Below are 72,089 nucleotides of genomic sequence, written 5' to 3'. Positions count from 1 at the left end.
CACTTGTATCTTCAACCTACTCGTCGAGTAGGTTCATGCACTCGGCGAGTAGGGTCGACAGAGTGCAGAATTTCGACTTCAGTTGCTGGAAATGGATTGGATACATTACCCTAAATTGTTTTGGTACTTGAAAACTTGTTTTAGATGGTGTAATGTATTTGCTAACTCATTTACAACAACTAGTTATCAAAATTACAAAGTTTAATGTGATTTTGATTCTTGAAGGTGATCATATTCATATTCTTGTTCTTATGATGTTTAGATGATCATAGGAATTATTTGTAACCTATGTGGTAGTTTAATTCTTGATCATAATGTGTTTTAATGAAGTCCATAACTTGTCCTCAAGTTATGGAAAACCAAAAGTCTCTTGGATTAAAAACCATTAAAAGAACACAAGAGTTAGGAAAAATGAAAAGTCCTCATTTTATTACTCTATTAATCTCATAAGTTACAAGAAATGAAAAGTTTTGAAAGTTTACAAAACTTGCCCTCAAGTTTTGGAACAAGTAAAGTTAAGTTAAAACTTTAGTTCCAACCCTTAGAATTTTAAAAAAAAGTGAAAATTCAACCCTTATACTTATATTATTATGATTTAATAATTATATATATATGTATAAGAACAAAGTCGTCTTACCGCTAGAACGCCTCATTCACGAAGCCGGTCTATAAGGTGGGTATAAGGTTGTTGCCTATAAAATGGTGACTTAATGGGTGTCCACTCTCACCCACCGCTTGCTTGACCGGTGGAGGGTCGTTAGCCGAATGGGTAAGACAAGGACTGTGACAACCCGATATTTTGAGTCAATGTAATGTAAAACCGATCAAATTTAGGTCAAAATGTAACTTTCCTAAAAACTTATTCGGATTAAATAAAGTAATAGGTATCATATCAAGGTTTGCGTACATAAAAAGAACGTCCAAATCTGACCTCGGATGAGGAAGTTATGAAATTTTGAAGAAATTCCTTAATCACGTCATTTTAATAAATAAATAATAAAAATAATTTCGGAATTAGCCAACGGAATCTAAACGAAAGTTGTAGATCATGGTCTCACCTTCGCGTGGATATAAAGAACGTCAAAAACGGAGTTCGTATGAGAGAGATATGAATTTTTGAAGTTTATTTAAAATAAATAAGAATTTAAATATAAATTCCCGGTAATATCCGAAGGGGAGTCATCGGATTGGACCGAAGTACGCCCTGCGTACCTTCGTACGCCCTGCGTACTGAGATCGAGGGTCTCGGATCGTCCACGTCGCGCTATCCGAAGAGTTCTAACCCGTCCGACCCGTCCGAAGCTCCGACCCGTCCGACCCGACGTCCCATCCGACCCGCCGTCCCATCCGACCCGCGTACCCAGCAACCCGTCCCATCCGAACCGAGGCAGTCGAGGCTTCGGTCATGCATGACGTACGCGTACGCGCTGCGTACGAGCGTACGCCCCGCGTTCGGAGGCGGTTCAGCCTTCCTATAAATAGGATGCGAGGCTTTCCGAAAATGTTGCTCATTTCTCTCCTCTCTCTCACAACTTTGTCTCGTTTTCCGTGCCCGTTATAACCCGAAGCTCTGGTCTTTTTGCTCGAGTCCCGAGGGTCGATTTTACTCCCGAGATTCCCGAGAATCCCGAGAAAAATCCGTTTTCTGAGACGAAACTCTGCCCGGTTTTCCATCTCGCTTTCTCCAATCAATCAAGTGAGTTTCATACCCCTTAATCAACCTGTTAAATATTCTAAATGCGTTTATATGCTTTCAAAGGGGGGGAATACAAGTTAAAACACTTATAGTTATTGTTTCAATCACTTATGATTGCTCTAATCACATGTGATTAATAACTAGGGAAATCAGTGGTTTTATTACTATTCAAACTATATATATATCAAACTGTTTTACTTCTAAATGTTTTCCAAACCCATTTACTATTCGAATTTACACTGCAACTGTGATTTAAGCAAATGTTCCTTATACTTAAACTGTTTTAATCAAATCTACGCCTTCAAATTTTTTATAGATTGACATCAAGTTAATCTTTCTTTAATAAAATATACTTATGTTTCAAATGTCTTATAAACACTTATTTATGTCTTTAAATTACAAATTACATGCCCGTATATGTATAGACGTATAAATAATGTTTAAAGGGCTTAGGAAGGCTATCCACCTTGTTTCCTTTTCCTCGATTTGGATGTGGTCTGATAGGATTTTGGGTGACCATCCGAAGGTCGTTTCCATATTAATTATATATCAAATATATATATATCGACATAAAAGTACTTCCATAATCATACGTACTAAACACACTGTTAACAAGTTACCATCGGGGTAACACAGAATTATACTATTACAACTGCTAGATCAATGAGTCAGTTCATTCATGAGTCTATACTCGGAAGAGAATATATACAACTATACTACGAGAACATATACAACTATACTAGAACAAGAAACATTTCATCACACATACAAGAACACGATAGCAAATGTGATCCACTGTATCGGAGCATGCCTTAAATGTCATGGCCCGAGTTGTAGCCAGAATTCTCTTGGAGGGAGAGCGTTGAGTTTGCGTATAGATCTATACTGGATTGACTATCCTACACCTTGCTGCTAGCTACAGCCGGACCTGCAGGTCTGCGGGTGCCAAACGTCATTCCGTTATTACGACCGTTCCTTATGTCGTTGTTATCAGTCGATAGTATGGTGCAATTATCACATTATACCTTAATATAAATCCGGTTTAAGGTAGTAGTAATTAGTACAACAGTAGTTCTTATTATACAAAACTACAGTGCTACAATGATTTACCCATTACACATTTTGGTGATAATCTCACTTAAGCATTAATGTACAAACTATATTTTATCAAATGATAGTTATACTTGGGTAATCACACACTTTTACAACAGACGAGTTTACAAAACAGTTAAGCCTTGGTAGAAGGCTACTTTAATAGAAAATATAGGATTTTCTGAGAGATTCAAACTTATACATTGAGACAGGTTCAAACGTTTTTGACAACGAACATTGACACTAAAATACTTATGAACTCACCAGCTTAATGCTGATAAACTCTTTCAAAATAACTTGTATTCTCAGGTCATCAGTAGACAGGTACCGATGCCAGCTTTTGAGATGATGGAGCGTACTCAAGACTCATCATTTTGTTATTCTGATTTACGTTATATTTTTGGTGTCTAAAACTGTACAGAACACGCATGTATTAAATTTATATATTTAATGAAATGGATGATGTTGTTTGCCTATTTACATTTACTGTGTTGTGATTACCTTACATGACGTCCTCCGCCCCAGAACGTTTCCGCCGTTCTTGGTTTTGGGGTGTGACAGATTGGTATCAGAGCATTGTTTATAGTGAATTGAGTATATCAACCCATAAAAAGATATACTAAACTATAAACCCATTAGGGATTAAACTCTGACCAAGAGTCTATACTTTAAATAATAAAATATTTAACTAAGTATACTAGTCTGCATACATACTAAAATAAGTGTCACAATGACAAGAACAAAAGTATTACGATTGTTAAATATCACAAGTGAGCTCGGGGATGTATGGTCAGTCCTGGGAATGGCATAGCCTGATCAACTATGCTGATCCTAGGAGTGATTAGCACATGCCTTAGAATGGTTGTGATAGGTTAACAAGTCTAAAAACTTACCAACAATACCACAAGAAGATCAATAGAACTTAAACTTAAAATACTATAGGAGTATTTTGCGCTACTAGTTACACGTATACTATATTCTTATACCTCTATTCTCGCATAGATCTTGATGGCTAGATATCCATCATGGCGACCCGTACTTTCCCAATAAAGGCAATATCGGGTGGATCTATGAAGAGCCCGAAGTTGATCATCCAATCCCTTTGGATGATCACCTCGCAGAAGGCTTTTCAGATGGGTCCGACTCCGAGCCTGAAGTCAACAACCTACCGATTGTAGGTCAAGCCCCGAACAACAACCCTTACCATAATTTGGGGACCGAACCTTTTACAACGTCAGCGATGGTGGCTCTACTGACCGAGCTCTGCCTGTCATTATCCGCAGAATAGCTCGTATAGTCGAGCAAGGTGGAGCAGCCGTCGACCGGGTCATAGAGATTGATGCCGACTCAGGTGTCAACACAGTCAGCATCCGCCGTCTTGAAGAAGACATGGAACGGACCCGGAGGACAAATAAAACCCTGCAATAGCAGTTGGCTGCCTCACGAGCTGAAATATTGGAACTTCGAGCTCGTCAGAGGACTTAGGATCGACCCATTCAAAGAGATGTTTCGTCAAGTGTCCGACCGCAGTACTCGCCCGGGATTTTCCCATCGCAGTTGGTTAATGTCTAGTACATCTCCGTCTTGTAATTAAAGAATAGCCTTTAACATCTGTGCTCCAAGTAGCACTTGTGTGTAAAATATTTCTAACTTTCCATACTCAAAATTTGAAATCTAAGGACTGTCAAACTTTTCTATATGGTATGATGTATGACCTACTGTTAGGTCGATTTTCCCTGAACTTAGTACATCAGTAATACCAGTAAATTTTTGAGATCTATCTATCTGAGGAAAAATCTATACATTTGTGCTTTCTAATAATGCTTGTTGTGGTTTCAAGCACCCTTTCAACTGTTGGACTATGTTTAGTTAGTCCATGTGTCACTCTCGCGTTGCTTACAAATTGATTCTTACCATCTTTCGTATCTTTTTAAACTTTCAGCTGAAGGATGCCTCCTCGCAAGTCTCCCAGGAATAGGAATAACCCTGCACCTCCACCACCTCCTCCGCCTCCGGTCATCGATACTGTAGCCCTGAATGCTGTCGTAGCTGCAGCAGTGGCAACCGCCATGGCTCAGTATCACTCTTCTGATGCCAGCAGAGGTGGAACCCCTGTGGAATCTATTCCGATCGAAATCCCTGTGCGCTCAAGGGAGTGCTCTTACAAGGATTTTACAAACTGCAAGCCGAAGCCTTTCTATGGCACCGGCGGAGTCATTGCTCTCTCGCAATGGTTCGAGAAGACTGAATCAGTCTTCGAAATTTGTTCATGCTCTGCTGCGTGCAAGGTGAAATATGCCGCATGCACCTTTGAGGGTAAAGCCCTAACGTGGTGGAACGGCCATGTCAAAGCCCTATCTCTCGTCGTAGCTAACGACATGGGCTGGGAAACAATGAAAGACCTCATGACTGAAGAATACTGCCCGAGGGGCGAGATCCAGAAACTGGAGCAGGAACTCTGGAACCTGTCAATGAAGGGCACCAATGTGGTCGTTTATACTGCCCGATTCAGCGAGCTGGTGGCCCTCTGCCCCAATATGGTTCCCACCGAGGGGAAGAAGATCGAGAGGTACATATGGGGACTAGTGCCTCCGTATCAGGGGAATGTGCTAGCGTCAAACCCCGCTACCTTCGACAGTGCCAAACGATTGGCACAACGACTCATTGACCATGGAGTCAAAACCTCTGCAACCACAACCACCCTAGCCATCCCGGAACCCTCCAAACCCGCCGATACTAAGCGGAAATTCTGGGATGAAAGGAAGAAGCATCAGGCTGCCAAAAAGCAGCAATTGGTGGCAATTCATGCCGCAGTAACCCCTACTGCTGTTACAACTGCTCAGGTGAGTCGGTATGCTGGAAGTTCGCCCAAGTGCACCAAATGCAGCTACCACCACAACGGCCCCTGCCGTGAATTGCAGTGCTCTAACTGCAACAGGAAAGGACACACCGTTCGATTCTGTAAGTTCCCGGCACAACCTATCAACCAAGTCCCTGGATCTGGCGCGAGCCCAACCTGCTATGGATGTGGCGAAGCAGGCCACTTTAAGAGGGACTGCCCCAAAGCGAGGAATGTTGGAGGAGCAGGGAGGGTACTAGCTATTGGCCACGGGGAAGCAGTTGCTGACCCGACAGTGGTGACCGGTACGTTCCTCCTCGATAACTCCTATGCATGCATTCTATTCGATAGTGGAGCGGAGCGAAGCTTCGTAAACCATAAATTTGCTCGCATGCTTAATCAACCACCGCACGCACTCAAAGAACTATTTACAGTAGAAATGGCTAATGGAAAAACTGAAAATACGAATAGCATATACTTAGGTTGTACCCTAACTCTAGACAACCATTCATTTCCAATCGACCTCATGCCAGTCTCAATAAAAAGTTTCGACGTCATCATTGGCATGGACTGGTTAAGCCTTCATCGTGCCGACATCATGTGCTTCGAGAAAGCAGTCCGTCTAAACCTTCCGTCTAGCGAAACTCTTATAGTCTATGGCGACAAACCCGGTGCAAGTCTTCGCATCATATCAAGTATTCAAGCACAGAAATACCTGCGTAAGGAATACCACGCATTCCTTGCTCACGTCGTCGACACGAACCTAGAAACGAAAGAACTAAAGAACCTCCCAGTAGTGAGCGACTTCCCCGACATTTTCCCAGAAGAACTACCCGGATTACCTCCGCAACGACAAGTCGAGTTCAGAATCGACTTAGTCCCAGGAGCTACCCCAGTAGCCAAGTCGCCCTACCGTTTAGCACCAGCCGAAATGCAAGAACTCTCTGGTCAACTTAACGAACTGCTCAGCAAGGGCTTTATAAGGCCAAGTTTCTCACCTTGGGGAGCACCGGTCTTGTTTGTTAAGAAGAAGGACGGATCCTTCCGTATGTGTATTGACTACAGGGAACTCAACAAACTGACGGTCAAGAACCGTTATCCTCTACCACGCATAGATGATCTATTCGACCAACTGCAAGGGGCGAACTATTTTTCTAAGATTGATCTGAGATCCGGGTATCACCAGTTACGAGTACTAGAGGAGGATGTGCCGAAGACCGCCTTCCGAACTCGTTACGGACATTACGAGTTCGTGGTGATGCCATTCGGATTGACGAATGCGCCCGCAGTCTTCATGGATCTGATGAATAGAGTATGCCGACCCTACTTGGATCAGTTCGTCATCGTTTTCATTGACGACATCCTAATCTACTCCCGAAGTAAGAAAGAACATGGCAATCATCTGCGACAAGTTCTAGGGACATTACGAAAAGAGAAACTTTATGTGAAGTTCTCGAAATGTGAATTTTGGATCCGAAGAGTCGAATTCTTAGGACACGTGGTAAGCGAAGAGGGAATCCACGTGGACCCATCCAAAATTAAGGCCATTGAGAACTGGTCAGCACCGAAGACTCCTACAGAAATTCGCCAATTTCTAGGTCTCACTGGCTACTACCGCAGGTTCATTCAGAACTTCTCACGAATAGCGAAGCCTCTTACAACCCTGACCCAGAAAGGTGTGGCCTTTGACTGGGAAGAGAAACAAGAAAGAGCGTTCCAAACGCTCAAACGAGCCTTGTGCACCGCACCAATACTATCCCTGCCAGAAGGAATAGAAGACTTCGTAGTTTATTGCGATGCATCGAATCAAGGGCTCGGATGTGTTCTGATGCAGCGAGGTAAGGTCATCGCCTACGCCTCGAGACAATTGAAGACACACGAGGTTAACTACACGACCCACGATCTTGAACTAGGAGCAGTAGTGTTTGCTCTGAAGATCTGGAGACATTACTTGTATGGAACGAAGAGCACTATCTTTACCGACCACAAAAGTTTACAACACATTTTCGATCAGAAGGAGCTCAACATGAGACAACGACGATGGGTCGAGCTACTCAGTGATTACGAATGCGATATTCGTTATCATCCGGGTAAAGCCAACGTAGTAGCAGACGCCCTAAGTCGGAAGGAATATTCTGGTCGCAAAGTCAAGTCATTATCGATAACCATCCATTCACACCTGACTAAGCAAATTCAGGCGGCTCAACTTGAGGCCATGAAATCTGAAAATGTGTCAAGTGAATCCCTGAGAGGAATGGACAAGAATTTAGAAGCCAAGGGTGACGGAGCTTTTTATTTCATGAACCGGATCTGGACACCGAAACATGGTGGCTTCCGAGACTTGGTCATGACCGAGGCGCACAACACTCGGTATTCCGTCCACCCAGGTTCAGATAAGATGTATCTGGATCTTAAGAAGCTATACTGGTGGCCTAATATGAAAGCAGAGATTGCTACCTTCGTAAGTAAATGCCTTACTTGCGCAAAGGTTAAGGTCGAGTACCAGAAGCCCTCTGGTTTATTGCAGCAACCAGAGATCCCGGAATGGAAGTGGGAGCGGATCACTATGGATTTCATAACCAAGTTGCCCAGGACAACGGGTGGACTTGACACCATATGGGTCATCGTTGATAGATTGACCAAGTCTGCACACTTCCTGCCCATCAAAGAAACCGACAAGATGGAGAAGCTTACGAGAACATACATTAGGGAAATCGTACGGCTACATGGTGTACCTATGTCCATTATCTCCGATAGAGATAGTAGGTTCACCTCAAGATTTTGGCAATCACTACAACATTCCCTAGGAACGAGGCTGGACATGAGCACAGCCTACCATCCTCAGACCGACGGACAGAGTGAGAGGACCATCCAAACTCTAGAAGATATGTTGCGAGCCTGCGTGATTGACTTTGGGAAGGCATGGGATACTCATTTACCCCTTGTCGAGTTTTCCTATAATAACAGTTATCACACGAGCATCAAGGCTGCTCCATTTGAAGCTCTCTACGGCCGTAAGTGCAGATCCCCTCTGTGCTGGGCTGAGGTGGGTGATACCCAATTAGCCAGGGGGCAAACTTTTGACAGTACTCTCACCGGTCCGGAGATCATTCGGGAAACAACAGAGAAAATCGTTCAGATCCGTGAACGATTGAAAGCCTCTAGAGACCGACAGAAGAGCTACGCTGATAAACGAAGGAAACCTTTGGAATTTCAGGTGGGAGACCGAGTCCTCCTCAAAGTCTCACCCTGGAAGGGCTTGATACGCTTCGGCAAGCGTGGGAAGCTTAATCCGAGGTACATAGGGCCTTTCGAGATTCTTGCAAGAGTCGGCCCCGTAGCTTACAAACTCGAACTACCAGACGCACTTCGTAACGTACATTCTACATTCCACGTATCTAACTTGAAAAAGTGACTATACTAGAACAAGAAACATTTCATCACACATACAAGAACACGATAGCAAATGTGATCCACTGTATCGGAGCATGCCTTAAATGTCATGGCCCGAGTTGTAGCCAGAATTCTCTTGGAGGGAGAGCGTTGAGTTTGCGTATAGATCTATACTGGATTGACTATCCTACACCTTGCTGCTAGCTACAGCCGGACCTGCAGGTCTGCGGGTGCCAAACGTCATTCCGTTATTACGACCGTTCCTTATGTCGTTGTTATCAGTCGATAGTATGGTGCAATTATCACATTATACCTTAATATAAATCCGGTTTAAGGTAGTAGTAATTAGTACAACAGTAGTTCTTATTATACAAAACTACAGTGCTACAATGATTTACCCATTACACATTTTGGTGATAATCTCACTTAAGCATTAATGTACAAACTATATTTTATCAAATGATAGTTATACTTGGGTAATCACACACTTTTACAACAGACGAGTTTACAAAACAGTTAAGCCTTGGTAGAAGGCTACTTTAATAGAAAATATAGGATTTTCTGAGAGATTCAAACTTATACATTGAGACAGGTTCAAACGTTTTTGACAACGAACATTGACACTAAAATACTTATGAACTCACCAGCTTAATGCTGATAAACTCTTTCAAAATAACTTGTATTCTCAGGTCATCAGTAGACAGGTACCGATGCCAGCTTTTGAGATGATGGAGCGTACTCAAGACTCATCATTTTGTTATTCTGATTTACGTTATATTTTTGGTGTCTAAAACTGTACAGAACACGCATGTATTAAATTTATATATTTAATGAAATGGATGATGTTGTTTGCCTATTTACATTTACTGTGTTGTGATTACCTTACATGACGTCCTCCGCCCCAGAACGTTTCCGCCGTTCTTGGTTTTGGGGTGTGACAAGGACTTACAAATTCTCATTCAAAGTATGATGAATATTATAAAGTAACTAAATGTTTTATTAAATTCCCAATCTTAGTTACTTTAGGAAAAATGTGAATAAGGTGCTATTCCATGAAATTACACTTTACACTTTGATTAAGTCGTTGGTGGAGCGTGTGTAGTTAACCGGCACACTCACTTGGACTTAACAAGGTAGGTAAAGGGTGACTTAGGGTTTATTATAGTATCGATGGAGCGTGTGTGGTTTACCGGCACATCGATTGAGTGATAAACTTTAAGGGTACCAAGTGATTTGCATGGTTACTTCACACCTCGTTTTGTGATCCTCGGTATCCCAGTCACAAAACTTGGAGGGCACACTCGAGATTGAAACATGCCTTTGAAAATTTCATTGAATCTCAAAGAATCTAGAAATTTCTAAGAACCATTCAAAAACCTAATACTTAAATATTGCGGTTTTCGTGGTGGAAATTGGTGAATCGTCATTCACCTACCTTTCAAATATGATATAACTTAGATTACGACATACCTCTTCTAAGTTATATTATATTGTGATTGGATCCTAGCCTTAATATTACATTTGGGTGTTTTATTAAGGACTCTCTTATATATCTAAACTAACCTTGTTCTCTTCTCTTCAGATGTCTTTCAACAATGCTTCTGGCTCTAATCCTAATGGCTCTTTTACCCTTATGAACTTGTGTGGGAAAGTCACCTTTGATGGATCCAACTTCAATGAGTGGATCAGAAACATCAGAATGATTACCCGCTACGAGGACAAAGAATATGTCCTTGATAAGGAGCTTAAGGAGATTGATGAGACCACTGCAACTCCTTAGGAGATCGCTGACTTTCGGGCACAGGAAAGGGATGCTACGAAAGTGGCTTGCATCATGATGGCCACGATGACAGCGGAACTCCAAAAGTCTTATGAGGATTTCTACCCTTATGAAATGCACCAAGATTTGATGGAAAGATACCATCAAAGTGCAAGACAAGAGAGGTATGAAATCATCTGCTCCATGATAACAACCATGATGAAGGACGGGGAATCCGTCACGAGCCACATGCAGAAAATGCAAAGGTATGTGGATCGTTTGCTGAAGCTTAATGTGAACTTCCCTGAGGATCTTGTAATAGATATCATTTTGCACTCCTTACCATCGTGCTATGATCAATTCCGCATGACATATCACATGAACAAGGAAGAAGTCACCCTCAGCAAACTTCAGGGACTTCTCAAGACCGCAAAATCAGGTCTTAAGGGGAAGTCGGTTGCTATCACTCCTACTCCAAACTCAACTCCGGTTTTGGCAATCGGGAAAAGTCGAGGGAGGAAGAGAAAGAGATCGTCGAAGGGTACCAAGGCTCGGACTCTTGATGGCTCTTCTTCAAGTGGAACCAAGAAAGGTTTCATTACTCCTTCTTCTGACCCAAAAGAGGTTGAATGCTTCTATTGCCATGAAAAGGCTCATTGGAAGCGGAACTGCCCAAAGTACCAGCAGGATGTGAAGGATGGGAAAGTCAAACCCAACCATGCAGGTATTTACACTATCATTTCTAATAACTCACCCCATTCTAAATCTTGGGTCCTTGATACCGGTTGTGGTATTCATATTTGTTGTGACTTGCAGGGACTAAGAAGAAGTGAGGATGTGGAGCAAGGAAGAATAAACTTAATCATGGGGAATAGGAAAGCTTCACCTGTCACCAAGATTGGAGTTTATACTTTATCGCTAAGTAGTGGGTTTAGTTTAGATTTGAATAAATGTTGTTACTCGCCAGGAATGGCAAGAAATATTATTTCCTTTCATGCTTTGTACAAACAAGGGTTTACCTTTTCGTTTAATAATGAAGTTGGTTCTATTGATGTTTTCTTTAATAATGTTCTTTATTTTAAAGCATTACCTTGTGATGGTGTTTATGAAGCTGTGTCTGTTGTAGATAACTTAGGAAATAATGTTTTGTGTATTGATTCTACTACTAATAATAACTTGGATAAAGCATCATTATGGCATTATCGCCTTGGACATATAAGCAAGAAACGCATAGGCCAACTCCAAAAGGATGGAGTCTTGGAGTCGTTTGACCTAAAGTCAGATGATAGTTGCGAATCATGCTTACTTGGAAAAATGACAAAGTCACCCTTCACAGGCTCGTGTGAAAGGGGTGAAGGTTTGTTGGACCTTATACACACGGATGTGTGTGGACCATTCAAACATGCCACAAGGGATGCTAATCGTTATTATTTGACTTTTACTGATGATTACAGTAGATATGGATATGTCTACTTAATCAAGCATAAGTCAGAGACTTTCGAGAGGTTTAAGGAATTTAAACAGGAAGTCGAGAATCAATTGGGCAGGAACATTAAGATGCTTCGATCCGATCGAGGAGGTGAGTATCTTAGTTCAGAGTTCCTCGACTATCTTAGGGAATGTGGGATTGTCTCACAATTGACACCTCCCAGGACACCGCAGTTGAATGGTGTGGCTGAGAGGTGTAATCGAACCTTGTTAGACATGGTTCGTTCCATGATGAGTCGAGCTTCGCTACCAATCTCATTCTGGGGGTATGCCTTAGAGACTGCCGCCCATATTCTTAATCTAGTCCCTAAAAAGAAAGTTGCCAAAACTCCTCATGAGATGTGGACTGGTAAAGTACCTAAACTAGACCACATCAAGATTTGGGGTTGCGAGGCTTTCGTGAGACGCGAGACTCATGATAAGCTCGAACCCCGAAGCGAGAGGTGTATTTTCATCGGTTACCCACAGCAATCCTTTGGTTACCTCTTCTACAGACCCAGTGACAATGTGGTCTTTGTAGCAAGAAGAAGAGTCTTTCGAGAAAGAGAGTTTATAAGCCAAGGAGACAGTGGGAGGCAAATTGATCTTGAAGAAATTCAAGAATCAAGTGGTGAAGGAACTTCAAACTCTAGCCCTCAACTTGAGGAGGAAACTCCTGTTGAGCCAATTGACAAACCTGTACCTCTGAGGCATTCCACGAGAGTTAGGAGTGCACCTGAGCATTACTATGTATTCCATATTACTGCAGAAGGTGAGACACTTATTAGTGATGGGACACTAGTAAGTCAAGATGACCCTAACAGCTACGAGGAAGCCATGGCAGGCCCCGAGTCTGCTAAATGGAAAGAGGCTATGGATAGCGAGATACAATCCATGTATGACAATCAAGTTTGGAACTTGGTTGAAAATGTACCAGGTCGTAAGACAGTAGGGTGCAAATGGGTCTTCAAGAAGAAGACCGACATGGATGGTAAAGTACACACTTATAAGGCTAGACTAGTTGCAAAGGGCTTCTCTCAAATTCCTGGAATGGATTATGATGAGACCTTTTCTCCGGTAGCCAAGATTAAGTCTATTCGGGTTATGTTAGCCATAGCTGCATTTCATGACTATGAAATATGGCAGATGGATGTCAAAACCGCTTTCCTTAATGGAAAGTTAGCTGAAGATGTTTACATGAGTCAGCCAGAAGGTTTTGTCAGTAGCAAGCACCCTAATAGAGTGTGTAAGCTTGAGAAATCCATCTATGGATTAAAGCAAGCACCTCGCAGATGGAATCTTTGCTTTGATGAGAAGGTCAAGGAATTTGGCTTTACTAGGAGTGAAGATGAATCTTGTGTGTATGTCAAGGCTAGTGGGAGTATAGTTAGTTTTTTGGTATTGTATGTGGATGACATACTACTCATAGGAAATGACATTCCAACCCTGCAGGAAGTAAAGTCCTGGCTTGGGAAGTGTTTCGCTATGAAGGACCTTGGTGAAGCTGCCTATATTTTAGGGATAAGGATCTTGAGAGATCGGAGTAAAAGACTAATTGGACTTAGTCAGAGTACCTACTTGGATAAGGTGCTGAAGAGATTCAGCATGCAGGACTCCAAGAAAGGAGAGTTGCCCATCCAGAGCAACGCCAAATTGAGTAAGTCACAAAGCCCTAGCACTGAGGCTGAGATAGCAGAAATTAGTCGAATACCTTATGCTTCGGCTGTAGGATCGATCATGTATGCTATGACGTGTACTCGACCTGATGTAGCCTTTGCCTTGAGCATGGTTAGCAGGTTTCAGGGGAACCCTGGCAAGGCACACTGGACTGCGGTACAGAATATTCTCAAGTACCTACGAAGGACTAAGGACTGGGTCCTTACCCTCGGTGGGAGTGATGACTTGAGAGTAGTAGGGTACAGTGATGCTAGCTTCCAGACAGATAGGGATAATTTCCGCTCTCAGTCAGGCTGGGTCTTTACCCTAAACGGAGGAGCAATTTCTTGGAAGAGTTCCAAGCAAGAGACAGTGGCAGATTCTACTTGTGAATCAGAGTATATTGCAGCTAGCGAGGCAGCAAAGGAGGCGATATGGCTGAAGAACTTCATTGGAGACCTTGGAGTTGTACTAGCTATTAAAGATCCAATGGAAATTTTCTGTGATAGTGAAAGTGTTGTTGCCTTAGCCAAGGAACCAAGGGATCACGGGAGATCCAGACACATCGACAGAAAATACCATTTCATCAGACATCGGATCGAAGAAGGACTCCTCGTGGCAAAGAGGGTATCATCAGATGAGAATCCGGCAGATCCCCTCACAAAGGGACTGACTCGGGTTAAGCATCTTCAGCATGCTCGGAGCATAGGGCTGAAGGATGATATTAGATTTAGTAGTTAGATAACCTCGAAATTTGTAAAGTGTAATTGACATTTGATTATGAATAAAAAATGTTTTATTTATGAGTAAGGTGTTGCTATCTCTTGTCGATCGTTTACTATATTTCTTTTGCATGTTTTGACTTCCAGAATAATTTTTGTTTGGTATAACATATTATTCAAACCTCCACAGTCAGTCATATGTCGGAAGTAGGTATGAATCAAGACTGTCATGTTTGGTTGTAGAGGTCTTGGACAAGGCTACAGCAATCATGAGTGCTCATAAGTCCTGGGCATTGGACTCAACCCACGCTCACTGGAATCACTTCATGGAATTCTATCTCGAGTGATCGTGAGACGGTAATATCATATAAGTCTTCAAACCTAGAGATATGATTTGTTACTTACAAGTTGGTTATGCATTGATTGTACGAAAACGCATTGGTAACTCGATGTTATAAATCGTGCTCTTGTGTTTAATTCAATGAGTGGTAGAACAAACATATGAGTCGAAGTTTATCTGTTCCTTCTTGGATTAGAAGCTGATATCTGGGCCCCTCGATGATCTTGTTTTGACCCATGTACCGGGCCCGGTCAGAACTAAGTTGATGTGTTCAATTAAGTTCTATGTCAAACAAATCGGAAATCGGGAAACAAATGCTGGACAATAAGCAAGACAATGTTCCATGTATTTGTCCGGCTGATATCTAGAACATAAGATTATATGATCACTTATCTTAAATGGCGTACCATCATCTTCTCAGTTTCGAGAAACCTTGAAAAGAGCTACGATTGCCGATCGGTTCCTGAAGTCATACTTGCAGTAATAGTTATTAGACTTATCCAAGTGGGAGACTGTTGGATAAGGTGTCTAAGTCCATAACTAATTCTGGTATGTACTTGACCCGACCCGGCATGGTCCATTTGGGTTGCATGGCACCATGCAATTTGATAGACTAAATGAGAGAAATAACACTTGGAGATTATTAATATATTATAAGTTCTAATATATTAATAATATTATTTGATTAGTTTGATCAATAATTAATTTAGAATTAATCAATTGGTCAAAAGAGAACTAATTAAATATATGGGTTGATTATGTAAATCATCCATATCTTGTATAGTGGGCTAAGAGGCTCCATGGATTATCAAGTTGGGTTCTACCCATAGGATGCTCCATGGATGCTCCATGGGAGTTACAAACCCATGGGTCATGGAAATGAAGAGTCATGACACATTAGGATTTACATGGTGTAACCCTAGATGTGTCAACACTATATAAGAATCATATTCTCCACCAAAATCGGACACACTAAGAAAACAAGAGGGCTTGGCCGATTTCAAGAAGTGTGTGTTCTCTCATAAATTTTTCCAAGAGCATTTGGTGTTGTGTGAAGCATTTGAGGCATCACACTTGGGGTGCTAGGCTCACAAGGTTTCAAGGAACACAAGCAACAACAAGGTAAGTTATTCTATCTATTATTCAAGTTAAAATTGTTCCCCATGTATGCTAGATAGGAATATAGCCTTGGAATTCAACTTAGCATGATAATTAGACAAACATAGATCCAAGGTTATTAGGGTTGCATGCACACTTAGGAAGTGTTAGAATGCTCAAATCCCATCAGGAATTTACCCGACGGTCGGCATAGGATGGCCAGAGGGCCATAGACTGAGGTTTAAGTTAGCATTTCTTCTATTTAATATTTGTTGCAGTATTCGTATTCATCTGTAATTCCTGTTTGTGTTTCAAATTTCAATTGTAATCTTGGAAGATCAATTGAATGGAATTATCTTATTTAGCTCTGTTAAACTGATTTCTTGTTATGAATGGATTAATTATCATTGTTCTTGGAATGCATGTATGTTGGTAATTTATGAATGTTGTGTGGGTTCTGATTCTCTAGTGTATTAGGATATTAGTGCTTGGGGTCAAGTGGTAGAGGTCAAGTTAGTCAGAGTGTCAAAGGATTGTGAAGTTGTCAGAATCTAGCATATCTCAAGTGGGGGAGAATGGAACCTCGCAACAGGAAGACCTTGTGCCAAGGTGCGGTTCTTAGTCAGATTCTCCAAGTTCAATACTTCCGCGCAACTATTAAATCTTTTGACTTCACGTCAAGATCATCGTCAGTTGCTGGATTTCCCTTCAAGTCGTATTAGTTTCAGCTATGATAGCATCTGTAGGTCGAGCTTGTGCTTTAGGCTCTAGGGTGTGAGGAGTCTAGTTTGAGGGTTCTAATGACGGTTTCCTTGTTTTTTCTTGTTTGATTGGGTCTTGGAGATTTGAGTCATGGCCCGGAGACCTGGTATGATCCATTAAGTCTTATAGGCCCGAGTGTTCTTATTGGTAAGTGAATCGAAGTAAGTCTGAGTGTTGTTGTTGGTTAGTGGATTAGTAGTAAGCCTGAATGTTGTCAGTGAATAGCGAAGCTGGGTTATCAGAGTCGAGTAGGATTGTGGACTAGTTTAGTATGTAACCAATTAGTTTTCATTGCGATAGTGCACTTATGTGCGAGATAAGCATGATGATGTCTAGTCGAGATGGTTTTGAGTCAATCAAATCAATGTAATTCGGTCAGCATAAAGGATAGGAAGGATGGTTTAGCCTCGTCTACTAGATATTGAAAGGATTTCTCATCGATGTGTTAGTGTGTGAGGTTGGAAGCTATGACATGGGATGCAGTTCCTAATTTGAATGTTCGATGAGTGACGCAAGGCTCCGAGACCTTTGGCGAATCAGGTTGGGAGTTTTAGTTAGTGTAGGAGTCAATTGGGGTGGCTCTGTCTTCCTGATGTTTGGATATGATTTTGTGGCTAATAGTTCAAGGACTAAGGAGCAGATTTTTCCTTTAGCGGATTAAGGAAGTTGTGAGGTACATTGTTGTCGTCAGGTCGCTTGACTCTTGTTTAGTCTACAGAGGTGTTGGGAGGTGGTCGAATAATCAAGGGGTTAATCCCAGAGGGGAAGTGAGAACCGATTTCAATGGCGAAATCTAATATAAGTGGGAAAGAATTATAACAACCGATTTCCAGATCGGATCGATTGAGGGCATCAAGGAGTCAAAGGCATGGTTTTCGGGTAAAACCAAGGCTCCTGGTGTGATCATAGAGGGATCACGACGTGAGGAATGATTAAGTGAAGATCCTTAATTATGTTGAGCTCACGACGAGAGCAATACGAGCTCACGGTGTGAGATGTACTATAGTCCAAACCCATGATCTTTTAGGGTTTCCTTCATATTTAAACCCTATAAACTTCATTTTAGGGTTCCGTAACAACCTCCTTCATCTATAAGATCAGTAAAACCCTAACCCTATCCTCTCCTTATGATTCTTGAACTTTTGATGGAGTTTAGATGGTTTGAAGAAGAAGAGATTACCATTCAAGCATAGATTCAGCTTGGAAGTTCCATTTGCAACCTCTATCAACACCTCTAGACCATTATGAGCAAACAAGATTCAAGATTTTTGTTTCCTTGTTGCTATATCTAAGTTTTTATGCATATTTATCCATGGTGATAAGAGTTAAAGTGTCAGGACTCTATAAAGTTAACAACTTTATGGGTCCTTAGGGTCCCTTGGTGACAATATGTTATGGATCTGAATTTTGGATGTTGTTTGAGTTCATACTTGAGAATTTATCTCCTTTTATTCATGAATGCCCTAGTTTGAGCTCAAGTCTTGTATTCGACATACAAGACCTTAAGCTATAGTTGGTCACATTGTGAGGGGCTGTTGATTGTTAACTTTCATTAATAGTTGACCATTGACATTTTGACCAGTTTGACCTTCGTTCAAACTTGAAGGAATTGGTTGGTGATTAAGATTCTTCCATGATTTGGTGATAGATACTCATAGGAGCAATCAGTGCAGAAAGGGAATGTGTCTCAGTGTTTCAAGTTCTTCAATTAAGGTGAGTTTTTCCTCGTTGTACCGTGCGTCGAAGGCACCAATGTCGTCCCACTAGTTTTGGTTATCATGTAGTAGAGGGATGTTATAGGGACTTTATGCAGTCACGTAGGATACACTGAGGACTCTTGATCTAGGCTCTCCTGATTGTTCCTTGTTTGGTTGTGGCTCTAGAGTAGGATCATCTGTCCTGGTGTCAATCTCACCTCTGAGTACATACGATTATACATTCCTTGGATTGTTGGATATGTATCCTGGTATATAGATGTTGTAATGTTGTAGTGATCTTTTAGATTTGTATTCTGGTATATAGTATGTTTCTATGATGTAGTGATATGTTAGATCAGTATCCTAGTATATAGGATGTTGTTAGTTGTAGTGATATGTTAGATTTGTATCTTGGTATATAGGATGTTGGTATTCTATAGTGATATGTTAGATCTGTATCCTGGTATGACTACCTATACTTATTGGTTATCATCTAGTGGAGTTCCCTAGGGGTTGTATGAAATCATGTAGGATAGCCTGAGAACTCTTGATCTAGGCTTTCTTGCATGGACCTTGTTTGGTTGTGGCTCTAAGCTACAATCATATGTTCGGGTGGCTCTCTCACCTCTTGTTACATATGGTTACTCATTTCATGGAGGTTAGCTGGTAGCAGGACAGTGTGCAGTGTGAGGACTAGTAGGTGGTAGTGAGCTGTATGATTGGTGTATGCATGTATTGTGTGCCTACTTAATCCTTGTTTGTTTATATGTCGACATATGGTGATAGTGAGTTGAGGCGGTCCTGCTTTGTGTTGTAGGTCAACATACCCGGTGCATGTCGGTTGTAAGTCGTAGGCATGAAGGATTCAGAAGAGCAGTTGGGTTGAGGTGGCAGGCCAACAAACCTTGGGTATTCCATCCAAATGGATGGTTGGACCCATTGCATGCTGGCATTCTAGTCTGAGGACTGATTGGCCTAGGCTTTCCAATCCGATGATTGTGGGCCGTTATGCATGCTTGTATGTGGTATTTAGGGGAAACTCACTAATCTTTATGCTTATGAAGTTGTTTATTTTTTCAGGTATAATCAGTTATCGTGGGAAGGCGAAGTCGGGACTGTACACTCATCAGCAACATGAAGATTATGTGTTCTTATATTACTCTGATTTTCAATAATTCTAATTGGGAATAAATGGTTTTTCTTAAAATGGTTTTATAATTGGGAAGTTTTACCTTAATAAAAGAAAATTTTTTATTGTGAATTTGGGATGTTACTGAGATAGAGTAGAGAGCCTATCACTGCTTTGTATATTGTTGCCTTAATGTTAGTGCCAGATGGATAAACGGATACAGTAATAGATGGTGGCATTAGGGTTTTTTCTTGTTTAATATCGAAGAAGCCAAACTTCTTTAGGAGATCATAGACATACTTGGCTTGACAAATAAAAATCCCATCGGTGAGTTTCTTAACCTGCTGGCCCAGGAAAAATGTTAGTTCACTCATCATGTTCATTTCAAACTTCTTGGCCATTACTTCATCGAATTCAGTACTCAGTGTCTCATTAGTGGATCCAAAAATTATATCGTCCAAATACACATGAGGAAGAATAATATGAGACCCTGAATGCTTGATAAACATAATTTTATCAATGGCTCCATGTTTGTATCCATTCTCTAGGAGATTGTTATCCAGTATCTCGTACCAAGCCTTGGGAGCTTGTTTGAGACTGTATATATAGCTTTTTCCAGACGATACACATGATCTGGATATTCTTTAATTTCAAATCCCATAGGTTTTTAGAAAAAAACTTCTTCTTGGAGTTCATCATGCAGGAAGGCGGTCATGATATCCATTTGATAGACTTTAAACTTCATGAAGATGCATATGCAATAAACAATCTTATTGCCTCAATTCTTGCTAAAGGGGAAAATGTCTCATCAGAATCCAATCCTTCCAATTGACAAAAACCTTAAGTAACTAGTTTTTCCTTGTTTCTTGTGACAACCCCATCTTCATCCATTTAGTTTCTGAACACCCAATAGGTACTGATGATAGTCTCACCTTGAGGGCATGGAACCATCATCCACACATTATGTCATTTACACTCATTTAACTCATCTGGCTTTACTTTGAACCAATCAACATCTCTTAATGCTTTAGTCACCTTCTTGGGTTCAACCATTATACAAAATTAATGAACATGCATAAATTGCTGATGACTTTGCTGCGAGTAAGAACCCTTGAGTTAACATTTCCTATGATCTGAGATTCAAGATGATCACAATGAAATATGTGATTTGCATCTTTATTGTTGATTGGTTCCTCGTCAAGGAGATGTTATTCATGGTTTGGAGTTGCACTAGGATTTGGATTTTGAACACTGTGATGTTATACTTCACCATCAACGTCAGTTGGGTTCTCAACGTCATAAAAAAGATTGTGACGGGGGTCAATGTTTGGGATAATTGGCTCATAATGAGAGTTAGATGGACCGAGAACAAATATGTCAAGAATGTTTGTAGGATAATCGATTCGATCTTGAATGAAAGAGTCTTCATCAAACATAACATGAATCGATTCCTCAATGACTTGTCTTGAAAGATTAAAGGCCCTGAGAGCCTTAAATTTTACTTAAATATCTCAAAAAAAAAAAAACCTTTATCAACTTTTTCTTCAAATTTTGATCGTTGATCCCTCATATTCAAGATATAACAGACACACCCGAAAACATGAAAGTAGGAAGTATCAGGCTTCCTTCATTTAAGCAGCTCATAAGCAGTCATCTCGTGACGTTTCACAATCATTGACCTATTTTGAGTATAATAGTTAGTATTGATAGCTTCAATTATAAGGATAGATGGATACTAGCTTCTACAACCATAGTTCGAACAGCCTCTATAAGAGTCATATTTCGTCTTTCAGCCACACCATTTTGTTGTGGTCTCCAGACAATAGGAAAATTCTAAGAAATCCATGTAGCATTACAAAACTCCTATAAAGTAGAATTCCTAAATTCAGTGTCATGATCACTTCGCAGTTGCCTAACTTTGCGGTCATACAAAACTTCACACTGCTTTATAAATGAGATGATCTCTTCAGCGACATGATTTTTCTATCTCACATAAATAACCCAGGTGAATCTCGAGTACTCATCAACAATAATCAATGTGAATTTCTTCCCAAATCTTTATTTGATTGGAACAGGACAAAACAAATCCATATGAAGAAGATGAAAAGATCCAATGATCGAAGAACAAGACTTCGGTTTGAAAGAAGATTTTGTCACCTTCCTTTTTTCACAAGTTAAACATAACTTATCTTTTTCAAATTTCATTTTATGCATCCCTCTTACAAGTTGATTTCCAGATATCTTGGAAATATTCTTAAAGTTAAGGTGAGAGAGTCACGTGTGCCACAAGTAATTCAGATGAGAATGTGAATGATAGAAAAAGCAATGCCTAAGAGAATTGTCAACGGAAAACATGTCCAAGACATTGATGTCATTTTTGTGACTTGTAGTGAGTACTATGACATTCTTTTGATCCACCACTTTGCCTTCATTTTTTAAATGCACTTTGTAGTTGACATCACATAGTTGGATGATTGTGATGAGATTATACTAAAGACCTTTTACATAAGATACAATTTTGAACTCGACTGATTTGCATTTGATTGTACCATAACCTTTTATGATTCCCATGCTATTGTCTCCATATGTAAGTGTAGGGTCATCTTTCTTCACATAATCATCAAGGAGAGACTTGAATCCCATCATATGTCGCGAGCATCCACTGTCTAAGTACCAAATATGCTCCTGACCCTGTAGTACTAAAGCACACATTAGAGCACACTAACCCATTTTTCAATTGGTCTCTTAGGAAGGAAAATGATATAGCATTCATTAAGAAGACAATATAGAGAATTTTCCTTTCTAATCATGTAAGTTCCCAAATTTGCTTGGCGTTTCAATCTGATCCACTTGATGGTGCAGAATCCCAATCACGTGGATGATGCAAGATAGAATGAAGAAGAAGAAGAAGAAGAAGAAGAAGAACTAGATGAATCCTCAATGTATTCAATGATTTGATTGAAACTCCATACACAAGATTCACACACTTCTCTCTACTTTCTCTCTCTAGAACACCCTTATGATAATGATAGCTCCTCAAGAATGCCTTCTACTCCTTAGACACCCCTAAACACTCCCCCTAATGACTATCTATATATAGACCGAAAACCCAAGCTCACAACTCAAAGGCTAGACCGAAATCACATGTGATTTCGGTCCAAGCTACAACCAAACCCAATAATGTTTTCGACCCAAGACTGAAAACTACAAAAGCCTAGAAAAGCAAATTATAAACCATATTTTAGACCCAGTAATCTCCCCGTAGGTTTGTAGCTTGCTTTTCTTCTCAATCTTCAATATGAGCTTGGCTTCAGCGTTTATCTTCGATTTCTTCACAACTTCAAGATGAGCATATGAATTTTCTATATGAATAACTTCATCTTGAACAGTTGGGTTTTCTTCAAAAATTTAACTTTGAATGCACATTGGGTATGGAGGCTTCTTGTAAGGATTCTTGAAAATCTGCACTTTGATCTTGAGAATCTTCAGAGAGAATAATAGAGAACGAATCTTTTGGATCAATTCAGTAGGTTCATAAATAGCAGCAAATTGATTGAGGTGGCTTCAATGTAATCTGTCACATAATCTTCAAGTACAACTTCACCTTGCTTCTGAGGTTGAAAGATTGTACGTTGAAAGAATAATCTTCACTTCTTGTTCCTTCGAATGAATGTTCTTCAATGACTAAAAAATCCATGTGGATCACAGAGTTATGAAAACCCTTCTCACCATAATTGTTCAAGGACCCAACCTTGGCTTAGATGGAGACTTCTTGCAGTATTTGAGTGATAGTACAGCCGCCTTGAGTCTCTTCTGCTGATACAGTCTCATCTTCCTTTTAATTTGCTTTAAGACAAACAAAACCAAAAAATAAACTTGGCACACAATATTTTTGGATTTTTCATATTTTTTCTGAAAAAGAAATAAAAAAAGAAAGAAAATATTTTCGTATTTTTCATATTTTTATGATTTGTGTTTGATTTTTATATTCTTTTAATTCTCCCCTTGAATTTGTGCATAGGAGAGAAAGGAAAGGAAAATGAAAAATAAAATGCGCAAATTTAAACTAAACTAAAAAATTAGTCTTCGAAACGAATCATTGTATGCACAAATTTAGAAAAATTAAAAAATTAACCCATTTCACTTGATTTTTAAATTTTTCTTTAAATAAGAAATAAACCCGTTTCTTATTTGTTCGGATGGCTGCCTTATCCCATGATTTTGAACTTGGAGTCGATCGCCGAGATGACTTTGACCTAACCGGTCTTGGTTTCACTGGAGCATCTCTTGAATTGGACTTCTTGGCAGACATTCCCTTCTTGTCCTTGGGAATTGAATTCTTGGCCTTTTTCGTGTTCCAGTCACCATTGTGCGAATGAGACCTCGAAGGATCTCCATTGAAAGATCTCCTTCTTGGTGCTTTCTGCCAATCTTGAGTGTAGTAAGGAATGTATGTGATTTGGACAGTTTCTGGTAATGTGTCCAGGTGTTCCACAGCGAAAACATGCCTGTTTCTTCATGTAGGAGTTGTTTCTGCCTGTCCCTGGTAGCACGCCCTTGCCTTGTCTCTGATTGTTCCTACATGTACACTTGCAGCAAGCACTCTGTTTCGCTTGTTTTGATGGCATGTATTTACCAACAACAGGTTGATTATAAGTAACTGAGTTAGAAGCACAAGATTTAGAGTTCAAGGAGACATTTTTTTGACAGTCAACATAATCAACAGAATTGCAATTAATTATGTTATCCTTGTCCTCCTCTTCCACTACTTTACCTGCACAAAAAGTAGAATCATTAGTATCCTTCACCTCAATATTCTCAGTTAGCCCAAATTGTTCAGTCTTAACTGAAGCGGGCACAGGACATTGGCCAAACTGAGTATACATCTCTTCCTCGTTGATTTCAAGGGGTGGGGTATCGTTGTCATTGAAGGGAGGTGGAACACTATGATGTTGGGTTATGATTATTCTAACACTCCTAAGTGTACATGCAACCCTAAATACCTTGGATCTATGTTTTCTCTATTATACATGCAAATAAGAACTTTCCAAGGCTTTAATCCTAACTAGCATAATATGAGGCAAATATACTACAAAGACTAGTTAGATGACATACCTTTTGGTGTAGCTTGATGTCTTCAAGCTTTAAGAGCTTAGCCCCAATAGTGTGGAAGCCTCAAGTGGAATCACAAATCACCAAAACACCTTGGAAGACTTTGAGAATAAGAATACTTTGGTTCTCTCTAGTGAAATCGGCTAGCCCTCTTAGTGTACCCACTCTAGTGCCAATTTCACCAACCAAGGACATCTTCATATAGTGTGTAGACTAGGGTTAAACCCATGACCTTTCATTTCATATGATCCATGGGTTAAACACTCCATGGACTATCCATGAAAGCTTAGCCCAACCTAAATGAACTTGGCCCATCACATACATATATCTAAGAGTCCATATTTAATTAGTTCATTTTGATCACTTAATTAATTCTAAATTAATTCTTGATCAATACTAATTAAATAATATGATTCCATATTAATATATTAGAACTTATAATATATTAATATACTATTCACAAAATATTATCCATATAAATTGTGCCGGTGAAGTGCAACCCAAATGGACCATGTCGGGTTGGGTCAAGTACATACCAAATATAGTTATGGACTTAGACATTAATCCAATAGTCTCCCACTTGGATAAGTCTAAAACTATTATTGAGTATGACTGCAAAACCTAACTAGAAATCGTAGCTCTTAAAGCCGCTGTCGAACTCTGACCTTGTAAATGACTTGTCCATTAGATAAGGGATCATATATTCCTCCATTCTAGATATCATATGGACTGAGACATGGATTATAATCATTCTCTCTGTCTATTTCTTGTTTCCCGATTTCCGATTCATGACGACTGACTGATTGAACAAATCAAATCAGTCCTGGCTTGGCCAAGCACTCACATGTGTCATCATTAAATCATTGAGGGGCCCACAGATATCGCTTTTATCCTGAAGGTAAAAGGAATGGATAAACTTCGACTCATATGTCTTGTTCTGCTACTTGTTGAATCATACAAAAAGGCACGTTTTATAACATCGAGTTACCAATGCATTTTCGAGAAATCAATGTACTATCAACTCATAGTAACAACTCATATCTCTAGGTTTGAAGAATATAAGATATTATCCTCTCATGATCACTCGTGATAAAATCCATGAAATGATTCAAATGAGCGTGGGTTGAATCCAATACTCAGAACTTATAAGCACTCATGAGTGTTGTAGCACAACTTTGTCCACCAACTTGGACCTCTACAAACCAACCCATGACAGTCTTGATTCATATCTACTTCCAACATATGACCGACTGTGGATGGTTTAAATAACTTAGTCATTCCGGAAGAATAACCTAGTTATTATGGAAGTCAAAACATGCAAAGTGAAACACAAGAATAAATGAATCTAATATGGTATCAAAACCTATGAATATAAATAAAACACTTTCTATTTATCACCATATTGATTACTCATTATTCATTTGTTTCGTTTTTATCAACTTTATACTTGAATTAAAACACTAGGTGTCCCATGCTCCAAGCATGTACACTATGTTTTCTAAACAATAGCTTTGCCATACACCAAGTATGAACTCTATGTTTGTCTATGATCCTTTTTCTTTGTGAATTAGATCAATTGAACATAACTTCAATGATTCTCTTTTCACACTCCCAATTCCTTGTCTTAAATGTAAGAATTCCAAATTGCTATCAATTATCGAAATTTGTTTAGATTTTTAAACTTATATGCAGTGTTCCTCTTGTAATGATTATGCACAAAGCCGCAAAGGCTTGGCAACAATCATTACATAGTCTCCCAGTGGAGATCAATTCCATGGAAACGATGTCTCAGATTCAAAGCGCATTGCTTTGAACATGTTTCTTGCATAAAGTTTCTTTAACCTTACACATATTGCTTCCACTTATGAAGACAACTCTATATTCCTATTTTGACTAACACTTCTGAACAAGAGTTGCCTCTTTTAAAACTATGTCAATATGGTCCTTCCAATATTAACAGTATACTTCCAACTGTCCTTGAGCAACCAATCTTTGGTAAACCTTAGATTTTCCTCGACAATTGCTTAATCACTTTAGTCATATCCAATTCTCGACATTTTCCTCCTTAATGCCCCAAGGTATTTGGAAAATTCAGAAAGGATAAATATTATAGCACATGTAATCGATCTTGTACCCAAAGTTAATGGGACACGATTCTTGATGTTTCACATAAAGACATGGTTCTAGACCAGTTTTTTGCCATAATAACTTTTTGTTTTCCATATTCTCAAAATTTGACTATGAAAAGGGATGTCGTAATCATAATCGAATTTTGAGAACGCAATATATAGAATTTTCTTAAGTTGAACCAATCCAACATGAAATTCATATATATATATATATATATATATATATATATATATATATATATATATATATATATTGTTAACTAAAGGTGATTAAAACCTCAATATAAGCTCTTTAGAATAATTATAAACTCAATCTAAGCTTTTCATAATTGAAATGAAGTATAATTTCCTCTCCCTTAATTATAGCAAAACAACTTTTTCAACCCCTACAACCTCACGATTTGAAACTTTTGTTTTCTATAATTAACATTGCTAACTCGCAATACTTACCATAATTATCATTCTCCCACTAACATGATGATTATTAGCATAACACTTATGCTCCCACTAGCTTTAACAGGTACCCAGAAATCAACTGGACTTTTAGAAATCAATACTTTATTGACTTTCTTACCAAAGTTCAAATTTCTGATACTAGATTGATTTGATAAGACTTTATCAAAATCATACACCTCTCTTAGATAGCTCACAGGTGTATCTAAACATATATGAAGAGGGATGTCGTAATCATAATGTTTAGACATTTTGTCATTCCCACAATTGCTATCTACTCAAAATCTACTTAGTGAAAGAGTTTCCTTACCATCATTTTCATGAATCGAAGAGAAATCTTATGAAACTTAGATTTTATGGTGTAAGTGTTCCTATCCATGTGAATTTGTCAAAACCACAATCACAAGACTAGGTTAGTGACAAATCCTAACTCATATGGATTGAACTTATACAATCTTAACTTCTTGCCACCTGACAGCTCAAGGACATGCCGTTGCTTCCAAGTAGCTATGTAAACAATTAAGAACATGTAAAACTCAAATGTATAGCCAACTTAACTGGAATGGGTACAGAAATGTCAACACAATAGGTTATAAACCTCTAGTTGTGTGCTAGTGATGAAATACAGGTTTTTATTCTTGATTACTTCTTGAAACCCTTTCAGGATGTCACACCCCAAAACCGGAACGGCGGAAACGTTCTGGGGTGGATGATGTCATGTCAAGTATCACAACATATGCAGTATAGTAATCAAAGTACAACAACCATTGCATTAATAATAATAATTTTACATATGTTACATTTCATAGCAACATCAAAGTAAATACAGAACATAACATAGATGCAGATCGGTACCAGGCTGTCTCCGCAAAAGCTCCTGAAATGTACCTGTCTATCGATGACCTGAGAATACAAGTTATTTTGAAAGCGAGAATCAACATTTTTATAATGATGGTGAGTCCATAAGTATTTAATGTCATTTGTATAAATACACATTTTTATTCAAAATAACTTTATGAAAGATAGTAGTTTAGAATCTACGGTGTATTAGCGTTCTTTCCAGAAAATCCTATATTTTCTAAATAAAAGCAGTTTTCTACCAAGACCCGACAGATTTATGTTTTAAGGAGGAATTTTCCCCAAAATATTATCATTACCAAAATACAGTATTGACTTTAAAGGAATTATGAGAGAATCACAAGTAAAAATATACTAGGGGAAAATAACATATACCTCAGCAGTAATACTGCTGACTAAAGCAAATGAAAACATAGATTCCATGAGAGTATCGAATGAATGATATGCCTGGCTTAGTCTAACACAAGAAATCACAGACTCCAGACAGTATCGAATGAACAATACAGCTAGCAAAGTCTAAAACAAGAAAATACAGAATCTAGACAGTGTCGAATGAACGATACAGCTAGCAAAGTCTAAAACAAGAAAATACAGACTCCAGACAGTATCAAATGAACGATACAGCTAGCAAAGTCTAAAACAAGAAAATACAGACTCCAGACAGTATCGAATGAACGATACAGCTAGCAAAGTCTAAAACAAGAAAATACAGACTCCAGACAGTATCGAATGAACGATACAGCTAGCAAAGTCTAAAACAAGGGGTGAATGTGAACTCGTATGTAACCATGCTGATCGACGATAGAGTATCCGATGACCCTCCAGGTCACGCGTAGAGTTAGTGGCATTATGTCACCCATGGGCCTTACCGGCGCGGACTGTAGCTAGCAATCAGGATGCAGGGGTGTCAGTCCCGTATAGATCTATACACATGAAGTTCGCTCTCCCTCCAGGAGACTCCGGTTACACGGCGTTGACGCGATGAAGCGTCGTAGAGAGAAATAGGGTGTCACATTCTAAAGTATTATAGTAATAGTATAGACTCACAAATGAACTGACTCCTGAGTAACTCTTCTTACTAGAGCGAGAGAGAGATAGAGAGAGATAAAATCTCCTAACTATTCCTATAATAGTTACTAATGTTTTCAGGTATATGAATGATGAATTGAAGGATACCCTTACTACCCAAGGGAAATGAACTGGTTGATGGAAACCTTTATGTCTATATAGGTATACATGATATATAACTAGTATTTAAACGACCTTCGGACGGATAACCGATACCCACCGGACCACATCCCAACGAGGAAAAGTAAATATGGCGAACTAGCTATTCTAAGTCCTTTAAACATTATTTATATAACTATACAAATATATGCATGCATTTAACGAAATAAAAGCCTAGAAGAAAACTTTGGTAAAACCTTTGGAATATCTTTACAAATAAGAATTTATGACTTAATGTCATTTTGTAAAACAAGCTTTGAAAACCTTTGGAAAACCTTTGAAAAACCTTTCATAAACAAGCTTTGAAAATTATTTGATAAAACAGTTTAAGTGAAGAAAACACTTGTTTAAAACACTGTTGTAACAGGTTTTGAAGGAAAACATATAGCACGAGAGACAATTTGAGAAAAGATTTAAACAAGTAAAGACGTTTTGGAAAACTATATGTAGTATTATACTTGGTAAAACAAATGAAAGTGTAATAAATCCTTTTGCATGCGGGTTATTAATCACATATGATTGATATGATAACTAGCATGTTTCAACTTGTATTCCCCCCCCCCCCCCATAAAAGCATTTAAAAACGTTTAAAAGGTTAATTTAGGGGTATGGACTCACCTACTGCGAGTGGATCGGATGGAAGTGTCGGTTGAGTGCTTGGTGTCAAGTGAAGACTTGAACACACTTAATGACCTAGTAACATATGAAGACATATGTTTACATATAATTAGTGATTATAACACTAATTAAACACGTATAAGCATCCTAAGGTGCGGAAAAACACTTTGGTCAAGTGCTATGAGGCTATTGGGTTGCAATAAAGGAGCGTATGGCTTTATACGGAGTGTATGGTCAAATGACAATGCTTGTATGGAGTTTACGTCCCATGGGAGTTTATTCCTGGCCATAAACTCTCAATTGGGTCTCCAAACAAGTCTTAAAACTACTACGACTTAAGTGGTTAAGTGCTCCAAGGCTTAAACAAGAGATTGGGTGAGTTTAAAGTCCAAAAATGGTATTGTGTGGAGTTTACGGCCTGGGGACCACTTCCCCATGAGTTTACGGCCGTAAACTCATGGTATGAAGTGTCAAATCGTTGATTTAAGTCCCTAATTCATTGAGGTATAATTCTAGGTTAATGTCCAAGGCTAGGTGAGGTGATTAGGGCACATTTGCACCATTTGAAGGAGTTTACGACCTAAGAAGGTTCTTGGGCCATAAACCCTCATTCAACCCTCCAAAACCTAATGTTTAATGTCCATAACACTTCAAGGGTATGATCTAAGCTAGTCTCTAATCACAAGGAAGGAGTTAGGGGCATTTTGGCACCCCTTTTAAGGGTTTACGACCTAAGAAGTTGTTGGGCCGTAAACACCTTGTTTATGTCATTCTTGGTGATTTTCATGAGATATGGACATGTAATAAGCTTTAATACACTCTAGGGTAGAAGTACTTACAGTTTGGGGACAAAAACTTGAAGATTTTTGGGAGAATTCGGGCCTTGAAGAAAGAGAGTGGAAAGAGTATGAATGAGGTTCACTCACCCTTATATAGGGTGAGTTTACTGCCCCGGAGTTTACCGCCCGAGTTTACCGCCTGAAAACTCTATCTTATGAGGTTTATGACATGATTTTTGGTGTTAGGGCTTTAGTGGTTACTTTTTAAGACTTTGATCGTTAAGTGGGAAAAGCTCGGAATACTAAAACGGATTTTAAATTTGCTAAATGATGGCGGAAATGAATTTGACTTCCAAATGAAGTGTTTGACTGTAGAAATTATATATGAAATATTCGGGTTGTCACACAGGATCTTTTAGACTCCCACTGTCTCCTTGACCTATAAGACTTTCTTTCCAAATATTCAAGAGATAGTGTGGATTCTAATCAAGACAGACACTTAACACAATTAGCCTTAGTTGGTCTTTGTTTTATCCAAAACATCACAACTTACCAATTTCAAATGTACAAGAGTAGAAAACTTTTACTCTTCCATTTGAGAAGTGTTTTAAACCTTCTTTAAGACATGTCACTCAAGTTACAATCTTAGAGTATAACTCTATGAATTGTTTTTGGAACGAAGTACGAATCATCTTCTTGATTTAACCACTTCAACAATTCATAACTCCTCTTCTTAACTATCATAATGCACTTAGAGGATGGATTGTGATAAGGTCTCAAAATCATTAAGATCTTAAAACATGATACTAAAGTACTCTCCCATCTTTTCAAATTTGAGAAACTTTTATCCTTCTGCCTAATTTGATTCTTCTTATTCGTTCTGTCATACATTGAAAATTTTCCAATGTCTCAGAATTATACTTAAGCTTGTATGTATAACCATATTTACTAAACTTTAGTAAATCATGACGAATAGTCTTATCCATCTTTTGTGGTGGACTTTGACAAGTGCACAAGAAAGTGTACTTGATCCCTTAGTCCTTCACTTGACTCACATATACATGTGAACAAGGAACTAGTCTTAATTTTCCAAAGCTGAAAGTTCTCATTCATCATACAACTTGCATGATTCCAAGTTTCTATCCAACTGAAACTTGGGTGACGAGAATCTTTCCTTGTTTGGTAAATTTAGACACTACCACAAATGAAAGAATCAAATCCACTTTCCAATATTGCTATCAATGGAATCATATAAACAACAATTTTTCACAAATGTCATTGTAAGGATACTTAAAATAAATAAAATCAAAAATTTCCTTTTATTTTAAAACTTTGCGGAAATACTTATCCTTACAATCCATATGAAAACCTTGTTGTTATCTATTCCTAAGCAATGTGTCATAACTCCTAAGTAACAGCTTCAAAATTCTGATGCGATCGAAATCCATCTTCGCAATCAAAAGCAGCATAAACTTCCTTTAAGCTTTCTCTCTTTTCTTTGATTCTTATAACATCATCATGTGACTCAGTCACATTATGTAATAAGAATATCTAAATGGGAACTTAACAGAGTTAGACAATAGACTTTACCTGAAGTAGAGTCAAACTTATTGACTTTAACATCCTTAGGTAAATTTGGCAGCTTAGTAACCAATTCCCTTTCCTTTTGGCACTTTAACATACGAACCCTTTGGTAATGGTACATGGGACTATCACATACTTAGTCTTTCTCTTTACCATTTGGTCAACCAAGTTGACTATGGCTGATCCCTTTCCATTGGGAAGAGAATGATTTTCCTGGATTTCCAGTGTCACCATTGTTAATGTCCATAAAGTTTTGGGAAGTCGATCTTCTAATCAAATTTGCTTTACTAGCCTTCCAAATCATTATTGATTCAGCAACACCAAGCAAATATATAAGATCATTAAGGGTGTTATCATAGTTTGTTTCATAGGAGTCCTAAAAGAACTCACTATGTGACTTAGAAAGTGATTGAACCACCAACTTTCTCAAGACTTTGACACCCAACTATCCCGGCTTGTCAATATGTGACTTCATCTCCAAGATGCGACCACACATAGACCTTGCTTGCTAATAGGGCTTGAGTGACCTTGAACTTGTGGGTAAAGGAGAATAATTGTAGGAGGTGGAGGAAGTGAAGTTCCAAGAGATTTGGGAAGATCATAGATGTTTGAACTAGACATCTTTTTGGGAGATATTCAAGATAGTTGATTTAAAGTCCTTAATATAACACCCAATATGAAATATTAAGGCTAGGACCCAACACAATATTTTATAACTTGGAAGAGGGATGCCGTAATCCAAGCTATAGAATATTTAAAGGTAGGTGAATGACGATTCACCAATTTCCACCATGAAAACGAAATAATTTAATTAGGTTTTACTTGGATTTGAAACTCCTAGATCTTTTGAGATTCATTGAACTGTTCAATGGCATGTTTCAATCTCAAGTGTGCCCTTCAGGTTTTGTGACTGGGATGCCGAGGATCACAAAACAAGGTGTGAAGTAACCATGCAAATTACTTGGTACCCTTAAGTGTTTACCCCTCAATCGATGTGTCGGTTAACCACACACGCTCTATCGATACTATGATAAACATTAAGTTACCCTTTGCCTACCTTGTTAAATACGAGTTAGTGTGCCGGTTAACCAGACACGCTCCACTAACCAACTTAAAAAAAGTGCAAAGTGTAATTTCATGGATTAGCACCTTATTCACATTTTCCTATGTAACTAAGATTGGGTATTTAAAAGGTTTAGTTACTTAGTATTTATCATTAATACTTTTAATGAAGGGAGAATTTATAGTCTTTGTCCTACCCGTTCGGCTAACGACCCTCCGCCAGTCAAGGAAGCGGTGGGTGAGAGTGTACACCCATTAAACTACCATTTTATAGGCAGTAACCTTATACCCCCCTTATAGACTGGCTTCGTGAATGAGGCCTACTAACGGTAAGACTAACTTGCTCTTATACATACATATATATATATATATATATATATATATATATATATATATATATATATATATATATATATATATATATATATATATTATTAACTTATAATATTATAAAGTGTAAGGGTTGAATTTTCACTTTTAAAATTCTAAGGGCTAAACTTGGAATTAAAGTATTCATAAGAGAAAAAATTTCAAATTCCAAAACTTGAGGGCAAGTTTTGAAAATATTCAAAACTAATTAATTCCATAACTTATGTGTTTAAAGTAGTTTTAATTAAAAACTCTTCAAGTTCCATAACTTGAGGACAAGTTATGGAAGACTTTAAACTATTAAAGAATGTAACTTTTCTTTATGTTGTAACTTATGGAATTAATTAAGGTTACATATTTTATTACTTAATGAAGTGACTTTTGAACTTCCATAACTTGAGGACAAGTTATGGAGTCATAAAACCATTTAATGAGAACAAGACTCTTCATTTTGTAACCTTTGCCATTTTTTTATGAGTTTTAAGAAACTTAAATGTGACCTTTCATGTAACATGAGAACAAGTTACACAAACACATTTTAGAATCATCTATTAGATTAAAATGGATTGAAAACACATAATCAATTAACTTATCCATTAATCTAAGCAACTCATATGAACATGGTAATTCGAATCAAACTTTTTCATGTAATTAGCATTGTTGGAATAGTGTCTAAGGCTGCAACTATATTAGGCAAGTATTTGACCCGGTTGTGCATGGTCCTTTTGGGTTGCCTTCACCATAGCAACTTGATAGGATGATTTATTAAGAGAGAGTAAATATTATTAGTATATTATGAGAATAATATAAAGAATAATATATTGTTATTTGATTAATATAAGTCATAAATTAATTGGAATTAATTTGGTGACTTAAAGAGATTAATTAAATAAGAGGGTATAAACTGTCAATTGTTTGATAGTTAAAATTTAGACTGTAAATCCATATAGATATGGATTGGACGGATTCTAGAAGCTAAGGATTGCTTCAAATCGTCCAAAGAGTTATCTAAGGAATGGATTTGGATAGCCTTAAGAGAAGATTATCCAATTAGGGTTTAGGTTGTAACCCTTAAGGAGTCTACAAGTATAAATAGACCCTATGGCATAAGGAAATCGACACTTCATCTAAAGTAAGAGAACCCTGGCCGATTTCCTCCCCTCTCCTCTCTCCCAAATCATCCTCCTTGCTATTTAGTGTTTGTAAGCCATTAGAGGAGTGACAATTGTGACTCTAGAAGCTCCAAGACAACAAGATCAACAAGGAATTCAAAGGTATGATTCTAGATCTGTTTTAACATTGTTCTTATTCCTAAATAGTCATTAGAAGTCTTGGATTCAAGGCATGTTTAATTAGAAAGCCTAGATCCAAGCATTAGGGTTTTGCATGCGCACGTAGGAAAGTTCTTATGGCTAAAACCCATCAGTGGTATCAGAGCCTAGCTTGGTTTTCATTAAATTGTTGCTTAATTGTCTGAAACTAAACTGAAAAATTCGATTTTTGTGTTTCTGAGTCATGGACTCGGCGAGTTGGCCTGACTCGGCGAGTCCCTTGGTGCACTCGGCGAGTCCAAGCGTCAGGAATGGTCAGATTCGGGATTTCTTCATGTTTATCTTATGGAAACTTACCTTAATCATATTAGATCAACCCTAATCCAATTTTTTGATATATATATATATATATATATATATATATATATATATATATATATATATATATATGACTATTATCTTGATCTAATTAAAGATATTTATCAACTAATAAAATATTTAATTTCCTTATATGATAATTAATTAATTATTTTGATTATTTTGGTAATTATCTTGAAAGAAATCTTCAATAAATCAAATATAGATAATTAGGAAATTAATTGTTAATTAAAATTATTTGTTATTTGATCCTTCATGTTTTAAATGTTTAAAACTTGTCCTCAAGTTTTGAAATTTATATTTTGTGATTAAAAGTTTTAATTTAGACAATTCAAATTTCAAACCCTAGATTTTAAAATACTAATATAATATTACAAGATTAATATATATATATATATATATATATATATATATATATATATATATATATATATATATATATGTATAACTAAAATGCTAGTCTTACCGTTAGTAGGCCTCATTCACGAAGCCGATCTATAAGGTGGGTATAAGGTTGCGGCCTATAAAATGGCGCTTAATTGGTGTACACTCACACCCACCGCTTGCTTGATTGGTGGAGGGTCGTTATCCGAACGGGTAGGATAGGGCAACCTCATCCTCTCATTAAATTATAATAGGAAATACAAAGTAACTACACATATTTTAAAATTTCCCAATCTTAGTTACTTTAGGAAAAGTGAATTGATGCAATCCCATGAAATTACACTTTGCACCCTTGCTAAGAAGTTAGTGGAGCGTGTGTGGTTTATCGGCACACTAATTGGTTCTAAGCAAAGGTGGCGAAGGGTGACTCATTGTTTATCATAGTTCGATGGAGCGTGTGTGGTTTACCAGCACATCGAATAGGTGATCGTTACAATGAAGGCACCATGTGAATTTGCATGGTAATTCACACCCGCTTTGTGATCCTCGGTATCCCAGTCACAAACTAGAGGGGCATATCGAGATTTAAACATGCCATTGAATAGTTTCAATGAATCTCATCCGATCCTAGGAATTCTTAATACATTTAGGACTAATAGTTAGGTTTTATGGTGGAGAATTAGTGAATCGTCATTCACTTATCTTCAATTTATTTGCATGTTAGATTACGGCATCCCTTTTCTAATATGTAAATGTTCTTGTTGGATCCTAGCCCTAATTTTTCTTATTGGGTGATAATTAGGGATTCATATTCTAATCTATCTTTGTCCTTTCTATTTGTAGATGTCGAACGCCAACAACGTTGCTGCTAGTTCTTTCACGTTGATGAGCCTTTGCCAAAAGGTCACCTTCGATGGAACGACCTTTAGCGAATGGATAAGATACATTCGCACCATTGCTCGCTATGAGGATAAGGAGTATGTCCTCGATGAGAAGCTCGAGAAAATCAACCCTGAAATTGCTACTCCGGCTGAAATTACCGCTTTTGAAACTCATGAGCGAGATGCAACGAAGGTACATTGCATCATGATAGCCACCATGAACTCCAAATTCCAAAAGTCCTACGAGGACATGTACCCGTACGAGATGCATCAAGACTTATTGGAGAGATACCACCAAAACGCGAGACAAGAGCGGTATGAGATTTTCACTAACATGATTTCTGCTAAGATGGGTCATGGAGAATCTCTTACCGTGCACCTGTAAAAGATGCAAAGGTATGTCGACCGCCTTCGCAAGTTAAATGTTGACTTTGGGGAAGACTTGGCGATCGACATGGTGCTTCACTCTTTACCTCCAATGTAAAATCAATTTTGGATGACCTACCACATGAACAAAGAGGAGGTCACCCTAAGCAAACTCCAAGGTCTCTTGAGGGTCGCTGAGAGCAACTTCAAAGACAAGTCTGTTGCACCAACTCCCAATCCACCCGCTGCTCCTGTCTTGGCTTCGTCTAAGAACTATCGCAAGGTTAAAGCCTGAGATGGTGCCTCTTCTAGTGGGACCAAAGTTGATCCCGCTAAGCCCTGCCCTAACCCGAAGGAGGCAGATTCCCACCACTGCCACAAGATAGGACATTGGAAGAGAAGCTGTCCGGAATACCTGCAAGCCATCAAGGAAGGAAATATCAAGCCATCTTTCGCAGGTATATATACAATTAAATCTAATGATTCTAATCATGCTATTTCTTGGGTTCTTGATACCGGTTGTGGTTACCACATTTGTTCGAATGTGCAGGGACTAAAAAGAAGTAGGGATGTGGAGCAAGGAAGAATCAATCTAATCATGGGGAACAGAAGATCGTCACCTGTGACCAAGATTGGAGTGTATTCTTTAGTGCTTAGGAATAATTTCTGTTTAGATTTGAACAATTGTTGCTATTCTCCAGAAATGGCTAGAAACATCATTTCATTTCATGGTTTATATAGACAAGGTTTTAGATTTTCTTTTAATAATGAGAATGGTTCTATTTTGGTTTATCTAAATGGTGTCTTTTACTTTGAAGCTATACCATGTAATGGAATTAATGAAACTGTTATGATTGTTGATAACTTAGGAAATGATGTTTTGAACATAGATTCTTCCACTAGTATGGATAAAGCATCCTTGTGGCATTGTCGTCTTGGACATGTCAACAAGAAACGCATAGCCCAACTCCAAAAGGATGGAGTGTTGGAGTCATTCGACCTTAGGGAAGATGACACATGCGAGTCTTGTTTACTTGGAAAGATGACTAAATCACCCTTCACAAGTACGTGTGAAAGGGGTGAGGGCCTATTGGACCTAATACATACCGATGTATGTGGACCATTTAGATCAACCACGAAGGATGGGAATCGCTTCTACGTGACTTTTACCGATGATTATAGTAGTTATGGGTATATCTATTTAATCAAGCAAAAGTCAGAAACCTTTGAAAAGTTCAAAGAGTTCAAGAATGAAGTGGAGAATCAATTGGGCAGGAAAATCAGGATGCTTCGATCCGATCGAGGAGGAGAGTACCTAAGTCTTGAATTTCACGATTATCTCAAGGAGTGTGGAATAGTTTCGCAATTGACGCCTCCTAGGACACCGCAGTTGAATGGTGTGGCAGAAAGGCGTAATCGAACCTTATTGGATATGGTTCGCTCTATGATGAGTCGTGCTTCACTACCTATCTCTTTTTGGGGGTATGCCTTAGAGACTGCCGCCCATATCCTTAACCGAGTCCCTACTAAGAAGGTTGCCAAAACACCTCACGAGATGTGGACAGGGAAAGCTCCCTCGTTGGCACATATCAAGGTTTGGGGTTGCAAGGATTTTGTAAGACGAGATACTCACGACAAGCTCGAACCTCGAAGTGAGCGATGTATTTTCATCGGCTACCCGCAGACATCCTTTGGATATCTCTTCTATAGACCGAAGGACAATGTTGTCTTCGTTGCAAGGAGAGGAGTTTTCCGAGAGCGAGAACTCATAAGCCAAGGAGACAGTGGGAGGAAAATCGAGCTTGAAGAGATTCAAGAGTCGATAGATGAAGGAACCTCTACCGCTGGCACTCAACCCGAGGAGGAAACTCCGGTTGAACCGATTGACGAGTCCTTACCTCTTAGACGTTCCAATAGAGTTAGAGTTCTACCCCAGTTTTATGGTTTTCATATTACTACCGAAGGGGACACGTATATTAGCGATGGTACACTAATAAATCTTGATGAGCCTATTAGCTATAAGGAAGCCATGGCAGGCCCGGAGTCTACGAAATGGAAAGAGGCAATGGATAGCGAGATCCAATCCATGTATGATAACCAAGTTTGGAATTTGGTTGATTATGTGCCCGGACGTAAGACCGTTGGGTGCAAATGGATCTTCAAGAAGAAGACCGACGTGGATGGAAACGTATACACATATAAAGCGCGATTGGTTGCGAAGGGCTTTACTCAAACTCCCGGAGTTGACTATGATGAGACCTTCTCACCAGTTGCGAAGATAAATCTATTAGAGTGATGCTAGTGATTTCCGCATTTCATGATTATGAGATTTGGCAAATGGATGTTAAGACCGCTTTCCTTAACGGAAAGTTGGCTGAGCATGTTTACATGGCTCAGCCAGAGGGTTTGTGGATCCGAAGCATCCGAATAGAGTGTGTAAGCTTGAGAAGTCCATTTATGGACTTAAGCAAGCGTCTCGCAGATGGAATCTTTGCTTCGATGAGAAAGTCAAAGAGTTTGGATTTGTACGAAGCGAAGATGAGTCTTATGTATATGTCAAAGCCAGTGGGAGTATAGTAAGCTTCCTCGTTCTATATGTCGATGACATGTTACTCATAGGAAACGACATCCCGACTCTGAAGGAGGTTAAGTCCTGGATCGGGAAGTGCTTCGCTATGAAGGACCTCGGAGAGGCTTCTTACATTTTGGGAATAAGGATAGTAAGAGAAAGAAGTAAGAGACTAATTGGACTTAGTCAGAACACTTACTTGGAGAAGGTACTAAAACGTTTTAGTATGGAAAACTCGAAGAAGGGAGAGTTACCGATACAAAGTAATGCCAAGTTGAGTAAGACTCAAAGTCCGAGTACCGAAGCTGAAATAGCAGAAATGAGTCGAGTACCATACGCTTCCGCAGTTGGCTCAATCATGTACGCTATGACTTGTACTCGCCCTGATGTAGCCTTCGCTTTGAGCATGGTTAGCAGATATCAAGGGAATCCTGGCAGAGCACATTGGATTGCGGTGAAGAATATCCATAAGTACCTTCGGAGGACAAAGGAATGGTTCTTAGTCCTCGGAGGGAGTGATGACTTGAAGGTGCGAGGGTATAGTGACGCCAGCTTTCAGACCGACAGTGACAACTACCGTTCGCAGTCGGGCTAGGTCTTTACCCTAAATGGAGGAGCAATGACATGGAAAAGTTCCAAGCAGGAAACTGTAGCTGATTCAACGTGCGAATCAGAATACATTGCAGCGAGCGAAGCGTCGAAGGAGGAAATATGGATAAAGAACTTCATCGGTGATCTTGGAGTTGTACCTGTCATAAAGGAGCCCATGGAGATTTTCTGTGATAACGAAGGAGCCGTTGCCTTGACCAAGGAACCGAGGGATCATGGTAGATCACGACATATCGACAGAAAATATCACTTCATTAGACATCGTGTAGAAGAAGGACAACTCGTAGTGAAGAGGATATCATCAGAAGATAACCCAGCAGATCCTCTTACGAAGGGACTGAGTAGGGTTAAGCACTTGCAGCATGCTAGGAGTATTGGGCTGAAGGATGATATTATCATAGATTAGATAGTATTAGAAACGTGTAATAAATAAATGTAATTAACATTTGATGATTAAATAAAGGAGTTTTATTTATGAGTAATGTTACTATCTTATGTTAATTGTTTAGCTAGTGTTTCACTTTGCATGTTTTGACTTCCAGAATAATTGAGTTTATTAGGAATAATCGAATTGTTCAAATTGTTCACAATCATTCATATGTTGGGAGTAGATATGAATGAAGATTGTCATGAATCGGTGCGTAGATTGTCTAAATGGTATTAGACATAGCAAAAGATTGTTGCGACGTTCATGAGTGCTTATGAACTGGTTTTGAGCATTGGAACAAACCCGCGCTTGCTGGAGTCACCTTATGGAATATGATATAAAAGGGTGATCGCGAGACGATAATATCATATAGTCTTAAAACCTAGATATATGGTTTGTTATTTGCTAATTGATTGTACATTGATAATGCGAAAACGCATTGGTAACTCAATGTTATAAAACGCATTGTTGTGTATAGTTGATTATTGAATAAGTAAATGCATATAAGTCGAAGTTTATCTGTAACTTTTATCTAAGAAGGTAAAAGTGATATCTCGGCCGCTCGATGATTTGATTTGACTTATGTGCCAGGCCCGGTCAGAACTAAATTGATGTGTTCGATTAAGTTCTATGTCGAATAAATCAAAGATCGAGAAACCTAAATGCTTGACTAACCATTCCATAGGATTGTCAGCATGATATCTAACAGAGGACTGTACGATCCCTTATCTAAAGGACAAGATTGATTAGATCAGAGTTTGACAGCGTGTTTGAGAGCTACGATTGCAAACCGAATTGTACTTGTGCATATAGTTACTAGACTTATCCAAGTGGGAGACTGTTGGAATAGTGTCTAAGGCTGCAACTATATTAGGCAAGTATTTGACCCGGTTGTGCATGGTCCTTTTGGGTTGCCTTCACCATAGCAACTTGATAGGATGATTTATTAAGAGAGAGTAAATATTATTAGTATATTATGAGAATAATATAAAGAATAATATATTGTTATTTGATTAATATAAGTCATAAATTAATTGGAATTAATTTGGTGACTTAAAGAGATTAATTAAATAAGAGGGTATAAACTGTCAATTGTTTGATAGTTAAACTTTAGACTGTAAATCCATATAGATATGGATTGGACGGATTCTAGAAGCTAAGGATTGCTTCAAATCGTCCAAAGAGTTATCTAAGGAATGGATTTGGATAGCCTTAAGAGAAGATTATCCAATTAGGGTTTAGGTTGTAACCCTTAAGGAGTCTACAAGTATAAATAGACCCTATGGCATAAGGAAATCGACACTTCATCTAAAGTAAGAGAACCCTGGCCGATTTCCTCCCCTCTCCTCTCTCCCAAATCATCCTCCTTGCTATTTGGTGTTTGTAAGCCATTAGAGGAGTGACAATTGTGACTCTAGAAGCTCCAAGACAACAAGATCAACAAGGAATTCAAAGGTATGATTCTAGATCTGTTTTAACATTGTTCTTATTCCTAAATAGTCATTAGAAGTCTTGGATTCAAAGCATGTTTAATTAGAAAGCCTAGATCCAAGCATTAGGGTTTTGCATGCGTACGTAGGAAAGTTCTTATGGCTAAAACCCATCAGTGCTATCAGAGCCTAGCTTGGTTTTCATTAAATTGTTGCTTAATTATCTGAAACTAAACTGCAAAATTCGATTTTTGTGTTTCTGAGTCATGGACTCGGCGAGTCCCTTGGTGCACTCGGCGAGTCCAAGCGTCAGGAATGGCCAGATTCAGGATTTCTTCATGTTTATCTTATGGAAACTTACCTTAATCATATTAGATCAACCCAAATCCAATTTTTTGATATATATGACTATTATCTTGATCTAATTAAAGATATTTATCAACTAATAAAATATTTAATTTCCTTATATGATAATTAATTAATTATTTTGATTATTTTGGTAATTATCTTGAAAGAAATCTTCAATAAATCAAATATAGATAATTAGGAAATTAATTGTTAATTAAAATTATTTGTTATTTGATCCTTCATGTTTTAAATGTTTAAAACTTGTCCTCAAGTTTTGAAATTTATATTTTGTGATTAAAAGTTTTAATTTAGACAATTCAAATTTCAAACCCTAGATTTTAAAATGTTTAAAATACAACCCTATACTAATATAATATTACAAGATTAATATATATATATATATATATATATATATATATATATATATATATATATATATATATATATATATATATATAACTAAAATGCTAGTCTTACCGTTAGTAGGCCTCATTCACGAAGCCGATCTATAAGGTGGCTATAAGGTTACGGCCTATAAAATGGCGCTTAATGGGTGTACACTCACACCCACCGCTTGCTTGATTGGTGGAGGGTCGTTAGCCGAACGGGTAGGATAGGGCAACCTCATCCTCTCATTAAAAGTATAATAGGAAATACAAAGTAACTACACATATTTTAAAATTTCCCAATCTTAGTTACTTTAGGAAAAGTGAATTGATGCAATCCCATGAAATTACACTTTGCACCCTTGCTAAGAAGTTAGTGGAGCGTGTGTGGTTTACCGGCACACTAATTGGTTCTAAGAAAAGGTGGCGAAGGGTGATTCATTGTTTATCATAGTTCGATGGAGCGTGTGTGGTTTACCAGCACATCGAATAGGTGATCGTTACAATGAAGGCACCATGTGAATTTGCATGGTAATTCACACCCGCTTTGTGATCCTCGGTATCCCAGTCACAAACTAGAGGGGAATATCGAGATTTAAACATGCCATTGAATAGTTTCAATGAATCTCATCCGATCCTAGGAATTCTCAATACATTTAGGACTAATAGTTAGGTTTTATGGTGGAGAATTAGTGAATCGTCATTCACTTACCTTCAATCTATTGACAATTATCTTTGGAATTGGAATAGCATGAACATTACCACATCAAAAACAAGTTTATAAGTCTAAAAACAGCTTAGGGTAATGTTCCTAGTCCATTTCTAGCCAAAAAAACTCGAAAGTATGTTGTCTGGGGCTCCTAGTCCACTTCAGCACTTTGCATCAAGTATAATTGAAAACAAGCCTAGGCTCTGATACCACTGTTGGGTTTTGAGCATTCTAACACTCCTAAGTGTACATGCAACCCTAAATACCTTAGATCTATGTTTTCTCTATTATACATGCAAATAAGAACTTTCCAAGGATTTAATCCTAACTAGCATAATATGAGGCAACTATACTACAAAGACTAGTTAGATAACATACCATTTGGTGTAGCTTGATGTCTTCAAGATTTAAGAGCTTAGCCCCAATAGTGTGGAAGCATCAATTGGAATCACAAATCACCAAAACACCTTGGAAAACTTTGAGAATAAGAATACTTTGGTTCTCTCTAGTGAAATCGGCTAGCCCTTTTAGTGTACCCACTCTAGTGCCAATTTCACCAACCAAGGGCATCTTTATATAGTGTGTAGACTAGGGTTAAACCCATGACCTTTCATTTCATATGATCCATGGGTTAAACACTCCATGGACTATCCATGAAAGCTTAGCCCAACCTAAATGAACTTGGCCCATCACATATATATATATATATATATATATATATATATATATATATATATATATAATATATATATATATATCTAAGAGTCCATATTTAATTAGTACATTTTGATCACTTAATTAACTCTTGATCAATACTAATTAAATAATATGATTCCATATTAATATATTAGAACTTATAATATATTAATATACTATTCTCAAAAGATTATCCATATAAATTGTGCCGGTGAAGTGCAACCCAAATGGACCATGTCGGGTCGGGTCAAGTACATACCAAATATAGTTATGGACTTAGAAATTAATCCAACATGTGATACCCTAGACCCTTAGTTTGATTATCTTTAAATGTTAGTTGTTTTTCTATCATGGACGCAACTACCTCACTTGACACATCAAATTTTTTAAAGTTGAATTCATCATCTTTATATTTAGCTTTTAATGCATCAAGTTCGGCAGTCAAGTTAGCAAGTTGTTCCTTAACATATTTATAATTCGCACATTTGTTGCTATATTCTTCTTGAAGTTTTCTAAAGTCCTTGGTTTTGGCCTCTAGTTGTGCTTTTAAGGATTTTTGGGCCTTCCTAAGCGTATATCATTCATATTTAACGTCCTCATTTTCTCTTTTTAATATATCGATTTGATCACGGAGAAACTTAATTGTAGTTTCACAAGATTGAGAACATGAAGGTTCGTTACCCTTGGTGATTGAGGAACTCATTGTTTACCAAATATACCCTTTGACTATAAAGTCAAGATTAAAAGTCAAACTTGAAAATTCAAACTTAAAAGTTAAATTTAAAAAGTCATACTTAAAAGTCAAACTTAAAAGTCAAACCGAAAAACCAAACGTGAAAACTTTAAAGTTAAACGAGAAAGTCAAAGTTTAAATTCAAAGGTCAAACTTGAAAGTCCAAGTCAATTTTTAAGGTCAAAACTCAAACTAGTAAGTCAAAAATCAAAAGTCAAAGCTTAGAGCCAAAAGAACATGAAGGTTCGTTACCCTTGGTGATTGAGGAACTCATTATTTACCAAATATACCCTTTGACTATAAAGTCAAGCTTAAAAGTCAAACTTGAAAATTCAAACTTAAAACTTAAATTTAAAAAGTCATACTTAAAAGTCAAATTTAAAAAGTCAAAATTAAAAGTCAAACTTAAAAGTCAAACTGAAAAACCAAACGTGAAAACTTTAAAGTTAAACGAGAAAGTCAAAGTTTAAATTCAAAGGTCAAACTTGAAAGTCCAAGTCAATTTTTAAGGTGAAAACTCAAATTAGTAAGTCAAAAATCAAAAGTCAAAGCTTAGGGCCAAAAATGAAACTTTAAAATTCGAAAAATTGATTTTTGGGCCAAAAATGTCAAAAATCCGAAACTTGCACCGAAAATGTGAAGCCTCTTGGTCAGACCGAGAACTCTCGCACCCGCTGACCGAAAATGGTTGCTGACTGAAAAGGGTGTTGACCGAACACGCAAGGACCAAACACTCGGAGACCGAAAACCCTCGGAAGCCGCTCCACCGCAAACCTCGCACGCTCCACCGAAACCTCAGACATGCTCCACCGAGAATCTGCTGACTGCAATCCGATTTCGGCCGTAAACTCCTTGGAACAGACCCCTTGCCCATGCAGATTCTGACCAAAAAACATATTTTTTACACTTTTTGAAGCAAAACTCGATCTAAAACTCAATTTTATGAAGAACACGAAGAACAAACGCCCAATATTTTGACCAAAACTACTCAAAAACGCCAAATCCTTCAAGAAAAAGTTCAAAATCTGGCCAATTTAATTGATACTATCCAAGCTCTGATACCAACTGTAAGTCCCCAAATTTTCTTGACATATCAATCTGATCCACTTGATGGTGCGGAATCCCAATCAAGTGAATGATACAAGATAGAATGTTGAAGAAGAAGAAGAACTAGATGAATCTTCAATGTATTCAATGATTTGATTGAAACTCCATACACAAGATTCACACACTTCTCTCTACTTTCTCTCTCTAGAACACCCTTATGACAATGATAGCTCCTCAAGAACGTCGACCTTCTACTCCTTGGACACCCCCAAACACTCCCCCTAATGACTATTTATATATAGATCAAAAACCCAAGCCCACAACTCAGATCAGGGATTTTGTTATCTTTTCAACCTCTTCGACTATAGAGTCAAAAGTAGTAGTGAGTAGTCGAAAGCTATATCTTTAGGTTTTGTGTTTCTAGGTAACGAGAGTTAATCACTTTCGTGATGTTATCTATTTACAAGGCACTTTCAATTACGATACTTAATGTCGATTCCTTGTGTTTTTTTTATTTGATATACCCTATAAATAGGGTAAGTACTTAGGTCTAGAGTAACGAACATTCTCTGATTTACTCTTTGTACTCAAAAGCCTATGTACTTATCCCAAATATAATTGGAGCTAAACAGATCTTATTTAGATCTTTATGTTTGTTATTGCTTTCATATATTCGATTGATTCAAACATTATTTCAAACACTCTTCAATTAGTATCATATCATGATTCACTTTTTGATTGAAGAATTTTCATCGCGTTTTTCATCTTTTTGAATCGCAAATTCAGATTCATTGTTCCGCAATTTGAAAACGCAATTCATCAATTAATCAATAAGTGATTAACTGATTTTGCTATTTTTTTATCAATCGATCTAATAATCATATCAATCCTCTTCTAGAAATTTCTCTTTTCATCAAATCAAATCAAATGGAAAATCTCAATGTGAACACGATGATGAACTACACAAATTCTCTTGGATCCGCAACGAAGATTCTGATGCTGATTCCTAAGTATTATGATCAGTGGGCGGATCATATGGAAGATTATCATAATGATCGATGAAAATATGTGGAAATCTATTAAGGAAGGATATTTGCATGAAGATCTGGTTTAGATTGTTGGTAGTGTCACAATTGCTGCAGACATGGTTGCTCAAGCAAACACAAGAAAGACATGTGATAAGAAAGCTCTTCGTGAATTGAGAGGTTCTCTACCCCTTGTTGTCTACAACTATGTTTGTGGATGTAGAACTGATAAGGATATATGGGATACTTTGAAAGAGAAGTATCAAGGAAATGAAAGAACAAGAAAATTTTCTATGAAGAAATTTTTATCTAAGCTTTCTAATTTCCAACAGAAAGAGAATGAAAACATTGAAGCGTATTACGACATGATGAATGACCTGATCTTCAGGTGCACTCGATACGGGGAAAATCGTACTACTCCCGAATTCAATTTTACTTTGGTGTATGGAATCAGAAAGGAATGGCAAAACATATGCTTAATGATTAAGACATGGGATAATTTTGATACTCTTTTGTTATCAAATTTGTACAATATTCTCAAAACACGTGAATCGGAAGTAATGGAGATTGTTGAAGAGAACAAGCTGAACTATGGTTGTCCAATGGCGTTAGTATCAAAAGCAACTATAAAGGAAGATGAATATGAGGTTGAAGAGAAAGAATATGAGGAAGGATTTTTGATCAATGCAGATGATGAAGCAGTCGCATATTACTCTAATAATAGAGTAAAGAAGTTTTTCAAGAGACCAATCAGTGGAAGTTTTAAGAATAAATTTGAGAAGAAACAAGTGTCGAATGTTGGTGGGAATCAGAATGTGATGTCGAAAGTCGAGAAGAAAGAAGATGATAAAAAGAATGAAGTAAAGTTGAAAGGATATTCAGGCTACAACTGTAACTACTGCAATGGTCATAACCATTTTGCTAAGGATGGAAGAAAAGAAAGAGAAAGTGAAATATGAGGCTTATTATGAAAAAAGACTATAAGAATTTCGAACCCAAACAAAGAATCTCTCATTAGTGGCTAGAAGAAGTGATGAGAATTATGGCACGTATCAAATCTAGTCATCTAGATCAGATGATAAAGAAATGTGAAATCCAAAACATGGTGTGTTATTCGCAAAGTTTGAAGAAGGGATGTCTAATGAGAAGAGCATGTTTGTCGAGAGTGAGGAAGACAGTGAAGAGGAAACTGAGAATGATGTGAAAGCTGATGAAAGAGATGAAGAAAGTATGCAGACTAATGGGAGATGCTTTGTTTTGACTACTCCAAAGTCTCCTATGACTGCTAAGGTACGTGATCTTTTCATATCTCTTAATATTCATTTACAGTCTTATCATGCAATAATGTGTGAATTTGATGAAACCTGCTCTTACTTAAATGACATCCTTATTTTGATGAGTAGTGATGCATAGACATCTAAGGTATCCTTATATGAAGCTCGTAATAGATTGGAGGAGAAGAAATCTAATATAGAAAGTTTAGATCTTCATATTACAAATCTTGTGTGTGATAGGGATTCTTTACAAATGGATAATAAAATTTTAGTCGCACAATGTAATATTTATTGTAATATGTCTAAACGTTTATATGGCAAGTTAGCTGATCTTTACCAGTCATCTGAAATTTGTGTAGAACAACATAGAAAGTTGCTTCCCTTCATTACTTTCAAATGAGGGCTAGTTGATGAGACAACTTTTGATTGTGAGAGTAGAGTACCTGACTATGACACCGTGCCTAATGATTCACATGCTTATGGTGTAGTCAATAAAAGTGAATGTTTAAATGTTGATGATCTTGTTAAAATTATGGGCGAGACCTTGACAAAGAGCGAACAAATCAAAATTTTGAACAAAACTAAGAAATCGACATAAAGTACTCAACAAAATTTTGCTGGTATTGAAGATGATTCTGACAGTATTAGTGAAATTGAAATGAGTGATGTGTTGATTCCTCGAAATTGTCTGTCATTAATGTCACTTCGTTCGCTAAGGACAAAGATAATGTTGATGCTAATGTGAACTTAACGATGAGTCATATTCGACAACCAAAACTTGTGATTTTCAAAAAGAAAAAGTTGATGTTGAGGATGTTACAAATAACGAAAGTGATAGTGATGATGATTCATGTGAGAACATAATTTCTAGAGTTGTCGAAACTCAAGTGTATGATGATACATAGGAATTTTCAAAGATTTTGAAAGAAAAGGGAAAACATTATTTGCAAATGAATATTATTCTTTATCCCAAGTGCATCAAGGGTCTTCCAAATCAAATGTTTGTGACAAAAGGCAATGCTAATAAAATCGATCCTAAAATAAACGAATTGTTGAAAGAAGATAATCAAAATGTGACTAATGAAGGTTTTTACTAAAATAAAAATATGGAGGAAAACAAGTTAAACAAAAGATCACATGTTTTTCAACGTCAAAAGAGTCAACAATCTTTTCCCAAAGAAAACGAGAAGAAATGTAACAAAGTTCGGGTTGTGAAAACAGAAAAACCAAAAGTCGAAAGTAAAACTGAAGAAAACATTGAGAAATCTTTTCCTAATGCTTCTAGTAATCAAAAGGAAAAAGTTCAAGATTTCTAAAAGTAAGAAAATTTTGGTTCTCAAAAGGTTCCTTTTAAAACTCAAAATGGAAATTTTCAAAATCAAAATGAAAATTTTGAAAAATCTGATTTGAAAAATGAAATTTCTGGAAAGAAAGCACGGAACAAGGCTTATTGGAAACAACAAAAGGAAAATCATAAAGCAAAGTTTTTAGGATTCAAAAATAAACAAATTTTTGAAAAGAAGTTTTCACTAACATCAAATTTATACTTCAAAACATTTCTCTTAAAGCAATTTGAACAATGAACAAAGGAATGTTAGAAATAAAAAGGGGTTTTCACCAAAAGTGAATGTTGTTGGGAAAGCAAATGAGAAAATGGATGAGAATAGTTCAAAACTAACTCAACACTATGAGCAAGAAAGTTTTCATCAAAATTATATTGAGAAAAATGTTCAAAAGGTGAAGGAATTTCAAAACAATGAAAGGAAATCACAAAATCATTTTCAGAACAATGCACAAAAGAATTTTTCTCAAAATCAAAAAGTTTTTCAAAAATATTCTCGATTTGGTTATCAAAATTGATACCAAAATTGTTTTCAACAACAACCTCAAAAACCATTTTTTCACAAATGGATTTTACAAAAATGGAAAATGTTGTGAGAACCAATGTTTCATTTAAACCAAATGATCCATATTTTCCAAATTCGGTTTCCAAGTACAAAACGAATGTGTGTTTTGTTAAAGTGAGAAATGACACGGAAAATTTCAATCATTGGTTGGAGGGAAAAGGGAGACAATTTCAGTCGACAAAGTATTCTCAAGCATAAGTCCAAGAGGCTTATGATAATTACTTGAATGAGTCCTTGAATGGAAGTACTTCCTCTGAAGAATTAGTGTCAAAAGTTTAAAAATGGAAAGAAGTAAAAACAACAAATACTGATGTATCACAAGGAAATGTTGAAAAAGAGAAACTTGACCTTGAAACTTTACCATTGCATGAATACATATCACTTCCTAAAGCTGATGAAGTTGACTTAATTGAAAAAAAATTAAAACTAAAGTTCAAAATTGGATTTTTAGCTCTTCATTGCATTATTTGTTCCAAACTAATGTCCAAGGACCCAAAAGGTCTTGGGGGACCTAAATCTCTCTAATTGATTGCAGGTACTATGTGGCGAGCAATATGACGAAAATTGGTATATCGATAGTGGATGCTCGCATCACATGACTGAGAGGAAGGAGAATTTGAGAGATGTTTGTTCATTGGAAAATGTTGATGTTGTACAGTTTGGAAACAATCAAAAGTGAAAAGTGATAGGATATAGAAGAGTAACAAATGGAAAGTTCACAGTGAAACGAGTTGTTGATGTCGAAGGGTTGAAGCATAACCTGGTAAGCGTATCTCAACTTGTAATTGGAACAGGAAATCAAGTTGTTTTAGATGAGGAAGGAAGCCTAATCTCAAATAAAGAGATGAAAGAAGCTTTGTTGAAGTCAAAGCGAAAGGATGATATATTCACTCTCAATATGAAACCTATAGGGTTCATACCTTTTGTGTGCTTACTATCGAAAGCTTCTTCAGACATCAGTTGGTTATGGCATCGACTTCTTTCTCATCTTAATTTCAAAAATCTTAACAAACTTGTTCTTAATGATCTTGTTCATGGTTTTCCTGTTTTAAAATTTGATACTGATTCATTATGTGCAACATGTGAACAGGGGAAACAACATCATCAAGGTCATCTAATTACAATTGATTCAAAGATCATTGAACCGTTGGAACTTCTTCACATTGACTTGTATGGTCCTTCGACTGTTGAGTCTCTCAATAAGAAGAAATACATACTTGTTATTGTTGATGATTTTTCACGATTTACTTGGGTTTTCTTTCTTAGACAGAAATCCAAAACAACTCAAGTGATGATTGATTTTATCAAAAACATTGAACTGAGTTTGAAAAAGAAAGACCGCAAGATAAAAAGTAACAATGGAACTGAGCTCAAAAATCAAATTTTAGATTCGTTTTTTACTGAACTGGGAATATCACACATCTTTTTGTCTCCTTACACACCGCAACAAAATGGTGTTGTTAAAAGGGGAAAGTGTTCCTTGTGTGAAGCAGCTAGTATGATGCTTACATACGCGAATTTGCTAGAATACTTCTGGGCAGAAGCAGTTTCGACAGCTTGCTTTACGTACAATCGATCTTTTATTCATCTACGTTTCAATATCACACCTTATGAGATAGAAAACAAAAGCAAACCTAATGTTAAATTTTTCCATGTTTTTTGGATGTAGATGCTTTATCATGAATCTCAAGGATAACCTTTCAAATTTCAGACGCATGCTGATGCGGGAATTTTCTTAGGATATTCTCATAATTCTGTTTCTTATAGGGTGTTGAACAAGCAAACAAGAAAAGTGGAAGAAACATTCAACCTTACTTTTGATGATTATTATGTCAAAATAATTGACCAATAATTTTTGAAGAAACTGATAATCTCTAAAAATAATGAAGAATCTGAGGAAATTCTTGCTTTTGATATTGATCTTGATTTAATTTTTGGTGTTGCTCACAGGGCAATCGATGTTAAGGTCAATATTGAAGACAATCAAGTTCCTGAGGCATCGAAAAAATCAGATTATTCTACACTCACTAACAAAGAAAATGAAACAATTTCATCATCAAACTCGAGAGTCAGTGTCGAACAAATACAAAACTCGACTAATGTTCAAGTAGAGGGGGAGCACTTGATTTCTTCATCTCACAACGAAAGACAAAGTTTGATACCTCAATCTCAAGTAGAGGGGGGAGCTATTGACTACTCAAGTTGGTGTCAACGAGGGAGCATCAGACTACGACTCTATTGGTTGAGGGAGCCAATTGGATTGAATCATGACGATGATGATGATCAAGGTAACGAATTCCTTGATACTAATGACAATATCTCAATTTCAGATGGATTCTCAGAGGTAGAAGAAACATATGAGGATTCATATTTATAGTTTGATCTTTCCTTTCCTCTTATAGAGAAATGGACAAGGGATCATCCGAAAGAACAAATTCTCGGCGACCCAAATTCATGTGTTCTAACACGAGAACATATCGAGCCAAAAATGAGGTTTTAAATTTTCATCAAGAATTATGTACGTTTAATGATGGAAGCTTGTTATGTTCCAAATTCTACACAATTTTTGGATTTGATATGTGAACGTTTTGGATTGACTTTCGACTGTCTATCCCACCTTCGACTGTTGGATCTTACTTTCGACTGTTTATTTCACTTTCGACTAGTAGGTATCAGAGGTTACTATCCATGTTCAGCATTCGCATGCCTTCGCATTCGATTTCCCTCTGAATCATTTAGTATCAATTTCGTGTGTGGAGTTAGTATCTAGTTGGGAAGCACATGTCATTGGTGAGCGTTCGACAATGGGACATTTCTTTGGAGAAAACAAAAAATATTGGTTCGAGTATGGTGTGTTTTTTATCTCTAACAAGTAACCAGTGTTTGTCATATCTTTTTCATGCTTTTGTCCTTTCATTTATAAAATTCCAAAATCCAAAATCCAAACTGTAAGCACGAAGCTTAGTGAGTTCCCCCATAATACCACATACCATACAATCATATAATGAACAGATAGGAGATACGGGCCTCACCCACACTCTTCTATCTAGGAGATACGGGCCTCGCCCATACTCCGCTATCTAGGAGGTACGGGCCTCGCCCATACTCCGCTATCTAGGAGATACAGGCCTCGCCCACACTCCACTACTAAACCATAACATACAAGTATCACACAGACAACGAGTATAACAATTCTAACACGCTAGCATATATCATCATCAGACTCAACTAAGAGATACGGGCACTGCCCACACTCCGATACTATCATATCGTTTATACGGGCCGGCCTTGGTGCCTTAGACCCGTTCCTACTAGAAGGAAACTCACCTCGAAAAGTAGCTACCAAAAGTCTAACTGTTGGTCGTCTGACTGCTGCACCGGTAATCCTCCGGCTACAAATCCATAAACATAGATTAGCCACTCATAAATACCCTTATATCAAATGACTGACCCACCCCTGGTCCAAGGTCAACTCCTTGGTCAAAGTCAACTTCCAGTTGACTGGACTCGCCGAGTCATGGCACATACTCGCCGAGTCCTTCTCCTACTAACCCGGTCCTACATGCCAAGTCCCTCTTCCCACTCAACGAGTCACCCTCAACTCACTACTTGGGATTATAGAACCGACTCGCGATCCAACTCGCCGAGTCCAAGAACAACTCACCGAGTCTCCACGAGCAGACCTCCCACTCGCTTCCAAATCCTCATCAGAGCATCCTTTATGAGGATTTGGGTTTCTGGGACTATTGCTACACATTAAATTGCTAATTCCGCGTGTAGATACGAAGGGTTGGACCTTCATCACTTAAACCCCTCTTACTCAGTAACAGTTCATATGACTCGCCGAGTTTGAAGAACAACTCGTCGAGTTCCAGGAAATATTCATAGGACCCGCCGAGTTGTTCATCCAACTCGCCGAGTCTAAGGCCACCTTCATAGAACTCGCCGAGTCCCTTCGACCCATTTCCCATACAGACCAAATCTGAGACATGCAATGCTTCCAAACCATAGATCTATGATCCTAGGGCATGCTTATCACGTAAAGTTGCAAACTTTACGTGCATGCATGGCCCTATAAGCTCCAAAAGGCAAAACCAAGCTCTTAATGAGGTCATACACTCAATGAGGACCTCAACCACTTCAACCACATAAACTTTATACTTCTAATATGTCCATAGGGTCTAGATCTGAAGTCCTTTCAGAACATAGAGCACAAATACATGGAGTTTGAGGTTTTAGGTCTTGAAAACCACTAATTTGGGACAAAAATGGGATCTAATGAACTAGTGATCAAGGTAAGAACTTTTTCTACCTGAATGGAAGCTTCTCTCAGTGAAGATTCCAGATCTACCTCCCCTCCTTGCACACTTCAACCTCTTCCTTCTTCTTCTAAGCTCCAAACCTTCTTCACAAAGCCAAGAACACTCTCAAGAACAATATGGGGGGCTAGGGTTTCGCTCTACAGCTCTCTGGAAGTGTTAGGGACAAAGGAGGCCAAGTCAGAGCGTTTAAATAGGGTGCAAACACCCGGATTAGGGTTTTTGCCCAAACAGGGTCTACTCGCCGAGTCCGGGGACCGACTTGCCGAGTCCAAAGCTTGGACCCCGCGTCTCATCCCGCTTCTACTCGGCGAGTTGGTCCTTCAACTCGCCAGTCCAAGGCAAAAATGCAAGAAATAAGAATTATTAATTACAAGGAATACGTTCCAGGAACCAGGTGGTACAAATCTCCCCCACTTATTTTAGACTTCGTCCTCGAAGTCTGCTGTTCGCCCCGGAAACAGCTCGGGGTAGTGCTCCATCATCTCTTCCACCGGCTCCCAAGTCCACTCTGATCCCTTCCGGTGCTGCCATTGCACCTTCACGAGTTCCACCCTCTTGTTCCTCAAATCCTTCGACTTCCGGTCCAGGATCGCTACAGGCCGCTCGATATAATTCAGGATGCCATCAACCTGAATGTCCTCCAAGGGTACTCCTGTTGAGTCGTCCACCAGACACTTCCGCAACTGAGAGACATGGAGAGTGTTGTGTATCTGACTGAGTTCGGCTGGCAAATTCAGCCTATATGCCACCTTATCCACCCGGGCTATAACCCTAAACGGCCCAATATACCTCGGGCCCAACTTGCCCCGCTTCCTGAATCGAATGACACCTTTCCACGGTGACACTTTCAGGAGGACCATATCTCCGACCTAGAACTCCAGGTCTGATCAACGCTTGTCGGCATAACTTTTTTTCCGACTCTGAGCAGTCTGAAGCCTGCTCCGAACCTGTAGAATCTTCTCTGTCGTCTTGAGCACTACTTCGGTGCTCCCCATGACCTTCTGGCCAACCTCTCCCCAACAAATCGGGGTCCTGCACCTCCTCCCATACAACATCTCGAAGGGAGGACGGTCGATACTCGCTTGATAGCTATTATTATACGACAACTCCGCCAACGGAAGGTAAGTATCCTAACTACCCCCAAAATCCAGTACACATGCCCGCAACATATCCTCTAACGTTTGGATGGTCCGCTCACTCTGACCATCTGTTTGCGGGTGAAAAGCGGTGCTGAAATGCAGACGAGTACCCAACTCATCATGAAACTTCTTCCAAAACTTGGAAGTAAAATGCACATCCCTTTCTGAAATCACGGATACTGGCACCCCGTGCCGCGCCACTATCTCCCTGATATAGATGTCGGCCAACTTTTCGGCTGATATGCTTTCCTAAATCGGAATAAAGTGGGCGCTCTTAGTCAATCGATCCACGATGACCCATATAGAATCCACTCCCCGCGCAGTCCTGGGAAGCTTCGTGATAAAATCCATCGTAATATCTTCCCATTTCCATAATGGGATGTCCAACGGCTGCATCTTGTCGTGCGGTCTCTGATGCTCGGCCTTGACCTTCCTGCAGGTTAAACACCGCTCAACGTACCAAGCCACATCCCGCTTCATGCAGGGCCACCAATATTCTAGACGAAGATCCCTATACATCTTCATTGCCCCGGGATGAATAGAGGACTGGGATTTGTGCGCCTCCTCCATCAGAACCTGACGCATGTCACCATAATAAGGGACCCACACCCTACGGTGAAGGGTCAATAACCCCCGTCTATCATAGTCGAAGAAGGAAACCTGACTCACGATCCGCTCACTCTTCCGATGGTCCTCCTTCATAGCCTCCTACTGAGCCTCCCGAATCCGCTCCAATAGCGGAGTCACTACCGTCATCCGTAGGCAGATATCTCGGATCAGCGCTGCCTTACGGCTAAGCGCGTCGGCCACCACATTGGCCTTCCCTGGGTGATAGAGGATCTCGCAATCATAATCCTTTACCACATCCAACCACCGACGTTGCCTCATGTTTAGATTCAGCTGATCCATGAGGTACCTCAAACTCTTATGGTCCATATAAATGGTACAACGAACCCCATAGAGGTAATGATGCCAAATCTTGAGGACGAACGCAACAGCCCCCAGCTGCAAGTCATGTGTCGGGTAATTCGCCTCATGAGGCTTCAGCTGCCTCGACGCGTAGGCGATGCCATGCCCTCTCTGCATCAATACCGCGCCCAAACCTGAGATGGACGCATCGCAGTACACAACAAAATCCTCCATGCCCTCTGGCAAGGCTAAGATTGGCGCCTCGCACAATCTTTGTCTTAGTGTCTCAAACGCTGCCTGCTGCTCAGGCCCCCAACGAAAGACCACGACCTTCCTTGTTAGCATGGTCAACGGTACGACTATCTTGGAGAAATCCTGGATGAATCTCCGATAATAGCCCGCTAAACCCAGGAAACTCCGAATCTCGGATGGAGACTTCGAAACCTCCCATCTCATCACGGCCTCTACCTTGGCTGGGTCTACTGAAATCCCGTCCTGGTTGACAAGGTGCCCAAGAAATTGCACCTCGCGCAACCAGAACTCACACTTGGAGAACTTAGCATATAAACTCTCTCTCCTTAGGGTCTCCAACACCTCTCGGAGATGCCCCTCGTGCTCCTCCTGCGTCTTGGAATAAACCAAGATGTCATCAATGAAAACTATCACAGACCGATCCAGCATCGGTCTGCACAAGCGGTTCATGAGATCCATGAACGCAGCTGGAGCATTGGTGAGCCCAAACGGCATCACCACAAACTCATAATGGCCATAGCGCGTCCGAAACGCGGTCTTCTGCGCATCCCCCTATCTGACCCTCATCTGATGATACCCTGAATGCAAATCGATCTTGGAGAACCAAGATGCTCCCTGTAACTGGTCAAAGAGATCATCAATCCTCGGGAGTGGGTAACGGTTCTTCACCGTTACCTTGTTCAGCTCCCGATAGTCTATACACATCCGATGCGACCCGTCCTTCTTCTTCACAAACAGGATCGGGGCTCCCCAGGGTGAACTGTTCGGTCTAATGAATCCCTTGTCTAACAGCTCCTGTAGCTGTGCAGACAACTCATGCATCTCGGGAGGAGCCAACCGATACGGTGCCTTGGCTATCGGAGTCGCACCAGGGACTAGGTCGATCCTGAACTCAACCTGCCTCTCCGGGGGTATCCCAAGCAGCTCCTCGGGGAATACATCCGCGAACTCTTGTACTATGGGCACCTTGTCCACTGTCGCTCTACCCGCCTCCCGGGCATCCGTAACATACGCGACATAACCTGCACAACCCTACTGGAGGTAGCGCCTTGCCCTCGCCGCCGAACATAAGGCTGGCCCTCGCTGTGGTCTCTTGCCCTGAATCACCAACTCTCCCCCACTTAGGGCTTGGACTCGCACTAGCTGCTGTGCGCAGTCTATCACTGCCCCATTGGGGCTTAACCAATCCATACCAATAATCACCTTGTTTCCATGCAACGGAATGGGAACCAAATCCACCAAGTAGCACTCCTCAAACAACCTTAGAACACAATCCTTGAACACTGCTGATGTTCACACCGATCGATCATCGGCAATCTCTACCTCTAAAGGGCAACCCAACATGCCCGGAGACTCAGGAAACTTTTTGTTAAGCGCAAGAGAAACAAACGACCCGGTAGCCCCCGAATCAAACAACACCTGAACTGGGATACCGTTCACATGGAACGATCCTAGACAAAGCACATACATATAGCATATCAAAATTACAGTCGCATAAATAAGAAATCATACCCATCACCACATTGGGCGTGGCGCGTGCCTCCTCTGCAGTCAGCTGAAAGGCCCGGCTCCTCACCACTGGAGCCTCTGATTTTCCCTGCCGGCCATCTGTGATCCGCAGGGTCGCTGGAGCTGGCGTCTTCACTAGCGTTGATGCTACTGTTAGCTGGGGGAAATTGGCCCTCTTGTGGTCCCTTTGGTTGCAGTGGAAACACAGCAACTCAGATGTCTGAACAACCGAGGCAGGGGCAGTACAATCCCTGCTAAAGTGTCCCGTCTAGTCGCACTTGTAGCAGCCCGAAGATCCCAATCTACAAGCTCCCTCGTGTGACCTGCCGCATTTCCCGCAGCGGCCCGGTCCTCCTTGGCCTTTCGGCCTACCATCTGATCCCATGGGCTTCTTACCCGAAGCCCCAGCCGCCTGCCCCGCCTCTGCCTTCCTCTTCCGGATATGCTCCAGATCAATCTCCCTCTCCCTTGCCCTGGCAATCATGGATTCCAGGGTAGGGCAAGCTGAAAAGCTAACACGCTCTCGGATGTCAGCGTGGAGCATGTCATGATAGCGGGTCCTCCTCATATCCTCGTCTCCAGTATATTGGGGTACCAGCAATGCCCTCTCCCGGAACTTGGCGGTGATCTCCGCCATAGTCTCTGTAGTCTGTCTCATGTCTAAGAACTCCCTGACCAGCTGCTGAAGCTCGACAGCCAGCGCAAACTCTGCCTTGAACCTGGTCACAAAGTCTGACCAGGTCATAGCCTCAACAGCCGAGGCTCCCAACGAGTCACCGACGGACTCCCACCAATCTCTAGCTCTGTATCTCAAACATCCTGCTGCGTATCTCACCTTCGACCCATCGGGGCAGAAGCTAGTTAGTTGTGCGGACTCAATGTCCGCAATCCATCGTCTGGCAGCAATGGGGTCCTTTGCCCCATGGAAATCCTGCGCACCACTGCCCCTGAAGTCCTTAAAGGACAGTGTGCGAGATCCTGACTGTCCAGATGCCATGTCACTCCTGAACGCCCTGAGGCGGTCCTCCATCAGCTCAACTATCCCTTCCTTGATCGACCCGAAAATGATGGGGGTCGACTCAAGGATGCCTCTGGTGATCTCTGACGCGATGAACTCGCGTAGCCTCTCATCTACTGGCTCGGAACCTGATCCCGAACCCGATCCCTCTCCAGAACTGCCACCAGCTGGCCTCTGACGTAGCACCACCATTCTGCAATAGACATAGGCAACCATTAGTGAAACTAATACTTCTAAAGGGACCATATCTATTTCAAGTTCCCTCGTCCTGTCTCGGCCTTCCTTATTTCGGGTATGGATCCTCTGCTTTCAGTAGTACGGGCCCATACTACCTTCCACATTTATCCGTACCTTCTTCAAGGACTGCCCCGACTCCACCCTACCCGGTCCTCAGCTGCTGAAGACCTCCTTGTAATGCCAATTAGGCATTATCTGAATACCATCACATGTGATGAGGCTCAGATAATCCTTCGAGTAATAGACTCGTCCCTACAACGGTTAGACTCAAACGAGAGTTGCGCAATAGGGTCAAATCCAGTACTCTAAGTTTATTCAACCCTGGTCACATGTGACGTGACGTATTCACCTAATGGCTAACTCCCATCACTCAGAGCCCCACAAAGCACAAAGCAAGCAGCATTCAGACAAAAGGGAACAACCTCAAGCAAATTCGTTCTCATAGAGAGAAACTGATCTAGCATACATTGCTAAACTCATACTGTCAGGCAAAACCTAAACAGGCTATCCTACTGTTGTCTACTCAATACTAGCATGCAATTCTCATAAGCTGAAGAACCTAAAGCAGGCACGTAAGGCATCACTCCTAGATCCTTAGTCCTATTCTAGCATGTTGTTCTACTGAAACTGTTAAACATAACATAAACTTGCATGGGTATTTTGGGGAATACTTACTTGAGCTCGGCCGGTCGCGCATATCACACACTTTGTTCGTTCGTAAAACTCTTTACTTAATACTTTAGAAAACTTTTTCCTTTTTCGAAATCCTTTAATCCCTTGATTTGAGATCAGACATCCCCGAGGGTGTGTCCGAATCCCTCAAACCAGGGGTCTGATACCAACTTGTAACGACCCAATTTTCACAGCCAAAAATTTCATTTTTAATTAAACATTTTGCAAAACATTTGAAAATAAACAACATTCGATCATATCGTTTCTTAAAACATATTACGTGTCTGAAAACCAAAACATGGAATCCACCATAGTGTCAGAGTACAAATCCTAGAACAATCTCATAGTGCGGAAAAACAAGGGGTGTGTATGATGTGCCGCTACCGTGCCAGCTCCTTCCCCTTCGCTGAAGAGGTACCTGAAACCAAAACTATAAACTGTAAGCACGAAGCTTAGTGAGTTCCCCCATAATACCACATACCATACAATCATATAATGAACAGATAGGAGATACGGGCCTCGCCCACACTCCGCTAACTGGGAGATACGGGCCTCGCCCACACTCTTCTATCTAGGAGATATGGGCCTCGCCCATACTCTGCTATCTAAGAGGTACGGGCCTCGCCCACACTCCGCTATCTAGGAGATACAGGCCTCGCCCACACTCCACTACTAAACCATAACATACAAGTATCACACAGACAATGAGTATAACAATTCTACCACGCTAGCATATATCATCATCAGACTCAACTAAGAGATACGGGCACTGCCCACACTCTGATACTATCATCTCGTCTATACGGGCCGGCCTTGGTGCCTTAGACCCGTTCCTGCTGGAAGGAAACTCAGCTCGAAAACTAGCTACCAAAATTCTAACTGTTGGTCGTCTGACTGCTGCACCGGTAATCCTCCTGCTACAAATCCATAAACATAGATTAGCCACTCAGAAATACCCTTAGATCAAATGACTGACCCACCCCTGGTCCAAGGTCAACTCCTTGGTCAAAGTCAACTTCCAATTGACTAGACTCGTCGAGTCATGGCACAGACTCGCCGAGTCCTTCTCCTACTAAACTGGTCCTACACGCCAAGTCCCTCTTCCCACTCACTGAGTCACCCTCAACTCACTACTTGGGATTATAGAACCGACTCGCGATCCGACTCGCCGAGTCCGAGAACAACTCGCCGAGTCTCCACGAGCAGACCTCCCACTCGCTTCCAAATCCTCATCAGAGCATCCTTTATGAGGATTTGGGTTTCTGGGACTATTGCTAAACGTTAAATTGCTAATTCCGCGTGTAGATACGAAGGGTTGGACCTTCAACACTTAATCTTACTCAGTAACAGTTCATATGACTCGCCGAGTTTGAAGAACAACTCGTCGAGTTCCAGGCAATATTCATAGGACTCGCCGAGTTGTTCATCCAACTCGCCGAGTCTAAGGCCACCTTCATAGAACTCGCCGAGTTCCACTTTAGGACTCGTCGAGTCCCTTCGATCCATTTCCCATACATACCAAATCTGAGACATGCAATGCTTCCAAACCATAGATCTATAATCCTAGGGCATGCTTATCACGTAAAGTTGCAAACTTTACGTGCATGCATGGCCCTATAAGCTCCAAAAGGCAAAACCAAGCTTTTAATGAGGTCATACACTCAATGAGGACCTCAACCACTTCAACCACAGAAACTTTATATTTCTAATACGTCCATAGGGTCTAGATCTAAAGTCCTTTCAGAACATAGAGCACAAATACATGGAGTTTGAGGTTTTAGGTCTTGAAAACCACTGATTTGGGACAAAAAAGGGATCTAATGAACTAGTGATCAAGGTAAGAACTTTTCTACCTGAATGGAAGCTTCTCTCAGTTAAGATTCCGGATCTACCTCCCCTCCTTGCACACTTCAACCTCTTCCTTCTTCTTCTAAGCTCCAAACCTTCTTCACAAAGCCAAGAACACTCTCAAGAACAATATTGGGGCTAGGGTTTCGCTCTACAGCTCTCTGGAAGTGTTAGGGACAAAGGAGGCCAAGTTAGAGCGTTTAAATAGGGTGCAAACACCCGGATTAGGGTTTTTGCCCAAACAGGGTCTACTCGTCGAGTCCGGGGACCGACTCGCCGAGTCCAAAGCTTGGACCCCGCGTCTCATCCCGCTTCTACTCGGCGAGTTGGTCCTTCAACTCGCCGAGTCCAAGGCAAAAATGCAAGAAATAAGAATTATTAATTACAAGGAATACGTACCGGGAACCAGGTGCTACACAAAAAGATTTTCTTATTTTTGTACTTTCGTTTATAAAATTCAAAATTCCAAAAACATTTTCTTATTTTTTTTGCATTTACAAAATCAAAATTCCAAAAATATTTTCATTATGTTTGAGTTTTATTTTTTTGAAATTGAAAAACAAAAAAAAAATATTTTCCATATTTTGGAAGCTCATTGTAACAACGTGTTGTTCTTTCGCATGCCAAATGAGAATATTCAAAGGGAACAAGTATGGAACGAGACTTTTACCCTAGTTAGGTGTCCCTAGAAGCATGCTGCAACATGTTGTCCACAAGCCTCATAGACTCTTTGTGTTCGAAGCCTTAATGAAAATTTCCACACAAAATTTTCTTCCCAATTAGGATGTATTCACATTAGACGACGAGCAACCTTTCTTTTCTCAAGATGATTAAATAGATTTCTGCTAAGTCCAATTTTTTGTAGAGGTAAAATGAGTCTTTATATCCAATCTTTTCACCCAAAATTTCTAACACAATCACACACAATGACACATGCCCAAGATATCTCTGGTCAAAACAAACCAGGATATAGGTATGTCACGAATCCGTGTTCATGATCCTAAGTCATTTATCCATGATGAAGGTGAAGCCCAATAAACCTCAACTTAATGAATTGATAGTGAAACTTTCATGTTCAAGATTATCATGAAACATTTGTTTCAATGTACCACTTTTGATGTTCAAAATATCATTTTCATTTTCATTGTGTGATCTTAATGAAATGTACTTATCCCAAGTCGTTACTGCCCAATAGATCCAGTTGTTAAATTTTTTTATGAAATGATTTTTCCGTTTGAAAATCTCTCTAACTTTTGTTACTTCAAAATTTTCAAATCCTACTTGTTCTTGACTAAACTGGTCATCCAAGTATTTTGCACAATTCTTTACACTTATGTCAAGTTGTAAATTTGTATGAAAATTAAACCACCCATGAACCTTATGAAAAGAGGTCCTTCGATACTCTTTAATGAGTTTTCGATTGTAATTCATGGGAAACCACACAAGTAGTTCATCACCTCTTGATGTCGGATGAAGCATATCTTTGCTCGGGGTCTATTTGCTTTTATATCAAAGATTCCTTGATATCACACTGCCAATTGTTTTTACTTTGATTCTCTCTTATTCTTTGGGCTTTAGTACACAAAAGCACTGAAATCCTTGAGGTTTTGGGTGTCACCAACGCGAAACATAGATTTCATCAAGTATGGCACATGATTTCGCTTATCATTCCCATAAGTAAACGAGCCTAGCCTCCATAATGAAGGATGGTTCTCTGTTAGTATCGAAAGTGATAGCGGTTCATTTTTAGTTTGGAGATGCGAAATATTTGTTGGATAGGATGTTTCAAGATATCCATGAGGCTTGAGGAAAAAAATGATCATCACTTTTACACCTGGCGGTTTTTTTTGGTGACGGTTAAGTAACCAATATTCCACATGGCGATCTATTACTGGGCAACGATTTGAATTCAAATTTCATGCCAGTTATATGTAGAAACGGCTCATCACCATTCCAATTTTCTAGAATTCTCTCCAAGAACCCTAACTGTTCATTGCAAATTTTCTCTCCAAAATTCTCTCAATCTACTTCAATGGTTGCTGAACAAAACATCGTTGATCAGTTTAATACCAATGATGAAGAGGTTTCACAACCTATGATGAAGATTCAACATACAAATCATTGGCTTAATCCCTCGCTTGAAATTTACCCTAAAGAACTTAGAATGATGGTATTTGTTTTGAAAAACTTTGTTCTTAATCATACACTATCATCTTCTTTTTCAATCCTGATGCAATGGTTGTCATTAGCAGCTTCTACTGCAGTTTACAACAAAACTACCAAGGTGGTTACATTCCTATTGATCTCTCAAAAGACGAAGCAACTAACCAATAAGAAATTTGCCTAAATTCTGAAGTTACCCTCTTCTGGTATGTTTTACGAAGTTACTACGGAACAGGTTATTCATATGTTCAACGAGACGGGTCATCAACCTACTTTGTCTATTATAATTCAATTCAAGAAGTCGAGTTTGCCCAGTATTTGGAGTTTTCTCTTAGGTATTATTCTAAGATGTTTAACAGGAAGAAGTTATGGGTTGGACAAGGAAAAGTTTGAAGTTTATTTGATTATGGATGGAGTGTATTATGGGGTAAATGTGGATTATGCATCTTCGTTGCGGGAAGAATTTAGGAATTCTATTTCTCATTCAAAACTGGCATCTGGAGTTTTGAGTGCTAGGTTTTGGGGACTGATTTTGAGTGAAGTTTATACTCAGGAAGATATTCTTTTTCCAACTGGTGTTAATATAGTTGATTTTCCATCCATGTATGTTCCTAAGATTTTTGTGGATGATGCTATGATTTTTCCTGTGGTTGCTTGAATTTCAGATTTGATGCTCAATTTAGTGAATCCTACTCATCAATTGTTGGTTCAGTATCGAGCTTCAATAGACCTTACTCCATCTAGTATTCTACCACCAAATATTCCATCTAAAGGTGTTGAAGGTTCTTTGAAAACATCTAAGGGCCATAAGAAAAAGAAACATGATGAGAAACCAAAGGAAGTAGTAGCATAGTTTGTTAACGACACTGTACCTACAATGATTGGTAAACGAGTACTTAAAAGAACAAAGAAACCTGCAAAGAAACCATCAGAATTTGAAACCGCGAAACCTACTAATGAGCCTGTAGTTGAAATTGTTTTGACTCAATCTAAAGCAGTTGCTACGGAAATTCCCATTCAATGAGAACGTGCTATGAAAAATGGGGCTTCCAAAATGGTAAAGAAGCTACAATTTACACGAAAAGGAGCTGTTGTTATAGAGATTTTGTCTCCTAATTCTCCTGCCTCATGAAAGAGAAGTGCTTTGGATGTGGTTCACAAATTGAAGAAGTGAAATCAAACTCCTGTTGAGGATAAGATAGATGATGTTATTGTTGAATCAGATCATGACAGTGATGGCACGGATATAGAAATGGGAGGTCAATTTCGTGTGTCACAACAAAGGGATACCTCTGTCAAGTCAATTTTCAAGGAGACAAGAAATCCTGATCTCAATGAAAACGTATCTGATATGAATGTAAACATCAATTTAGGTGCATAAGAAATTACCACAATCCCTGAGAAGACGAAAGTCATACCACCCGGGGGTTCAAATACTGAGTCCAATTTGCAGGAGATCGAAACTCCAAAACTCACTATGAACTTATCTAATAAGGACAGAAATGTCTATATAGGAGAAGGGATGAAGACTATCGAAAACCACTACAACCACTACATTCGAAACAACTGTTGTTCCTCCACCACTACCATCTTCTCCACCACATACATCGGTTACACCAATTTCTTATATAGTTCTTTCTCCAACATTTTCTGGTGTTATGCAAGAACCAATTGCTATGTTGTTCTCTTCACAATCCACTCAAACTGAGAAAATCATTACAGAAACTGATGTAGATGATGATGATGTTATGGTCTAGTTTGTTGATTTATAGTTCAACCCTGAAGAAAAAGACATACCTAATGAGTTGATCATGTCGGGTAAGCAATTCAAGATTCTCAATTCCAAAATGAATTCTCTTCTTTAATTTTTGGCTGATACTGGAGGCAAGAATTATGTTAGTGGGGTTAAAGTTGAGTATCTTTTGAAATCTCAAGAGTCTCGACTGAGAACTCTGATTGAAGATGTTTCTAAGAAACATGAAGAAAGAGTGGCTATTTGAATAGTCTTGAAACTTTGAATATGAGATCACTAAGCTTCGTGAAGTTGCTAAAGAGCATCATGAACTCTTTGAAAAAAAAAGGTGGTTGAAAAGAAAGCTTCTTTTCAACTCAAGGTTAAACCTTGATGTATAAAGAGGTTAAGAAGATTGATGATAACTATAACTTATTGCATGAAAATTTTGATGTCATAGCTGGTGCAACAACTCACTTGGTTAAACTCAACAAGGATTATTCAAAAGATCTAAAAGTCAAGACTAAGAAGGATGAAAAACTGTTTGAGAACGTTAAAGATTTTTTATCTTATTAAAGAAACATTATCGAAAGTAGATTTTTCTACTCAATCTTCCATTTCTCAAGATTCCATTTCTACAATGGTTTCGAACATTGAGGCCAACATCAAAGCTAAGTTGGTTCCAATCCTCAATTTGGTACTTCGTTTACTAACAAATGCTCCACATCATGTGCATGTCTCGTACGGGGGAGAAAGAGGAGTTGATTCATCTAATGGACCTGGTGATGACTCCGAAGTAGTTGTGGGGAAAGTTATATCTATTCAAACTCCAACAACAATCCCAATGAAGCCAGTAATCATATCATCAACAACAACCACTACAATAAGGAATCTTTATTAGTCGAAATTCCAAACAAAAAGGATTTTGATCAATGAGGGTTCGAGTTCTGCCCTTTTCAAAACAACTTCTAATGTAGATCCCAAAGATAAGGAGAAAAGCATTCAAGTTGAACAATCAGATGAAAAGAAGAAGAAATTGCAAGCAATTGAGATGGAAAGACAAAGGCAAATAAACAGTATTTTTAGTCAAAGTTTGGCACCATTTCTAGCCTATTAAAGGTATAAATTTTGAACCTTGATCATTCCATGCTTAGATCTAGGTTTAGGTTAGAAAATGGTATCTTTTGGTCCCATAGTTTGATTCTTGGAGTATGAGCAACTTCAGGCCATATGAGTTGTCCTTTTGGACTCTTGGAAGTGTTTTGAGTCATAAAAATCAGATCTTGATGGTTAAGCCTCAACAAGTAAGTTTTAGTAACCATTCAAGTGTTCTTATAGACTTAATTCATGATTTGAGCCACATACGTGCATGCAAAAGCATAAATTTTGCAACTTTATCACTTAATACATTATTAGGAACTTGGATCTAAGTTTTGGACGTTAGGACTTAATAGATTAAGGCATGCTAGTGTGTTTGGATTGGCAGACCAGTACACCATGCGTATTCCAGTTTACGTTGCGCATATTGGGTCAGCATCCCGACTCCTGGTCAACATCAGCGTACGCTTGGCGTACAAGCCAAGTACATCACGCATAAGCAGTCAGTTGGCCTATAAGATTTTTAGGCTCGTTTAGTGTTGGGCTTTGGGCTTGTGTTAGTTGGGCATCGGGCCCACCTGATTGTAGCAGGTCATTTTTAGGCTTAAGGCCATGTGTGGGGTTCTTGGACCATATTGGGCCTTAGAGGCCTTATAGTTGGGATTGGATGCCCTTTTTGGACTTTGATTAAATTTGGGCCTTGGGAGGAGGGAGGCCCAATAAGGAAAAAATAAAGAAGCCCTTTTGTCCTTAATTTAAGAATTAGGGTTTTGGACTTTCGGGTTAGAATGTGACCTAATTTCTAATTAGGGTTTTATGGTTGTGCGATAGGGAGAGGAGTTTGTGAGTCATCCGCTGAGTGCGATTTGATACCTATAGTCTAAGGTAAGTCTTCCTTTGCAGTATCGGTGGGTCGAAGGCACCAAGGTCGGCCCACTAGTTTATGTTGTAGTGCGATGAATGTCTTTGTGACAATTTTTAGTTATGCTTGTATTTGCTTGATGACTCTGTGATTTTTGTTATGATATTATGTGGTAGTAGTAGGGGTGAAATAAACCTGGTATCCGATTGAAATAGACTGAAAGGGTAGGCAACCACCCATATATGCTTAATAGTATACGGTTCAAATAGACCAAATGATTAGGCAAGCACATAGATATGTTTGACAGTATCCGGTTGAAATAGACTAAAGGGGTAGGCAAGCACTCGTATATGCTTGGCAGCATGTTTGTTTAGTATGTAGTATTTTGGGGGAACTCACTAATCTTTGTGCTTACAGTTTTCAGCTTATGTTTCAGGTACTTCCAGTTCGAAGGGGACGGGCCCGGCCTAATTGCACCACATCACTCTATGTTTTTCCGCATTTAGTGATTTTGGGAATTTGTATTCTGATAACATGTTACAGTAAAACTCTTTCGACTGTTTTGATATTAGTTTCTTTATGAATCAAATGAATTAAAAAAAAATTATCTGTATTTTTGGGATGTTACACTCCACCACCTTCATCTTTCTCCATATCCGGTGACTCGCCAATGATTAGGGTTTCAGTAGATCCCCTAGCTTCGTCGTCCTTCTCATTTTCCAAAACCCTAGCGTTGCCACCTATCTCATTGGAGGCGGCGGTGAATTGGAGTTTTCAAGAACTCTGACGATGTTGTAAGTTGATTAGGGTTTCTGGCGGCGGAGAATGGGTTAGGGTTTCTCTACGGTGTGAGTCAACAACGGAGAGGTGCGGTGTTGTAACTTACATAGATGTGAGAAAGGGGCGACACTATAAACTGATCCTTTAACTACCTCTATCAATGTCGACCTTAGGGTTTTCAAGATCTCCAAACGGTTGAGGTGTTAGTAGCAGCAGAAGAGAGAAAAAGAGAGGTGGCGATCATACCAACAGAAAGAAAGAAAGGGGGTGCTTCAAACGGTGGTCCAACAAAAAGGTGGGTGGATGGGTATTGGGGGGGGGGGGGGGGAGAGAGAGAGAGAGAGAGAGAGAGAGAGAGAGAGAGAGAGAGATAGAGAGAGAGAGAGAGAGAGAGGTGGGTGGATGGGTGGAGTATGTATTTTCTTTTTCCTTTTTTTTCTGATTTCTATAGCAAAAAGAAATTTAAAAAAAATATATAGAAATGACAAAATAATCACTAAAAACTTTAAAAAAAAAAATTATAGTCAAAACTGGGATGAAATTCTTATTTTGGACCATTAATATTAATCCAAAACTTTTTAGATAAAAATAATAAATTACGACTAAACACAAACTAAACACAAAGACCATTTTTTGTAATTTAGTCTTATAAGAATTATACAAAGTATGGTTATCATTTACAAAATTTTGTCAATTTGTTAATTAGTTTTTTTTAATCTAAAAATAAAAAACAAAAAACAAAATGATAAAAGACATGTAAGTGTTGCTTATGATTTATATGCCATCATTAAACTTTGATAAAATATAGAAAAAAACATAACTCTTTTTAATAAAAAGAAAACAAGACAAAATCATCATCATTATCAACCACCAATCATCCTAACCACATTCCTAAAAATTGTAGGGTAGTTCTTATTAAATTACACATCAAACAATTTTAACCCATAAAACAAAAACACAATAACAAAAATATAAATTAGTATAATTTAAACAATTTAAATAATCCAATTCGATAATAACCAAGATACAATCCAACCGTTGACCATCGTCCATTAATATGAATCTTAAGCTTGAGTCTCATAAATTATACTGTATTTTATTGTTTTGGTTATGTTCGTTTTTCAAAATCCAAATTATATTTATTTAAGAAAATGATAAATAAATTGAAAAAAAAAAAAAAAGATACCACCACTTATTGGAGTATAAGAATCATCCCACCCAATCTCTTCTTCTTATTATTATCAATCGTCATATTTTTTCCATCTTCTGTCACAATAAACACATTTTCTTTATAACTTATTCATCACGTATCCTATAAAACGTTTCCATGTTCAATATTCATAAATTTACAATCTGATTTCCCATAACTCCGGCCAAAATGGAGGCCGGCAGTCCACCGGAACCAAAACCCTCATCATTGACACGTCTCAACACCTTCGTCGGAAAATCCCGGATCGGAAAACGGTTCAAACTCAATGAACGCAAGACCACCTTCACCACCGAGCTCCGCGCCGGCACCGCCACCTTCCTCACCATGGCTTACATTCTCGCTGTCAACGCCAGTATCCTTTCAGACTCTGGCGGCCCTTGCTCCGTCTCCGACTGTATCGACCTCTGTTCTGATTCATCCGTCGCCGTCTCCAACTGCACAGGTCCGAACTTACGGGTCATTCAACCCGACGACACCTGCAAGTTTTCTCCGGTGAACCCTGGTTACACCGAGTGTTTGGGAAGAGTCCGGAAAGATCTTATCGTCGCCACCGTAGCTTCTTCGCTTATTGGGTGTGTGATCATGGGCACTTTCGCTAATTTACCCTTGGCTTTAGCTCCGGGAATGGGTGCTAACGCCTACTTCGCTTACACCGTCGTCGGATTTCATGGCTCCGGTAACATATCCTATGAAAACGCCCTCGCCGCTGTTTTCATCGAAGGGATGATATTTTTGTTGATTTCTGCCGTCGGCTTACGAGCTAAGCTTGCGAAATTGGTTCCGAAGCCGGTGAGAATCTCTTCGTCGGCCGGAATCGGCTTGTTTTTAGCTTTCATCGGCTTGCAGAGCAACCAAGGTATCGGCTTAATAGGTTACAGTTCTTCAACTCTTCTTACCATCGGCGCGTGTCCAATCTCCTCACGCGCTTCACTCGCGCCGGTAATTACTTTCCCCAACGGCACTGTCACCCTCCTCCCCGGCGGCTCCGTCTCCGGCGATATCATGTGTCTGCATAACCGAATGGAGAGCCCAACGTTCTGGCTCGGCGTGGTCGGTTTCGTAATTATCGGTTACTGTTTGGTTAAAAACGTAAAAGGTGCGATGATTTATGGCATTGTGTTTGTAACTGCTGTATCATGGTTCCGTAACACGCAAGTAACGGCGTTTCCCGACACTCCGGCCGGCGACGCCGCTTACGATTACTTCAAAAAGGTCGTCGACGTGCATAAAATTGAATCCACCGCCGGTGCACTGAGCTTTTCCAGCATCAACAAAGGGTATTTCTGGGAAGCATTGGTTACATTTCTTTACGTCGACATCCTCGACACCACCGGAACTCTCTACTCCATGGCACGTTTCGCCGGATTCGCAGACGAAAACGGAGAGTTTGAAGGTCAGTACTTTGCTTTCATGTCTGACGCAACGTCGATCGTTGTTGGGTCACTCCTTGGGACGTCACCGGTGACAGCGTTTATAGAATCTTCCACCGGAATAAGGGAAGGTGGGAGGACTGGTATGACGGCGTTGACGGTGGCGGGATATTTTATGTTGGCGTTTTTCTTCACACCATTGCTAGCGTCGATACCGGCGTGGGCTGTAGGGCCGCCGTTGATACTGGTCGGAGTTCTGATGATGAGATCGGTGGTGGAGATTGACTGGAATGATATGAAACAGGCGATTCCGGCGTTCATGACGTTGATATTGATGCCGTTGACGTATTCCATCGCATATGGATTGATCGGTGGGATAGGGACTTACTTAGTACTGAATCTGTGGGATTGGGGAGAGGGGTTATTAAGTAAATTTGGGATTCTTAAGGGGGTTGGAAGTGATAGATCTGTTAATAATAGTAGTGTAGGGGGTAATAGAGTAATTATAGGAAATGGTATGGATGGAAATGATAAAAGGGTTGAAGTTTAGGGGTTTTTTATGAGCATATTTCTTCTTATATTGGCTTTTGTTAACGTGATTGATTACTTACGATATTCATCATATTGTTTTTATTTTGTTAGTGGGTACATTATTTGATTTTTATTATAATAGCACAAAAATACAAA

General features: G+C 39.2%; 1 protein-coding gene across 1 annotated transcript; it reads left to right on the top strand.

Moving 5' to 3' along the window:
* Positions 1-70,042: 70,042 nt before the first annotated feature.
* Positions 70,043-72,035, top strand: LOC111885346 (adenine/guanine permease AZG1). The gene has a single exon (XM_023881605.3). The coding sequence runs from the start codon at positions 70,201-70,203 to the stop codon at positions 71,950-71,952; it is 1,752 nt and encodes a 583-aa protein (XP_023737373.1). The 5' UTR covers positions 70,043-70,200; the 3' UTR covers positions 71,953-72,035.
* Positions 72,036-72,089: the final 54 nt, after the last annotated feature.

Source organism: Lactuca sativa, chromosome 9 (assembly GCF_002870075.4).
Source record: "Lactuca sativa cultivar Salinas chromosome 9, Lsat_Salinas_v11, whole genome shotgun sequence".
NCBI classification, from domain to species: domain Eukaryota; kingdom Viridiplantae; phylum Streptophyta; class Magnoliopsida; order Asterales; family Asteraceae; genus Lactuca; species Lactuca sativa.
This window is presented reverse-complemented; position numbering and strand designations above follow the sequence as displayed.

What these genes read in the sequence shown, in the direction of transcription:
- LOC111885346 (XM_023881605.3), top strand. Translation starts at nt 70,201, where the DNA reads ATGGAGGCCGGCAGTCCACCGGAACCAAAACCCTCATCATTGACACGT.